Source organism: Mustelus asterias, chromosome 18 (genome assembly GCF_964213995.1).
Source record: "Mustelus asterias chromosome 18, sMusAst1.hap1.1, whole genome shotgun sequence".
Lineage (NCBI taxonomy): Eukaryota > Metazoa > Chordata > Chondrichthyes > Carcharhiniformes > Triakidae > Mustelus > Mustelus asterias.
The window spans coordinates 20,037,666-20,105,181 of record NC_135818.1 but is presented as its reverse complement, the minus strand read 5'-3'; the positions used below and the strand labels follow the sequence as shown (position 1 = coordinate 20,105,181).

General features: G+C 47.1%; 2 protein-coding genes and 1 pseudogene across 2 annotated transcripts in view; 1 reads left to right on the top strand and 2 right to left on the bottom strand.

The window, feature by feature from the left end:
* The window catches only part of tyro3 (TYRO3 protein tyrosine kinase), a 139,256-nt gene extending 139,164 nt beyond the window's left edge, over positions 1-92 (bottom strand). Inside the window, exon 1 of the mRNA XM_078233494.1 lies at positions 1-92. This exon is cut by the window's left edge and continues 206 nt beyond it. The gene's annotated coding sequence lies outside the window, so the exon portion shown is untranslated.
* Positions 93-7,650: 7,558 nt separating this feature from the next.
* Positions 7,651-48,900, bottom strand: ivd (isovaleryl-CoA dehydrogenase). Its single transcript, XM_078233489.1, has 12 exons — positions 48,681-48,900; positions 41,939-42,028; positions 31,766-31,817; positions 27,811-27,980; positions 23,696-23,789; positions 21,848-21,984; positions 20,817-20,913; positions 19,237-19,330; positions 17,271-17,352; positions 15,820-15,924; positions 12,103-12,175; positions 7,651-10,313 (listed from the first exon to the last, which is right to left on the bottom strand). Exons 1-12 carry the CDS (start codon positions 48,828-48,830, stop codon positions 10,180-10,182), a joined length of 1,278 nt encoding a protein of 425 aa, XP_078089615.1. The 5' UTR covers positions 48,831-48,900; the 3' UTR covers positions 7,651-10,179.
* Positions 48,901-66,155: 17,255 nt separating this feature from the next.
* LOC144507432 (U2 spliceosomal RNA) lies at positions 66,156-66,357 on the top strand (annotated as a pseudogene).
* Positions 66,358-67,516: the final 1,159 nt, after the last annotated feature.

Here is a 67,516-nt window from a genome sequence, read left to right as displayed (position 1 = left end):
AGCTCCTAGCCTGCTCCTCCACACTGCCAGCCAGCCAGCACTGAGCAGCAGCAGGAGGGACCTCCCATCTCGCTGGCAATCTGCAGGCAGGAAACAAGGAGGAGTCTGAGGCTATGGCTGGAAGCTGGGCAAGGTGTAGCCCGCACAGCGGAGCCTCCAGCTCCTGCCCTCGCATTCACATCAATCCATCTCCCAACCCAACCCAGCTCCAGCATCATCCACACCGCAGCCTAGCATTGGCTCATTCAGCAGGTGAAATCATTCTCAACCCCCACAGCTTTCAAACAACACCATTCAGAGGCTGAGAGATTCTTCGAACTGAGAGGCAGCCAGTAACTAGGGCTCAAATCAGTCGATAGAGAATCATCTATATCCCAGAGACAGTTAGAGACTGCAATTTAATCGAGGGGTTCAGATGTTTACAGTCAGAAAAATGGATACCCGGGAGTGAGTTACAGACTGGAATCTAATCGAGGGGTTCACATGGTTTATATATAGAATAATGGAGACTTGGCAGTGAGTTACAGACTGGAATCTAATCGAGGGGTTCAGTTGGTTTATATATAGAATAATGGATACCTGGGAGTGAGTTACAGACTGGAATCTAATCGAGGGGTTCAGTTGGTTTATATATAGAATAATGGATACCCGGGAGTGAGTTACAGACTGGAATCTAATCGAGGGGTTCAGATGGTTTATATATAGAATAATGGACACCCGGGAGTGAGTTACAGACTGGAATCTAATCGAGGGGTTCAGATGGTTTATATATAGAATAATGGACACCCGGGAGTGAGTTACAGACTGAAATCTAATCGAGGGGTTCATTTGGTTCATATATAGAATAATGGATACCTGGGAGTGAGTTACAGACTGGAATCTAATCGAGGGGTTCATTTGGTTCATATATAGAATAATGGATACCTGGGAGTGAGTTACAGACTGGAATCTAATCGAGGGGTTCAGTTGGTTTATATATAGAATAATGGATACCTGGGAGTGAGTTACAGACTGGAATCTAATCGAGGGGTTCAGATGGTTTATATATAGAATAATGGACACCCGGGAGTGAGTTACAGACTGGAATCTAATCGAGGGGTTCACATGGTTTATATATAGAATAATGGACACCCGGGAGTGAGTTACACACTGGAATCTAATCGAGGGGTTCAGATGGTTTATATATAGAATAATGGATACCCGGGAGTGAGTTACAGACTGGAATCTAATCGAAGGGTTCAGATGGTTTATATATAGAATAATGGATACCCGGGAGTGAGTTACAGACTGGAATCTAATCGAGGGGTTCAGATGGTTTATATATAGAATAATGGATACCCGGGAGTGAGTTACAGACTGGAATCTAATCGAGGGGTTCAGATGGTTTATATATAGAATAATGGATACCCGGGAGTGAGTTACAGACTGGAATGTAATGGAGTGGTTCAGATGGTTTATATATAGAATAATGGACACCCGGGAGTGAGTTACACACTGGAATCTAATCGAGGGGTTCAGATGGTTTATATATAGAATAATGGATACCTGGGAGTGAGTTACAGACTGGAATCTAATCGAGGGGTTCAGATAGTTTATATATAGAATAATGGATACCCGGGAGTGAGTTACAGACTGGAATCTAATCGAGGGGTTCACATGGTTTATATATAGAATAATGGATACCCGGGAGTGAGTTACACACTGGAATCTGCCTGGAACCTAATTCTGGGATGTTGGTCCGTACAGGAAAGGGGGGCGGGGGATGCCCATTTATCAATGTGGCATGCTCCTCTACATTTGTAATTGGAGAAGGCAGCTAACTTTCACTGCCTCCAGACTTTTGTGAGCATTGCCTGTTCAGAGGCGACTGAGACAAAGTCCCGTTCACAACCAGGGGACATGTCAAATTATTTTACAACCAGTGAAGTACTCTGAAATGTAGTCATTGTTGTAATCATAAAATTATACAGCAGAGGAGGCCATTCAGCCCATTGTGTCTGCCCTTTGATCGCTATGAGACAAGTCCCATTCCTCAGCCTTTCCACATAGGCCTAGAATAGTCTCCCTTTCCCAAAAATCCACTTCTCGTTTGAAAGTTACGATTGAATTTGTGTCCAACCACACTTTCAGGCAGCACATTCCACATCACCATTTGCTGCGTGACAATGTTCTTTTGCCAATCCCTGCTACTGGAATGGGTGGCAGGGTGGCACAGTGGTTGGCACTGCTGCCTCACAGCTCCAGGGCCCAGCTCCACACCCTCACCCCCACCCTCGCGATCCCCTCCCCACTGCACCAAACCCGCCCCCTCCCCTGTTTCCTGGGATCCCATGATGATATCTGATGAAGGCCTCACTGTATGACTGGCAGCAGTCATTGCTCTTAGTGGTGCCCACTATAGCTGGTAAGCTCTCTGTGGGTGGGGTTTCAGCTCCGGGGTCCTAAATCCCAAGGAAGCCCTGACCCTGGCTTGTTAAGTGCCTGACAGGCACTTAAATTGTTCCCAGCTCAAGCCACATGTCTTGGGACCCACAATGGGGACATTAAATGCTGCCCTTTGTCTTTCTGAAGAGTGGTGTCACTCTCCCCTCATATCATTGCTTAACACTTGCATATTGGCCACATCAGCAAGGCTGCATGGATGGCACGGTGGCACAGTGGTTGGGGTGGCACAGTGGTTGGGGCGGCACAGTGGCACAGTGGTTGGGGCGGCACGGTGGCACAGTGGTTAGCACTGCTGCCTCACAGCTCCAGGGACCCGGGTTCAATTCCCGGCTTGAGTCACTGTGCGGAATTTACACTTTCTCCCCATGTTTGGGTGGGTTTCCTCCGGGTGCTCTGGTTTCCTCCCACAGTCCAAAAATGTGCGAGTTAGGTTGATTGGCCATGCTAAATGGCCTCTTAGTGTCAGGGGGACTAGCTAGGGTAAATACATGAGATTATGGGGATACAGTCTGGGTTGGATTGCGGTCAGTGCAGATCTGATGGGCCAAATGGCCTCCTTCTGCACTATAGGGTTGTATGGAATCACTTCCTCCTTATTTACTTTATCAAAACCCTCCTTACTTCTGAAATTTTGAATACCTCTTATTAAATCTCTCACGAACCTTCTCTGCTCTGAAATGAACCATGTCAGCAGTTCGAGTCTGTCCACAGGGACTGAAGTCCTTTCTGGTAAATCTCTGTTTCATCCGCTCCTTCCTAAAATGTGATACCCAGAAATGGACACAATGCTGCACCCTAACCGGCAATTTCTAAATCTTTAGCACAATGTCTTTGTTTTCGATCCCAAGTCAAGGATCAATGATTTATTAACAGCCTCCTCAACTTGCCCTGATACCTTCCAATATTTGTATATGTAACCCTCCCGCTCTCTCTGTTCTTACTTGCCCTTTGAAATTGAACCATTATGTCCAAAATCCAGCAGCCACTTTTGTACTCAGCAAGCTCCCAAAAAGCAGCAGTGAGATAAATGACTCAATCTGATTTTATAAGGTTGTAAGGTTGGTTGGAGCTAAAATATCGGCCAGTATGTGGAGAGGGTGCAGAAAAGATTTACCAGGATGTTGCCTGGTATGGAGGGAATTAGCTATGAGGAGAGGTTGGAGAAACTTGGTTTGTTCTCACTGGAACAACGGAGGTTGAGGGGCAACCTGATCGAAGTCTACATGATTAAGAGGGGCTTGGATAGAATGGATAGTCAGAAGATTTTTCCTATGGGTGGAAGAGTCAATTACTAGGGGGCACAGGTTTAAGGTGCGAGGGGCAAGGTTTAAAGGAGATGTACAAGACTAGTTTTTACACAGAGGGTGGTGGGTGCCGAGGGAGGTAATGGAAGCAGATGACTTTTAAGGGGCAACTGGACAAATAAATGAATAGGATGGGAATAGAGGGATATGGTCCCCCGAAGGGTGGGAGGTTTCAGTTCATTCGGGCAGCATGGTCGGTGCGGGCTTGGAGGGCCGAAGGGCCTGTTCCCGTGCTGTAATTTTCTTTGTTATTCTTAGTACACCCTGGAGAACTCCCCGACATTGATGAGCATCATGGAATCTCTTACATCCCACGAGTACTGCACTGGGGTGTGGGCCTAGATTCTGTCCTCAAACTGCTGGAGTGGGACTTGAATCTACTCCAATTCAGAGGGGAGAGTGTTACTTCCCAGGCCAGGCTCTTGTTGGAATGGCACACTGGTTCCCTCTTCAGTGGAAGGAATTTTCTCCATTAACCTCGGAGATCACCTTGAATTGTCAATTGACAAGATTTCAGTGAGGTGAATTGGAGGTGGGTGGTTTTGATTTGATTTGATTTATTATTGTCACATATATTAGTATACTGTGAAAAGTATTGTTTCTTGCACGCTATACAGACAAGACATGCCGTTCATAGAGAAGGAAAGGAGAGGGTGCAGAATGTAGTGTTACAGTCATAGCTAGAGTGTAGAGAAAGATCAACTTCATATAAAGTAGGTCCATTCGATGGCAGCGGGGAAGAAGCTGTTCTTGAGTCGGTTGGTACGTGGCCTCAGACCTTTGTATCTTTTTCCCGAAGGAAGAAGGTGGAAGAGAGAATGTCCGGGGTGCGTGGGGTCCTTAAGTATGCTGGCTGCTTTTCCAAGGCAGCAGGAAGTGTAGACAGAGTCAATGGATGGGAGGCTGGTTTGAGTGATGGATTGGGCTACATTCACAGCCCTTTGTAGTTTCTTGCGATCTTGGGCAGAGCAAGAGCCATTCCAAGCTGTGATACAACCAGGAAGAATGCTTTCTATGGTGCATCTGTAAAAGGGTGGGAGTGCAGGATTAGATTCTTATTCCATTCACATTCCTGGGAATTGGCGATGCCACCTCCTTCCCTCAGTGCTGCAGATAGGGGTTACCACCAGACGGTGACTCGTCTGTCTTGCCTGCATCCTGCATGCCCAGAAAAACCTCTCCTCCGACACCTCATAAGAGGCAATCGCCATTTCAACTCATAACTGACCCCAATGTCGGTGGCCACACAGCAATGAGTGACAAGACTGGGGAACCTGCTGTGCCAGCTTCTTGGGCCTTCAAACCTGTTGCATTCTCCTAGGTATACATTGCTGTAACATTTCTAAGAGAAGCTGAGTCCTGCTGGCGGTTGGGATTGCGTGTTTAAGCTCCGGTAGATCATTTACCTTGGGTAGCCTTTAATGATCTTCCAGAAGTGTGTTAAATCTGCTTCTCAAATGACATGTTTTCTAAGAACATGTAAAATTGATGATCAGGAAAAAGTGCAGCTCATCCATCAAGGTCACAACCCATGTCATGGTGGCTGGAGTCTTGTGACTCTTGTGCCCATCATTGGGACATTATCCAGTCCTTTAATTATTTTATAGACCTCTAATTGGTCTGCGGTATTCTGAAGTAAATCAATCTAGGCCCCTAAGCCTCTCTGAGGTTCTTGAAGCCAGGGATCACTTGCGTAGTTCCTAACTGCGTCTTGTCCAAAGGCTGATACCACCACACCCCACAACCATCTAAAGGGCCCAAGGACATAGCATGTCAAAATGATGCTTATTTATACTGAATGATTGTATTAATAACACCCAATCATTAGCTTTAATTACAATTTCTCTTCTTTGGTTCACTGGGGAAAGGAATGGACCATTAGAAGTACGCAACATGGCTTCTGAGAAATTGGTTGCGTTATAATAAGTCTTAACCCTTGAACAAGTTTTGATGTCATCTGTAATCTTACCGACCATATCCCCAACAGTGCTGTGAAAACAGAAAGTCCTGGAATACTCAGCAGGTCTGACAGTATTTGTGAACAGAGAAACAGAGTTAATATTTCGAGTCAAATGTGACTCTTCTTCAGGACTGAGGAAGGGTAAGAAATATTCACGGTTTAATACAGTTGAAGGGGGGCTGAGGAAGAACAAAAAGGGAAGTTTGGTATAGGGTAGAGGGAGGGAGAGATTAGATAACAGATAGCGTGGAACAAAAGGGCAAAGGGAGTGGTAATGGCTGTAAAGAAACAAAATTATTGATTCAGTGTTCGTGTGAGTAGCAGAATAATGAAAAGTTCTGTTTGTGATATCACTGCTGTCCAGGTCAAAGCAAAATAACTATGAGTAGTGAACCAATGTTCTCTTCCAAATTTATTTGTGTGCACTAAATTTTCTCCCATGGCCATTTACGCACAAGGCCTACACAGTACTTAGATCATAAGGTATAGGAGCAGAATTAGACCACTCAGCCCATCAAGTCTTCTCCATTATTCTATCATGGATGATATGTTTCTCAACCTCATTCTTCTGCCTTTTCTCTATAACCTTTGATCCCCTTACTTGCACCAACATAGCTCAGTAGGAACATTGCCTAGAACCAATCCTGGGGACACCACTATTCAACATGCCTCCAGGCCCCGAGCTCAAACCTTTTGATTGTAGGATTGGAGGTAATTCCCAGTGCTACGTTTCAAATTTCTGATTTCACAAGATTTGTTGTGTATTTCTAACAGCCCCTTCCTTTACTCTACGATTATAAAAAGTATTTTTTTAAATTATTCCTTTCTCGGTGTTACAAAGTCAATGCGCAGAGTGGACAGGGTAAAACCTTAATCCATCTCCTTGCTGGTTCCAGAAACCAATTCAAATTCATCGTGAATCCAATTCATTGTCCCCACAAGAGAGACACTACATTCAAGCTGATGAGGACACCTGATCTTGAACTTGATCCTCAGCTTGATCTTAGCAAAAAGGCCAAGAGCGTTGTCTACAATCCTGTATAGAAATCTTCCCAAGGGATATCAGGTTGCTTGAACTGTAGTTCTCCGTCTTTGATGTGAACTCTTTTTACGTGAGGTAACTTTTGGCCCAAGGGAATGATCCCGGACACCATTGGATACTGGGAAGGTGCTCACACAGAACCTTTCCCAATTCTGTAATCACCCATGCGCGGATAATATCCTGACCTCGAGCCCTACCAATTTACAGATGTCCAGAAGCATCCAGAAAAATATACCTATCTTAATGTCAGAAATGGTATTTAATCTGGAGCAAGCACCAATCTGGAATATAAGCATTAACTACAGAAATATGGACTGCAGCAAATCATCAATTTAGAAACTCTTTTGCAACCTAAGAATCAATTTGAATCCACCCTATTCTCCTTAATATTCCTTTTGTATATCTGAAAAAGCTTTTGTGATTAGTGCCACATCGCCTACTTTACCAGAAATCTCTTGGTGAACCTCTTATGGCTGTTATTGTGTCTATCGATTGCATGCAACACTTGTCACTGTTTTCATGCAAGTTAAATTCCTCAAGTGTGTAGCGGCATGCTTTCTCTTTAGTCCCATTTACCTCTGGGCATGCCTCCTCAATCATTCTGTTCGTAGTGCAGCCAACCGTCACGAGATATAATAGCTCAGAGAATGTACGTATGCAGACCTGTAGTAGAATGGCAATATCAACCACACACGGATGAAGCAGGGCCCTGAACCCACTGGATCCTTTTCATCCAGAGTACCAATCCTACGGGTTCCACAGGACAGCTGCTAAACAGGACCACTGCCTGTCCTTCTTGGTCCATCAGCTTGAAAAGTCCCTTTACAGATGCAGCAAACATCCAAACACCTGTATGAACTGCTCCTCCCACACAGTTCATCAACCGCATGACACCAGCATGAGCTCCACATAGATTTTATTAAAATACATTGAACCAGCTTTACAGTCACATTTAAAGCCTAGTCACACACATTCCACAGAGCATTCATTGATTATGGTTCCCTGATCTGAGACTGCATTGGTGCAGTTATTCGGAGCGAATGCGGTTACAAGTAACAAGGCTGTATTCCAAGTCTGCAGCTATCTCAATTGCACAGATACAATTTAAGTAGGTATCCTGCAGTAATTTAAATAATGAATATGCATTTGTCACTCGCTGCCAAGCAAATAGCCCCAAGCTCTGGAATCCCTTCCCGATAGCTCTCAGCTTCTGTTACCTCCTTTAAGACATCCCTCAAAACCCTACCTTGCTGACCAAATGTTTGATCATTTGCCATCACATCCCCTTTACGTGGCTCATTATTACATTTTGTTTTGATAACATTCCTGCAAGTACCTTGGGGCATTTTATGATGTTAAAATCACGATATGTGCGTTTATTGATGGAGAAGGGATAAATAGCTTGAATGCCGATGTGCGTTATGGCATTGGTGCCACTTTTGTGACCTAAATGTACATTTTGCCAGATACCATCACCAGATGAAGACATCACCCTTTTATCATTCTTTGGCTGTCTTCTGATATAACGGGACGGGAACAGCTACTGTCTGTAAGATGGTTTTTGTAACCCCCTAAAGCAGTTGTGACTCAGAATAAATCAAGCAACATCAAACTGAGAACCCCGAGAATGACTGAACAGTGGCAAAAGAACGGATGGAGAAAGTTTACAATCCATCCTCAAGAGTATTTGATCAAGTTTACCTGGCTGCTGACCATTCTTAGCAGGTTAGGGTTGGTCTGGGAGGGTGACGCCCCATCAGGATGAATGTGTTGGGTGATCTTGGGCAACCTTCAGGACAGTAAGAAGTTTAACAACACCAGGTTAAAGTCCAACAGGTTTATTTGGTAGCAAAAGCCACACAAGATTTCGGAGCTCCAAGCCCCTTCTTCAGGTGAGTACCACTCACCTGAAGAAGGGGCTTGGAGCTCCGAAAGCTTGTGTGGCTTTTGCTACCAAATAAACCTGTTGGACTTTAACCTGGTGTTGTTAAACTTCTTACTGTGTTTACCCCAGTCCAACATTGGCATCTCCACATCATGACAACCTTCAGGACCACATCTAACTCCAGGAGACATCCCTACACGAGACCCTTCTTGTATATTTGGGACATGTGTATCACAGGGAATGGATTCTTCGTTACAAGTGGGTCAGTGTGTAATTATGCAGGTTCCAGTATTTGACAATTCAGGAGAGTTTTCTGAAACTGTAACTGGATTTCTGCCAACAGGAGACTGGAACAAGATGAATATTCAGCTCATCTTTCTGGTCAATGGCCTTTTCACTCATTTATACCTGGCTTTCTTGTTCTACTCGCTGACTTAACTTTAATATATATTCCGAGTGCACCTTACCCAGATCATATACTGCATAACTTAGTGAAATCACCACGATTCCCGCTCCAGAGTTTAAAGCTCCTCTATTCTTTTCTCAGTTCACCCCCTTTACTATCCTGTTCCATTGCTTTGTGCTCCCACAACCCCCCCCCCCACCTCTCAACTTTACAACCCTCCATTAGTCTTCCTGATTACTTGCTGTTCCTGCACACTGACTGATTGTGATTAGTGTACCAGGATGCCCAGATCCCTCTGTACCAGAGCATATTTACCACAAGTAATCCTCATTTTCATTTCCCTCACTGAAAAGTGGTTAAACTCGGAGTGATCTCAGCTTGTGCAAAGACTTTCTGGTCTGAAAGGGTTGGATCATTGTCTACAAAGCTCCACTGCTGAGAATAACACAATGTCCAGTACCAAAGTATCTCCTGCTACCATGTCCTCGGATGTGTCATGAGCAATGCCAGGGGAGATACACCTGTATTGATTATTTTTTGATCGGGGGAGGATAGCTGATTTGGCCACTTGCAACTTTGTCAGTGCTTTAGAAACTCAATCATCCACTGAAGCTTCCATTGTAGTGTTTGCAACAATGACAAACGAACACTTGAGAAGGACAATGTGATCCAACAGTGGAGGAAAAGGGCTGCGTATTGATTAGTGCAAACGTAACAGCAACACCGCACAATCTTGCCATTTAAATCTGAAGTATTGAGGGGGGGATAATTTGGTTGCATTTGCATCCCATTTCTTTTCTGAAAGTTAATAAAACACGACACAGCGCATTAACCAACAAACCCGGGTGTAGACACAGCTGATTTCTATATTGCATTATATATCCTGTTGCTCTGTCAGCATGTTCTCCTTCCCATTTAACCGAGTATTTCATATTCAGTGAAAGTCAACATCCATGATTTTTGCCACGATCCAAGCCTTCCAGCTGATATTTTGTATGAATTACAGATGTCCTGATAGAATCCAAGGCACTTCAAAATACAGTAAAGATAGACCTTAAAAACGAGATATTGACACAAAGCAGTCAGTGCCGTGTGGAATTAGGAGACCCCGAGCAAGGTCTCACCATTGATGGCGGGCTATTTGTAAATGGCATTAAATGCTCTCCCAATGATGAGTCTCCTGACTTCACTGGTTCCGGCCCCTATTTCATACAGCTTAGCATCCCGCAGAAAGCGGCCCATTGGGTAGTCATTGATGTAGCCGTTGCCGCCTGCAATCGCAAACAGAATAAGCATTGAGTAGATTCACCACAGTGCAAGAGTCAATTCACAAAGGCATAATCACACCGACATGAGTCCCGAGAGGGCCATGCCGTGTCTTGGTGAATCCATTCCCCTAGCACTAGGCAAGTTAGAAAGCACAGGACGGAAAACAGGTCTGGAACTCTGCAGTGCGAAGGACATTATTATATCATGGTAATCCATAGAGCTGGCCGAATCATCTATAGAACACAAGTTTAAATCCTGCCATGGCAGTTTGAGAATTTGAATTTGGCTAGACAGAGTTTGGAAATTAAAAATAACTTGCACCAGCAGAAGGGAAGTTGACTCATTTGAATCTTTGTACAATGAGGGGGAATGGGAAGAGTTTGCATCTCAGAGAATTCTACGCTTGGTTCAGTTGTGTGGAGTAGATTGCACACATTTAACTGCAAAGTGAGATTAATCTGAACAATTCCTTGCAGTAGAACACCTTTGCTGAGATCTCAAAAGTAGGTTTGCTCAATGATCCATAACCAATACTGAAATTAGTGCCCTTCAGCTGGATTTGACATTAAATTCCACTCTGTAACCTGGTGACCAATTACTTAGTCACTCAAAAAAAAGCAGGAAAGAAACATTCTGCGACAAACACTTTTGTTATTACACCCCCCACCTTTAACTCTTTACAATGCCCAAGTCTATCCAAGACAGGAATTTTGCTTCAATTCAAGGGGCACATTTATATCCCCTGGGACAGAAACATTGATGTGGAGATGCCGGCGTTGGACTGGGGTAAGCACATGTGAGACTTCTTACAGAAACATTGGCCATTGATCCATATCTCATATCCAGCTTCTAAAATTGCTTAATTCCAAATGTCAGGAGTCTTTGGATTTCTCTTCCTCAAAAGTGGAAGGAGAGTCTTTGAATAATTTTAAGGTAGAACTAGATAGATTCTTGATTAACCAGGGGGTGAAAGGATATCAGGGGAATGTGGGGTTGAGTTTACAATCAGATCAGCCATGATCTTATTGAATGGCAGAATAGGCTCGATGGGCCGAGTGGCCTACTCCTGTTCCTCAGTCATATGTATGCTCTCTCCACTCGAGTTTGGGCAAGTGCTCCAGAGTACTTGCCTTCTTATTCACCAGCCTCATAGTTACATGGGGCCATTCAGCCCACCCGATCCTGTCCCAACATTCAATTAGTTCACGACTGATCTGTATTTAAACTCCATTTACCCAGCTTGGATCAGTATCTTTTATTAGCCTCACCTAATAATGATCTATCAATTCCAGCTTTGAACTAGTTAATTGGTTGAACTTCAATCATTTTTTTGGGGCGATGGAAAAACAGGTTTCCACTACCCCGCGCGTGGGGAAGTGTTTCCTGGCATTACCTCCGTTAGTCTCACTCTAGTTTTATTCTTGTACCCCCTTGTTATGTATTCCAACCCACCGCCCACCCACACACACACACACACACAAGAGGAAATGTTTTATCTCTAACAACCCCATCAAATACTTTAATTGTCTTTGAAAGCTTCAAAAACTCCAACCCGGGCAACTCCACCGTAGAGTATTTGAAAATGAGGACACACCACAGTGTCCCCTTGCTCCAACTCCCTCTGAAGCAGGGGGAATCCTACAGTGATCAGTCCTATTCCATAGGGCTGTGAAAAGTAAAGAAGTTAGCCAATTATTATTTGCTTTCCCCTTTCCAACTGTTGTGGTGGCCGTGTTAGCTTAGGTCTCAGCCTTTCACCTAGATTTATCATTTAGAGGAGAGAACACTCACCCAGACACTGAATTCCATCCAGGGCGACTTTGGTAGCTGCCTCTGCAGCATAAAGAATTACACCCGCACAATCCTGAAAAAGAATGAATCAATATTGATTGGTACCTCAGGCCACTCAATATATCAAACCAGACTGATGGATCCCCATGTCCCTCCCTAGTCCAATTCATCCCAGTGCAAAGACCAAATTTATATCGTACAGCACTTTCCATGGCCTCAGGATGTCCCGAGGTACTTTGTACCCAATAATATACTTTTGAAGTGTAGCCACTGCTATAATGTAGGAAACACAATTTGTGCACAGCAAGCTCCCACAAACAGTGAGGTGATACAGTTTAAAGTTTATTTATTAGTGTCAGAAGTAGTCTTAACACTGCAGTGAAGTTATTGTGAAAATTCTCTAGTTGCCACACTCCGGCGCCTGTTCAGCTACTCTGAGGGAGAATTTAGCATGGCCCATTGAGTCTGCATCAACTCTCTGACACAGTATCTTACCCTAGGCCCTCTACCCTGCAACTCCACACATTTACCATTGCTAATCCACCTAACCAGCACGTCTTTCAGACTGTGGGAGGAAACCGGAGCACCCGGAGGAAACCCAGACAGACAAGGGGAGGACGTGCAGACTCTGCACAGACAGTGACCCAAGCCAGGATCAAACCTGGGTCCCTGGGCACTGTGAGGCAGCAGTGCTAACCACTCTGCCACCCGATAATAACCAGATCATTTTAATGGGGTTGGTTAGGGGATAAATATTATCCAGGACATCACGGAGACCATTGCTGCTTTGAACAACACCATGGGATCTCTGATGCCCACCTGGGAGGTCAATTATAATAGCTTAAACCACTGACCTGTTAATCAAACATTGGGAAAGGAGGGACAGGCGAGTGGATAATCTTCACCATTCCTCATACACAATATTTGCAACAACACTTTACCCATAAATATATTTTTACCTTTTCTTGAAGGGGGTGAAAAATAAGGAACAAAAGTACAACCAAGCAAGGCAGATAAATGAGAAGGAGATAAAGCAGGAGAGAAATCTGCAAAAGAACGAGGAGGCAAGGGCACTATTATTCTGGATAGATGATTCAGGACATTGAGATGTGGCTTCATAAAAGATCAGCAACCTCTTTTCACTCTAATAATTACTTAATAGGAAGAAAAATCAATAGATGTTTTGAAAATGATGAAGAGTTCTCAGGGAGTAAACAGGGAAAGGCACCTTCTCCGGTAGGTGAAACAGTGCCAAGTAATCACCAAGTTAATACTGCTGCTCTTATAGATTGTAAAGGAATTCTTCTAACCTCTCTCTTTAGAACCTGGAGCACTTCTGCACGGAGTGGTTGAGATGGAGACCGTTGCATTTTTTATGATGAAAAGTGGATTAATGTTTGAAGTTGAAGGTAGAAGGCTATGGGGGACGAGAGCGCGACTGTGATATTGGCTTTGGATCGCTCAAGCAAAGAGCCAGCACAATGGGCCGAATAGCCTCCTTCAAACATCTATGATTCTCAAGTGAGTTACACTGTCGACCTGGTTGAGAACCATTGCAACCAATGAAAGGGGCTTGATGGAGTGGATGCTGAGAGATTGTTTCCAATGATTGGGAAATCTAACACACAAGGGGCCGATCAGTTCGGACTGAGATGAGGAGAAATGTCTTCATTCAAAGGGCTGTGAATCTTTGGAATTCGCGATTCCAGAGAGTTGTGGATGCTTCATTGTTCAATACATTTAGGGGTGACAGAGACATTTTGGTCTCTTGAATAAATGGACATGGGGAGCTGGCGGGAAAAAAGAGTAGAAACCAAAAATGACCGTGTTGAATGGCAGAGCAGGCACGATGGACTGTGCAATGTACGCCTCCTCCTATCTCGTGTTCTTACGAAAGCACAAGTAAGCCACCTGCTGCTGCCTAAGCAGCCCTCAAGCAGATTTCATAATAATAAGCAAGACTCCTGTCTTTTCATTCATTTGTGGGACATGGGCGTCGCTGGCTAGGCCAGCATTTATTGCCCATCCCTAGTTCATAGAATCATAGAAACCCTACAGTGCAGAAAGAGGCCATTGGGCCCATCGAGTCTGCACCGACCACAATCCCACCCAAGCCCTACCCCCATATCCCTATGTATTTACCCACTAATCCCTCTAACCTATGCATCTCAGGACACTAAGGGGCAACTTTAGCATGGCCAATCGACCTAACCCGCACATCTTTGGACTGTGGGAGGAAACCGGAGCACCCGGAGGAAACCCACGCAGACAGGAGTAGAATGTGCAAACTCCACACAGACAGTGACCCAAGCCGGGAATCAAACCCAGGTCTCTGGAGCTGTGAAGCAGCAGTGCTAACCACCGTGCTGCCCTTGAGAAGGTGCTGGTGAGCTGCCTTCTTGAATCTCTGCAGTCCACGTGCTGTGGGTTGACCCACAATGCCATTAGAGAGGGAATTCCAGGATTTTGACCCAGCGACTGCAAAGGAACGGCGATATATTTCCAAGTCAGGATGGTGAGTGGCTTGGAGGGGAACTTGCAGGTGGTGGTGTTCCCATGTATCTGTTACCCATGTCCTTCTGGATGGAAGTGGTCGTAGGTTTGGAAGGTGCTGTCTAAGGACCTTTAGTGAATTGCTGCAGTGCATCTTGTATATAGTACACACCGCTGCTACTGAGCGTGGTGGTGGAGGGAGTGGATGTTTATATTAGGAAGTCTTCTTCCAGGTTGCTCTATGCACCTTTGCAGAATTTTTTAGTTTCTTCCTAAAATGTTTCCAAATGTACCTCAATCGCAAACATTCCTACCACATCATCCTCATGTCCTCGGTGAGGTTGAGTTTAAATCATGGGGCAGTATATTTTTTAATAGGGGTACATTGTCCCACCATGAATTATGGCTGCCCCAACTTTTGGAACAAAAGAGCAAACATTGATTGGAAAGATTTCCCACTCCAGGGATGTACTGAGCCCTCACTGAACATATAAAGATGGTCATGTGAATTGTTGGCTATGTTAGGACATTAGAGACACCATGTCAATTGTTCACACCATGTCAATATTTAATCATCCCTAACTTGTTGCAGCAGTTAGATTCAGAAACCTTCCTCAACACTGCCCCAATAACATATCTCAGCTTCAAGTGCAGACAATTTCCCCCATGACAGAAGAGGATAATTTCACGCTAGCCACACTAGGTGAGATTTCCAATTTAACTATCTGTGTGGAGTTTGCACATTCTCCCCGTGTCTGCGTGGGTTTCCTCCGGGTGCTCTGGTTTCCTCCCACAGTCCAAAGATGTGCGGGTTAGGTTAATTGGCCATGCTAAATTGCCCCTTAGTGTCAGAGGCATTAGCTGTGTAAATACGTGGGGTTACGGGAATAGGATCTGGGTGGGACTGTGGTCGGTGCAGACTCAATGGGCTGAATGGCCTCCTTCTGCACTGTAGGGATTCTATGATTACTGGAATCAGTGCTGTGGAATACCCACCAGGAACTCGATTGAGACCGCTCAAAGCCCTACAACAAGCAGACTGAGGAGTCTGGGCCGAATTAAAGCTCAGATCACACAGGTAGTCACTGGAGACCCAAGTCCATGACCGCAGTCAAGAATTCATGCAGGCTGTTTAGAGTGATTTTCTACCGAGCATTTGTTGACAAAGAGGTTGCTTATAGAGCAGTACATGAGGGTGGACCCTGCAGTTCCCTTTATCCTCACCTTTGAGCTCATGTGGCCCTCGTCACAAGCTCTCGCCACATTGTATACATACTGTCTGCATGCACTCAGACGGGTATACATGTCAGCCATCTTGCCTTGTAAAAGCTGCAGTAAAGGAGAGACAGAGCAAAATTTAACACATCAAGAAGACACTCCAGTTGGCCCATCTCAATCCAAATCTGTATAGGGTAAAAACAGGATGTAACCGGGGCAAAACCTGAACATGGTTATGAACACTTAACTGCGCCATAGACTTAGATGGAAGGGAGCATACACATGCATGCGTACTCGTGCACACACCACCATTGGAAAAAGGCTATTCACTCCAGCCAAGGGCAGGTCAATGTATATCCAAGTTAAATTCAAATCTCAGCCCTCTAAATGGGAAGCAACACTCAACTGCTAGGTCCACCCATGTCCAAAATGTGGCTTAAGGTTCTACTGTTAAAGTAACTGTACCCTACAGAATGAGAGCCCATTTAACCACATTCTAGTGTTATCATCCCTACATAGCATCAACTTGAATTATTATAATGCCTTCCATGCTGATGTGCTTGACGGGAGGGTTATAAGACAAAGATTGACACCAAACCGGAGGAGGAGACGACAACAGGGCAGGTGCCTAAAATCAGGAGCTCAGGTTAAGTTCTTAGAATCCCTACAGTCTAGGAGAAGGCCATTCGGCCCATCAAGCCTGCACCAACAACAATCCTACTCAGGCCCTATCCCCGTAACCCCACATATATACTCTGCTAATCTCCCTGACACTAAGGGTCAATTAAGCATGGCCAATGAACCTAACCCGCACATCTTTGCAGTGCGGGAGGAAACCGGAGGAAACCCACGCAGGCACAGGGAGAACGTGCAAACTCCATACAGTCAGTCACCCAAGGCTGGAATCAAACCTGGGTTCCTTGCGTTGTGAAGCAGCAGTGCTAACCACCGTGCCACCCGTTTTAATCAAACATGGTGAGGTTTAGAATTCCCAAATCTCCTACACTACAAGTACAATATTCCCTATCCTCCTTTCCTCGGGCTATCACTCCCCTCTGAATAGAAACCCAACAATCTCTACTTGATTCTACCATCTCCCCTTGACTAGGAACCCAATCCTCCATCACTGGTACCCATCATTCCCCTCAAAAGGCAGCCCATGGATTTATCACTTGGAGTCCACACATTCTGACCAGGATTTGAAAGTTTAAACATCAAACCCGTTTGCTCGCTCCCCGAATGGGAGTTACTTAATCCATCAGCGGAACAAGTGGGCCTCTCAAAAGCAGCTGATTGCTCAAACTGCTTTGCTCACATAGCAACGGAGGTCCAGAAGAATGTTATTTGTCTGCCTTTTTAATCAGGAGGAACGTGTGTTCCAAAGAGAGCAAATAAGAAACGGAAAGTTTTTTTCAAAAAAACTGAATGTCACATTCCAAGTCTTGGTGGCATCTTACCTGAAACTCTCCAATCTTCTGGCCAAAAGCCTCTCGGACATGCAAGTAAGGCAGAGCATTGTCCAGGACAGCCTGCATGATGCTGCAAACCAATGAGAAGAAATGTTTACCTCTCCGTAAGGTGAAGGCATTGGATCAAACTGAAGAGCTGAGTCCAGATGTCTCATACACAACGCCATTCTCTCTTAGAGCTCAACAATGTAGAAGTCCTACCTCTCAATCTTTCTTCATTTTAACGATCCACTGCCATTTAAAATCCAAATTTGACTTTACCTACTAATGCTTCATTGACCTTGTTCATCATCCTCCTCATTCTCAAGGTGGTCTACACAATGCTCCTTGGTCTTTCCTCTCAGTTCTTCACTCAAAAGAGGTGGAATGGATTTCAAGCCTAAGAATTTAGCAACAAGACCGTGTCGTTTGTGTCAGGCCTTCGGGGGAGACGGTGGTGCAGTGGTAACATCACTAACTAGAAATCCAGGGGCCCAGGCAGACATAGGTTCCAATCCCACCAAGGCAACTGGTGGAATTTAAATTCAATTAATAAATATGGAGATAAAAGCGAGTCTCAGCAATGGTGACCATGAAACTAACTTGCAAAAACCCATCTTGTTCTCCTTTACAGAAGGAAATCTGTCACCCTCAGCGAACTCCACAGCAATGTGGTTGATTGACTCTTAACTACTCTCTGAAATGGTCGAACAGGCCACTTAGTTCAAGGACAATTAAGGATGACCAACAAATGCTGGCCTTGCCAGCAACGGCCGCACCCCATGAATGAAGAAAGAAAAAACATATAGATAAAGGCTTTGTTCAGTATTGACATTCTTGCCTCTGTGTCAGTGGTTTCAAAATAAATTCTCATTACAGAGACCTAACCACATAATCCAAACAGACATTCTCAACTCTCTGCAGAGCAACTAGAGGGATTTTCACAGTAACTTCATTGCAGTATTCATGTAAGCCTACTTGTGACACTAATAAATAAACTTGAACTTAAGAAGCTAAAACTGTCTGAGTCAGGGATGAGAATTGCCAATGAGCCATGGCTGATGCCAAGTGCATGGAGAAGAATTGACTTGGCTGACATGTCTCACAGTCAAATTGCCTAGCCGTACTCGGTGCTGGCATCACACTATTTACACATCTGTGCCACGATTTTGCGCCCATGTTCTCCTTGAGCGCAAATAGCAACATGGGCGGAACATGAGAGACTTGGAAAATGAGAATCTCGCCAGTGAGATCTCGTTTTCCAATTCTCTCCCCCCACCTGCCGATGACGCAGCAAGGTTCCCACCCAGGAAAATCTAACATACTAACATAAATAGTGGGCTTCCTCATCGTATCATTCCCCCCACATTAGGAACTGCCCCCCCACCAATGCGACGTCACATCAGCAATGTTTACAACCACCTTTTGAAGAAATGGGGAACCAGGTAAAGGGAACCCGCCAAGGGCTCAGAGCTAATTATAGCCCCCAGGAGGAGAGCGGAATGCCTAGGCAGTGCCCTGGCATTGCCACCTGGCACTACACACTTCCGCAAAGAATGGGCAGCTGAGTGAAGCACCAGAGGCTGTGGGCATCCATGGATCTTTATTCCAGTGGTATCAGCACCTTCAAGAGGTTAGAATGGAAGACCAGGGAATAACAGCCGAGATGGGAAATGCAAACTATTTGACTCCTTACTTTTCACCTTGCAGTAGTCAATAGTTTCCTACGATTGGTGGAGCCTGGCTCATTCTTGGAGTAATTATTGAAACAGCATGCATTCTTTGGCAGCAAAACCCATAAGTTCAGAGAGTTCCACTAGGTTTTGGAGCAGAAACCAATGGTTCTGAAGTTCAGATCTCAGACACAACTGAGTGAAAAGTATTTATCGATATTTAAACAGCGACTTTCACATTGGAACATCAAGTCTTTGTTACCAGGCTGAAACATGTCAAAGGACAGAAGATAATTCCTTACCCGAGAGGACCAGCAGACAACACCAATCGCTCCAAGTCCAGACCACTCATCAGTACATAGACTCCTTTGTTCACTTCTCCCAAGATATTACTGGCTGAAATCATTAAATCACAGATAGCATGTAGATATGAACATTACACCTTTATAAAAATGGGTTCAGATCAATGTTGCAGCTGTGTACACTGGGTGACAGGTATGATGGCACAGTGGTTGGCACTGTTACCTCACAGTGCCAGGGACCTGGGTTCTATTCCCGGCTTGGGTCACTGTCTGTGCGGAGTTTGCACGTTCTCCCCATGTCGATGTGGGTTTCCTCCGGGTGCTCCGGTTTCCTCCCACAGTCTGAAAGACGCGCTGGTTAGATGCATTGGCCATGCTAAATTTTCCCTCAGTGTACCTGAACAGGTGCCAGAGTGTGGCAACTAGGGGATTTTCACAGTAACTTCATTGCAGTGTTAATGTAAGCCTACTCATGGTACTAATAAATAAAACTTAAACTTACCAATACAAAAACAGACCATACATCACCTTCCCCTGAAAAAATTACATCCCCTGATGATATTTTCTTTCCAGGGAAACCTATAAGCTCCTTGTATCTGGTCATTGTTAGAGATGTATACCTGCTCACTTGCTTCAGCACAGATGTGCTGGAAAGTATAGGTGACAAGATCCCAGTCAAGTTGATTTGCTCTGGTACTTACACCAAAAGGTGACTCGTGATAAAACATTTACCTACAGATTGGGCTGTCTGCCACTGTATGATTCGAGGTGTTCTGTGCAAGCTCAAAACGGACCCACTCTCACATGTCTGCATTGTTTGGGCGGCACGGTAGCACAGTGGTTAGCACTGCTGCTTCACAGCTCCAGGGACCTGGGTTCGATTCCCGGCTTGGGTCACTGTCTGTGTGGAGTTTGCACATTCTCCTCGTGCCTGCGTGGGTTTCCTCCGGGTGCTCCGGTTTCCTCCCACAGTCCAAAGATGTGCGGGTTAGGTTGACTGGCCATGCTAAAAATTGCCCCTTAGTGTCCTGAGATGCGTAGGTTAGAGGGATTAGTGGGCAAATTATGTAGGGATATGGGAGTAGGGTCTGGGTGGGATTGTGGTCGGTGCAGACTCGATGGGCCGAATGGCCTCTTTCTGTACTGTAGGGTTTCCATGATTTATTCAGATTTAATTGACACTGCATTTTTGTCAACGCTTTCTGCAATGGACAGGAGGGGGCGTGGGAGTTGGGTGGTGGGCAAGGCCTGTTACGTGGTCACGTTATCACAGACAGATACATAAAGCAGGAGGGGCACGAAAGAAGCAGATCCTTAAAGTGTCCTCGAAAGCCCCACCTGTCAAACTCATACAATCATAGTTTCGTTCAGTACAGAAGGAGGCTATTCAGTCCATCATGCCTGTGCAGGACCATTGCTAACCAGTTAATCCCATTCACCCTGCGTCTCACCCACGGCCCAACATTATTGTCCTTTTCAGCTATATGCCCAACATTGAATCTCCTTCTCCCACCATTTCAGCCAGTGCATTTGAACTGACCATGACAATAATTAAATTCAAATTTGAAATAGTTTAATACCTGGCACTTTGCAATCTTCAAAGATTAGTTCACACGTGTTGGAGCCTCTCATTCCCAATTTATCCAGTTTTTGAGCTGTACTGAATCCAGACATACCCTTAAAGACAAACAAAAATATGCACAGAGGGTCAGCAAAAAAAAAGCACGGGAGGTAGTGCACAAAAGCACATGAAATGTTATCTGCCCTGGCTACATGGATCGATAATCTGAGCCACACTGCAGCAAAGATCTAATGAAGAAAACAGGTAGATGATGATAATCAGCCTGTTGTAATCAGCTTGATGCATCTGCCTGTTTGTCAGGATGCAGAGAGGTCCATTTCCTCTTCCTAAGCCTGCAACATTCCTTTCTTGGGAAAGAAGCAGAAGCAAATGAGATTAACTGGCTAGCTCTTATTGAGACCTGATCACTTCTCCCAGATGCGCTCCACAGGAGCCCTGATCACTGCTCCCCGGAGGACTCCGCACGGGGCCCCCGGAGGGCTCCGCACGGGGCCCCCGGAGGGCTCCGCACGGGGCCCCCGGAGGGCTCCGCACGGGGCCCCCGGAGGGCTCCGCACGGGGCCCCCGGAGGGCTCCGCACGGGGCCCCCGGAGGGCTCCGCACGGGGCCCCCGGAGGGCTCCGCACGGGGCCCCCGGAGGGCTCCGCACGGGGCCCCCGGAGGGCTCCGCACGGGGCCCCCGGAGGGCTCCGCACGGGGCCCCCGGAGGGCTCCGCACGGGGCCCCCGGAGGGCTCCGCACGGGGCCCCCGGAGGGCTCCGCACGGGGCCCCGATCACAGCTCCTAGCTGAGCCCCATAGGCTGATGTCTGATCACCTGACAGAGACAGCACCAAGCCAAGATTCACTCTTGAAGTTCAGGTGAAAGTTTTCGATATAAAACAGGCCAGGCTGACAGTGCGTCCCTGAGCCCAAACCCATAATTACTGCAATGGAAAGGGTCAGTACCTGCCATTTACAAATGCCTGATGCCCAAAATGTCCCGAAAGAGATGCTCGAAGTTCCGATGAGAATCAATGTAAAACATTACCTTCTCTACAATGAATGTCGTAATGCCACGGGACGCTGGCTTGGCACGAATGTCCGTTTTGCCATAAACAATGAGTACATCGGCATCAGGCCCATTGGTGATCCAGAACTTGTTGCCATTGAGGATGTAGTAATCACCTTACGGAAAACAAAAACAGGTCTCTGTCAGTAGCTTTTAGGAATTAGGTTGATCAGAAAAAATCAATCAAGCACTCCTTTACTTCTTGGCATTCTGCATTGCCTGTTTTGCCAACCACCGAATAATTCTCTTCTTTCTCAACAATGGTGCTTCCCATTTTCACCTTTCTGTTTGGGTGGATGTGGTGTGGAATATTTTCCATATTTAGTAGTTTGCATCTACAAGGGACCGGGAGGTCTTGTGGTGCAGTGGGTTGTGTCCCAAGCCAGAAGCTCTGGCTCAAACCCCAACTCAGGACTTGATGGCCATAGAATCATAGTGCAGTGCAGAAGGAGGCATTCTGCACCGACCACAATCCCACACAGACCCTATACCCATAACCCCATGCATTTACCCCAGCTAGTCCCCCTGACACTAAGGGGCAATTTAGCATGGCCAATCCACCTAACCCGCACATCTTTGGACTGTGGGAGGAAACTGGAGCACTCAGAGGAAACCCACGCAGACACGAGGAGAATGTGCAAACTCCAAACAGACAGTGACCCGAGCCGGGAATTGAACCCGGGTCCCTGGCGCTGTGAGGCAGCAGTGCTAACCACTGTGCCGCCCCGCCAAGGAAGGTGCTTCATAACACAGTCAAACAAGTTGACTATGAATCTGCGAAATCCTTCCAACACATGCCAGTGGCAGGCAGTAAGAGCAGGAAAGCCTCCTGGTCACCCATACTCAATGCGGAGTGGCACACCTCAAGCTGTAAGCCTCTGACCCATTCCAGGGAAAAACCCGTAATGGAAACAGGTGAAAGTCTGCCTTGTGCATCAATAGGTGCGGGAAGAGAAACAACAACAACTATCTAGAAGGCACAAAGTGCCCCCAACCAGGGACTCTGGACTCCAATCTCAGAAGATCACCCATTACTCCATTAAATGAAACATTTCCCACACCAGTCAAAGCTTCTGACTCGAGTTTATTGGTCACAAATAAGATCCAGATAGGAATTATTTGAAAATGTGTTTGGGGTTAAATCTTAATTTTCAGGGGTTACTTTCAGAGGATAACCCTGGGATGGGCTGTGAATCCAAGGTCAGGCGGTTAGTAAGCAAATTGGAAATTATTTTCCTCAAAAACTAATGTCTTTGCAGCCAGAAATATGGCTGAATACAGGCACTGGACTGGACTAGGCAACTCTGATCACACCCATCAACCTGGACTTTCCGGAATAAAGCAATTTAATGATTCAAGTTAAGTGTTCCCTTGTCTAGGATTGGGCTGGTCTTCGGCGAGATTAAAGACATACGGGTACACGGAGTTCTGGTTCAGATAACAAGTGAATTTAATTTCCACTCCTGGGTCCCCTCACTGCATAGGCAGATACAGGAATGGGCAAGCCAACTTCCATATGGAAATATTCGCGTTACCTACAGGAGTAATGGCACAACTGAATCTGAGGAGATAACCACAGCAGATTCCAATCCTTACCGCTTACCAATTTAACACCAAAATACGGGTAGTTTTATCTCATGAACTTGGGCTCACCTGAAGGTCAGTGTAAAATCTCCAAACTTGATTCAAAGGAGACTCTCTCAGCCAAATAGTGGCAATTTTGATACCATCAGCCTGGGATGGATTTAAATCTCCATCCCAAAGCGAACCAGAGTCCTAAGCCAGTGTCATGTTTTTGCCACTCGTTTAGTCATTAGTTCCACAAACCTTTCTTATCCGCCTTCAACTTCATCGAGACAACATCTGACCCTGCATTCGGTTCACTCATGGCCAGAGCTCCAAAATGATCACCACTGATCAACTGAAGGGAGAGAAAACCAATTAAACAGAAGGAGATCCACTTCACAGTCAAACTGCAGTGAATTAACAAGCACTCAGGAGGCTGCTCCAAGAACCATCTGCAGAATATAACACAATCAATGGATTCACTTTGAGCTATAATATGGTTACAGAGGTGATTGTTGAAAGATTTTCCTTTCACTTCCAATCCGTTATTGATTTGAAAGCCCTACCTCTATTGTTTCCAAACAGCTCACTTCAATAGATTTTGTGTCATGCTTGAAGATGCCATTTGCAAGACACTTTCTTCTAATCCTTAATATTTTCTTTCGAGCTCTGCTATTTCCCTGTTTTGACCCTGGCTGCTCCCGTTATCTGTTCTTTCCGAACGATACAGTACGTAGGGAATTGGGGGAAATCAGGTTCAACTACCAACATCGTTTATGGTACTTTGGTTACAATGTTAGATGCGTGACATCTCTGCGATGTTGTCAATAATTGTTGATGTCTGGTTGCGCAGGTTTCCATGATGTGGAGATGCTGGCGTTGGACTGGGGTAAACACAGTAAGAAGTCTTACAACACCAGGTTAAAGTCCAACAGGTTTATTTGGTAGCAAATGCCAGTAGCTTTCGGAGCGTTGCCCCTTCGTCAGGTGGAGTGGGAGAAGTGCTCACAAACAGACCATACAGGGACACAAACTCTATTTACAGAATAATGATTGGAATGCTAATCAAGCTAATCAAGTCTTAAAGGTACAGACAATGTGAGTGGAGAGAGCATTAAGCACAGGTTAAAGAGATGTGTATTGTCTCCAGACAGGACAGTTAGTGAGATTTTGCAAGTCCAGGCAAGTTGTGGGGGTTACAGATAGTGTGACATGAACCCAAGATCCCAGTTGAGGCTGTCCTCATGTGTGCGGAACTTGGCTATCATTTTCTGCTCTGCGACTCTGCGGTGTCGTGTGTCGTGAAGGCCGCCTTGGGGAACGCTTACCCGAAGATCAGAGGCTGAATGCCCGTGACCGCTGAAGTGCTCCCCAACAGGAAGAGAACAGTCTTGCCTGGTGATTGTCGAGCAGTGTTCATTCATCGATTGTCGTAGCGTCTGCATGGTTTCCCTAATGTACCATGCCTCGGGACATCCTTTCCTGCAGCGTATCAGGTCGACAACGTTGACCGAGTTGCAAATGTATGTACCGCGTACCTGGTGGATGGTGTTATCACGTGAGATGATGGCATCCGTGTCGATGATCCGGCACGTCTTGCAGAGGTTGCTGTGGCAGGGTTGTGTGCTGTTGTGGTCACTGTTCTCCTGAAGCCTGGGTAGTTTGCTGCGGACAATGGCCTGTTTGAGGTTGTGCGGTCGTTTGAAGGCAAGAAGTTGGGGTGTGGGAATGGCCTTGGCGAGATGTTCGTCTTCATCGATGACATGTTGAAGGCTCCGGAGGAGATGTCGTAGCTTCTCTGCTCCCGGAGCGGAGAAGCTACGACATCTCCTCCGGAGCCTTCAATATGTCATCGATGAAGACGAACATCTCACCAAGGCCATCCCCACACCCCCACTTCTTGCCTTCAAACAACCGCACAACCTCCAACAGGCCATTGTCCGCAGCAAACTACCCAGCCTTCAGGAGAACAGTGACCACAACAGCACACAACCCTGCCACAGCAACCTCTGCAAGACATGCCAGATCATCGACACGGATGCCATCATCTCACGGGAGAACACCATCCACCAGGTACACGGTACATACACTTGCAACTCAGCCAACGTTGTCGACCTGATACGCTGCAGGAAAGGATGTCCCGAGGCATGGTACATTGGGGAAACCATGCAGACGCTACGACAATGGATGAATGAACTCTGCTCGACAATCACCAAGCAAGACTGTTCTCTTCCTGTTGGGGAGCACTTCAGCGGTCACGGGCATTCAGCCTCTGATCTTCGGGTAAGCGTTCTCCAAGGCGGCCTTCACGACACACGACAGTGCAGAGTCGCTGAGCAGAGACTGATAGCCAAGTTCCGCACACATGAGGACAGCCTCAACTGGGATCTTGGGTTCATGTCACACTATCTGTAACCCCCACAACTTGCCTGGGCTTGCAAAATCTCACTAACTGTCCTGTCTGGAGACAATACACATCTCTTTAACCTGTGCTTAATGCTCTCTCCACTCATTGTCTGTACCTTTAAGACTTGATTAGCTGTATTAGCATTGATTAGCTTGATTAGCATTCCAATCATTATTCTGTAAATAGAGTTTGTGTCTCCGTCTGCCCTGTTTGTGAGCACTTCTCTCACTCCACCTGACGAAGGGGCAGCGTTCCGAAAGCTAGTGGCATTTGCTATTTAACCTGGTGTTGTTAGACTTCTTACTAGGCATGTTTCACCAGGGTCTAAAAGGACTGATGGGGGGCACCATGGCTAGCACTGCTGCCTCACAGTCATGATGTGGAGATGCCGGCGTTGGACTGGGGTAAACACAGTAAGAAGTTTAACAACACCAGGTTAAAGTCCAACAGGTTTATTTGGTAGCAAAAGCCACACAAGCTTTCGAGGCTCTAAGCCCCTTCTTCAGGTGAGTGGGAATTCTGTTCACAAACAGAACTTATAAAGACACAGACTCAATTTACATGAATAATGGTTGGAATGCGAATACTTACAACTAATCCAGTCTTTAAGAAACAAAACAATGGGGGTGGAGAGAGCATCAAGACAGGCTAAAAAGATGTGTATTGTCTCCAGACAAGACAGCCAGTGAAACTCTGCAGGTCCACGCAACTGTGGGAGTTACAAATAGTGTGACATAAACCCAATATCCCGGTTGAGGGCGTCCTTGTGTGTGCGGAACTTGGCTATCAGTTTCTGCTCAGCGACTCTGCGCTGTCGTGTGTCGCGAAGGCCGCCTTGGAGAACGCTTACCCGAATATCAGAGGCCGAATGCCCGTGACCGCTGAAGTGCTCCCCAACAGGAAGAGAACAGTCTTGCCTGGTGATTGTCGAGCGGTGTTCATTCATCCGTTGTCGCAGCGTCTGCATAGTTTCCCCAATGTACCATGCCTCGGGACATCCTTTCTTGCAGCGTATCAGGTAGACAACGTTGGCCGAGTTGCAAGAGTATGTACCGTATGTACCTCACAGTGCCAGGGACCCGGGTTCGATTCCTGGGTGTGGGTCACTGCCTGTGCGGAGTCTGCACGTTCTCCCTGTGTCTGCGTGGGTTTCTTCTGGGTGCTCCGGTTTCCTCCACAGTCTGAAAGATGTGCTGGTTAGGTGCATTGACCCTGCTAAATTCTCTCTCAGTGTACCCAAACAGGCGCTGGAGTGTGGCGACTAGGGGATTTTCACAGTAACGTCATTGCTGTGTTAACGTAAGCCTACTTGTGACATTAATAAGTAAACTTTAAAACTATATATTGTTTTATGTATTTAAATGTTGGAATGCAGCACATCACCATCCCTTGGGAATGACAGCATTCCCAAAATAAAAGGAGTTGTCGAATAACTCTTATGAGCTGACTGTTAGCAGTTGAAAACAAAATGCAGAGCGTTCAAATCGATGTCCTAAATTTACATTCTTTAAGTGAGCAAACTCTGGTTATATTATCCCCTCAGCGCTGGTGGAAAATGCACACTGATGCATAAGCAGGAGCACAAGTCAGGTGATAGAGGCAATATGAAGGCAGGAGGTGTGAGCGCACAGTTCAGAGACAATCTTATGCTCCTAAACCTCCAACCGTGTTACGATATGCTAAAGCTAAGCAGAACTGTTTTATCATTAGACCGGACATACTGTACAGCTGGCAATGCAATTCAGGTCAGTTAGCTTAATACCACTATGTAGGTACTTGCCTAGCTTGGTATCTATACTATAACTGGACTCAGGATTTGGGTTAGGAGACACTGGAGATTATCTCTTGGATATCCCTCTGAAATTTCCTTCAGCTACTGAAGGATGGTCTCAGAGCAAGGAATACACAGCTATTTGGCATGACCCAACAATTCAACTTCAGCATGACTTTGCATCACTTGGTGCTGTACCTTTGGTAAATATTTCTTCTTCTGTTCTTCGTTTCCATTCCTCACCAGCTGATTGATGCACAGGTTAGAATGAGCTCCATAGCTGAGGCCAATGGCAGCGGACGCACGGCTTATTTCCTCCATAACAAGGACATGATCCAGGTATCCACCTCCTGCCCCTCCATATTCCTCTGTAAGGTACCACAAAGCTAGCTGAACAAGATCATTAAGCTCACGCAACCGGAACAAAATCCGGAACACCATACATCAGCCATCTGAGACAACACTGTAATTACACTATTGGTAAGAATGTGAAATTTGGAAGTGGTTGAAGTACTTAGCATAAAGGTATTTAAGGGGAAGCTGGTTAGGTAGAGGAGAGGGAAAGGACAAGAAAGGACTGATAGAACAAGATGAGAAAAGGTGGGCAGAGGCTGATGGGGAGCAGGAACAACAGCACAGACCAATTGGACTGTAAGCTCGGTTTCTGTGCTGTAAATTTAATGCAACTATAGAAATTCACACACGTAATCATCAGATATTCAGGAATTTCCGGCAATACCCATGCTGAAAACACTATGCGCTCCTCTACAAACATACATGCCAAATGAGATCGCATCCAATCAGAAAATATATTCAAAAAACTGCAAAATGCAGTGTCCCTCCTACATACCACAGCCCAGCTAAATACACCCACTCACATACTCCCATAAAACACACTAACGTGACATCAGAACACAGCACACTGTCACATCAACATACACACTGTCGCATCAGTATACACACTGTCGCATCAGTATACACACTGTCGCATCAGTATACACACTGTCGCATCAGTATACACACTGTCGCATCAGTATACACACTGTCGCATCAGTATACACACTGTCGCATCAGTATACACACTGTCGCATCAGTATACACACTGTCGCATCAGTATACACACTGTCGCATCAGTATACACACTAGCAAAACACATGCAGTCATGAATTTGCACACACAGGACACATCCAAAGATGCAGGGCAGAATTCTCCGGCCGCACTGTTCCAAAAGCCGGAAATTCCCGCCCGTTTATCAACGGGGTTTCACATTGTCCGCAACCCACCCGCTAAAATTCCAGTGGCTGGCAGGATGGGAGAATTCTGGCCGCACTAAATGCCCTGCAAAAAATGCCGTTTATAAATATCAGTCATAGTTCCATGGCTCACCCATGGGTGGGAAGATTATAGGTTCTTGTAAATCCATGCTGACACATTTCTTTGCAGTACTGAACATGCTCCTGTATGTTCAGGAGTGTCATCCTTTGGACTAAATAGTATGTGCAACACAGCCACAGGCCATTTGGCCCAACCAGTTCATGCTGGTGACTGGGAAGTTAAGCCTTTTTAGGTGGATATGAAAGATCCCATGGCAGTATTTTGATGAACAGCAGGTCTCTACTTTCCTGGTCGATATTTATCCCTCAACCAACACCATTAAGAACAAATTAGTTGGTTATTTATCTTATTTGCTGGTTGTGACAACTTATATATTTGCAAAGTGGTTGTCAAATACGCCTACTGGATAACAGCCACCTTCTGTTGATATTGCAGTGATGACAATTCCAAAGTATTTCAGTGGCACTGAAGTGGTTTGGGATGTTGCAAGGAGCTGAATGGTGCTATATTTATGCATATTTTCTTCAAAGTTTCTGCAATAACATGCAAAATAGACACCATTATTACATCTTAATTTACTTGATATCACGCGGGGAAATCACAGGCAGAAAGTCTTTGCATTCTCAATCTGTATCGCACGCCAATGTGATGTCACCTGTTTAAAAATAAGTTTTTTTTTCACCTTGTTTTGAAGATATGAATTCATTCAAGATTGGTATAGAGGGATATGGGCCAAACACAGGCGATTGGGACTAGCTTAATGGTTAAAAACTGGCTGGCACGGACAAGTTGGGCCGAAAGGCCTATTTCCATGCTGTAAACCTCAATGACTCGATGTGTGACACTATTGTAGGCTTAATGCAGGGATGACGGCCAGGATCTTACCACCCAGCCTGCCATGGGAATGGGAGCGGGTGAGGGACAGACAATGGGAAGGTCCGTTGACCTCGGGTGGGATTTTACGTTTTCAGGATGAGCAAGGCCGCAGAATCCCACCGATATTCCACAATGGCAGCCTGAGCATTTAAATTTGATTTTAAAAGTTCTAGAAATAAAGCTGTGACAGGAAATTATCGGATTACAGTAAAAGCCTATGGATCAATGAATTTCCTTCAGGGGAACGAATGAATATCCTCACCCAATCTTCACTACATATGATACCAATGTGCTGACTCTTAACTGCCCTGTGAAGTATTCCAACAAGCCACTCAATTTTATCAAACCGCGAGTGGTTCAAGATGGCCCAAAATCACCTCCCCACGGCAATTAGACAATGGATAATAAATGTCGGCCTTACCCACAGCCCAAGAATTAACAATAAAATGTTGGGGTGCAGTTGCAAAGTTGCTGGCTGTCTTCCAGTGCATCATTCAAGTAGTCCTTCTTTATACAAGGACAATGAATGTTGGATGGTTATTTAGCCTGAATCACCTGCTGTAAATAAATGTATGTAGAGAATGACACAGCACAGGAGGCGACCATTCAGCCCACCCTGCCTATACTGGTTATCTGAAAGAGCTATCCAGTTAGTCCCCTCCTCTATCTTTAATACACAGCTTTGTTACTTCTTTTTCAAGTCTCTCCGGTGCCTTTTAGCAGTTCTTACTGAATTTACGGCACTTTTTGGGGAGCATCTCTCCAGATCACAACTTTCTGCATAAAATTTATTTTCCTCTTCCCCCTGGCCTCTGACTGGACAGTGCAGTTGCAGCCAGGTTTTTGCGTGGACCAAGTTTCTAAAGAACCTTTTCAGAGCAAAAAGTAGCAATTTTCATTCGGCGTGTTTAATTGACAGTTACACAATATTACAGACAGATACCCACAGAATGAAAGCCCTACATTTAAATAGCACCTCATCAAATCTTCAAAACCTCTTGGAGTTCATCACATGACTGATTCACTTTGGCACAAGTCATAGAATCATAGGATCCCTACAGTGCAGAAGGAGGCCATTCGGCCCATCGAGTCTGCACCGACCACAATCCCACGCAGGCCCTATCCCCGTAGCCCCATGTATTTACCCTGCTAACCTTCCTGACATTAAGGGGCAATTCAGCATGGCCAATCCACCTAACCTGCACATCAAGTCAACTGTCTTGTCCTGGATAAATGGCGATTAATCTGCTTTACAGGTGATTATTTATCCATAGAGTGATTAAATTTGGCCAGAACAACAATTTAAGTAGCGCCATGGGATCTTCTCTGTCCATGAGACAGTCAGAGGGGACCCTTGGTGTAACAAGTCTTTCAAGGCGCTCCTCTTGACAATGTGGAACCCCCCCTCCCCCCACATTGCCATTCCTTCACTGCAGCTGGATTAGCGTCTTGGAACTCCCTTCCAAACAACGCTGCGGCTGTACCTACACCAGGTGGACTTCAGCGCTTCAAGGCAGAGGCCCTCCACCAGCTTCTCAAGGGCAATCAGGGATGAGCAACAAATGCTGGCCTTGCCAGCTGTACTCACATCCCATGAAAGAATAAAACATTGGCATCACATTCTGTAAACAGTGCAAGCCTAGGTATCATAACCGCAGAAATAAGACCTTTTCATTTATTCATTCGTGGAACATGAGCGTCGCTGGCTGGCCAGTGTTTATTGCCTATTCCTCGATGCCCTTGAGCTGAGCGGTTTTCTAGGCTGGAGTAGGCCGTTGGGCCCTTCGATCCTGCTCCATTATTCAACTAGATCGTGGCTGACCTTTCACTTCGACTCCATCTTCCCACACCATCCCCATAGCCCCCCAAGTACGCGACCATTACCTGACAGTTAAAATTACTGCTACGGAAAGCAAAGCAGGCAGAAGCTATCAAAACTCACCAGGTGCAGTGATCCCTAGAACTCCAAGATCACCAAGCTGCTTCCAGAACTCCTAAACACCAAAGAGGCAACAGAGCGGTAAAGTAAATCGATGAGAAGCGTTTACCAATAAATCCAAGTTGTGTTACACACAGGTGCATCAATCACTCCTGTCGAAGACGCGGACACGTGGGATTGGCACACAATATTCTTCAACTTGTTAGCTCAAAATGTCCCAGTCACATCATGCCATGTTACTGAGTGTCAAACTTTGAGCAACGAACTGCAGTTTAATAGTAGCTAATCAAACAATTTATAATCAAGATATTGGAAATATAGACGCATTTGCTGAAGAGTTCAGATAGTCCATGTTCACAGATGGTCCACAATGAGTTACAAAATCCAATTTAAAAGTAGTTGAGAACAAAAATTAGATGGGATACTCAGAGAAAAGTTCTTTCGTGAATTTGTTGGGGGTGGTGGGAAAAGACAGAAAAGCACTTCTTGGAAAAGGAGGCAACTTAAAACAAAAAAAATCCTTGAACTGATGCAAGAGCAACACTCCTTCCATTAAACAGAAGAGAATGGTGCCTCCACAAATAGGGAGCAAATGAAAGAAGGATACTTTGGGAAAACCAGGGACAGAGGAAAGGGGATTGCCTCAATGAAATGGAGCCTGAGGAATGAAGGCAACCTCCATCAAAGAGAGAGAAGTGCCTCCATCAAACAGGCAGGAGGAAGCAAAAATTGTATCCATGGACTTAAACATAGTGAGGGTATTAGAATGGGAGAGAACATGTTGGGTGGCAAAGTCAGACATGAGAAGGGAGAGATTCACAGGACCAATGACCCTACTAATGTACAAGTTAAATAGAGAAAGACCATAGAAGAGAGATCAGGATTGCTACACAATGAAAGATCTTTTCAAGTAACCTGTCTAGGAGTAAAAGAGTCTAGGATCATAGAATCATAAAATCCTACAGTGCGGAAGGAGGCCATTCGGCCCATCAAGTCTGCACCGACCACAATCCCACCCAGTCCCTTTCCCTGTAACCCCACATATTTACCCTAGCTAGTCCCCCAACACTAAGGGGCAATTTAGCATGGCCAATCCACTTAACCCACACATCTTTGGAATGTGGGAGGAAACCGGAGCACCCGGAGGAAACCCACGCAGACACAGGGAGAATGTGCAAACTCCAAACAGACAGTGACCCGGGGCCGGAATTGAACCTGGGTCCCTGGCGCTGTGAGGCAGCAGTGCTAACCATCGTGCCACCGTGCCGCCCCAGATACAAAAGCAACATTCCCATCTTGTGTGGTTTAAGAGCTTTTGAGGGAAAAACCAATGTTTGGCACAAAGGAGGAAATCTGGTTTCTTGGGAATCGGCTTTCGCAATAGACTAAATGTATGTTTGGCTTGAGGGCAGAGGTCACAGTGAGGTCAGGATGTAAACAGATAGGACGGGTAAAGCCAGGGATAAGAAATGGTAGCAGTTCATTAGATTTGGAAACAATACAAAAAATACCGTACGATGGATATGGAAGCGATCAAGGTAGAGAGCTTCAGTCGATGTATTGCAAACGCAGAGGATATTGAGTGCTAAGGATTTTTATAATCTGAAGGAAGCTGCTGAATGCATAATGCAATCATCAACAAAAAACGTGGAAGATGAGAGCAGGCCATTAATGATAGGAAGGAACTGAGCAGGAGAACACGGAGCCCTGAAGAACCACTTAATTAATGGAAAAAGAGCCAGAAGATTAGCCTTTCATTACAGTGGATTTTTAATTACAGCAAATAGACAGGAACCTTGATTGCAATGACCTTAAGCTGCACGATAACTTGTTTAGAAGAGCTTTTTACCAAAGCTGTTAAAGACTCTCTGAGTCGTGAAGGCAATGACAGGTAATTCACAAAAGTACTCGAGACCAGTTCCACAGCAGCGTTACAAGCACAATGGCCATGCAAAGACCACACCAGGAATTACTGAGTGAGCCAGAACTTTTCAAATGATTGACAATTTGAAAGTCAACAGGAGTTTCTGGAGTTGTAGAAAGAACCAATGCAGAAACAGACAGGTGATTCTGTGGCCACAGATGTAAATCCAGGATGGTGTGCTCTTCCACGGTAAAGGGTATCATTGAACAGCTGCAGAACACCCAGAGGTGGGAGAACGAACAGTCAACATTCATGGTCCACACTGCTCCCAACAACATAGGTAGGAAGGGGGACGTGGCCCTGCAGTCAGAATGTAGAGTTGGAGATCAATCATCTCAGCTCCAGGACATCACTGCAGGAATTCCTCAGGGTAGTGTCCTGGGCCCAACCATCTTCAACTGCTTCATCAATGACCTTCTTTCCATTATAAGGTCATAGTAGGGATGTTCGCTGATGACAGCACAATGTTCAGCACCATTCGCAAATCAGATACTGAAACAATCCATGTCCAAATGCATCAAGACCTGGACAATATCCAGGCTTGGGCTGACAAGTGGCAAGCAATATTCGTTCCAAACAAGTGCATGACAATGATCATCTCCAACAGGAGAGAATCCAACCATTGCCCCTTGACATTCAATGGCTTTAACATCCCATATCCTTCGCTATCAACTTCCTGGGGGGTTACCATTGACCAGAAACTGAGCTGGACTAGCCATATAATTACTGTGGCTACAACAGCAGGTCAAAGACTGATAATTCTGAGGCAAAAAACTCACCTCCCGACTCTCCAAAGCCTATTCACCATCTATAAGATACATGTCAGGAATGTAATCGAATATTCTCCACTTGCCTGGATGAGTGCAGCTCCAACAACACTCAAGAAGCTCGACACCATCCAGGACAAAGCAGTCTGCGTGATTGCTACCATTCCACAAACATTCAATCCTTCCACCACTGACGAACAGTGGAAACAGTGTGTATCATCTACAAGATGCACTGCATCAACTCACAAAAGCTCTTTAGGCAGCACCTTCCAAACCCATGATCAGTACCATCTAGAATGACAAGGACAGCAGATACTTGGGAATACCATCACCTGTAGGGCGGCATGGTAGCACAGTGGTTAGCACTGCTGATTCACAGCTCCAGAGACGTGGGTTCGATTCCCGGCTTGGGTCAGTGTCTGTGTGGAGTTTGCACATTCTCCTCGTGTCTGCGTGGGTTTCCTCCGGGTGCTCCGGTTTCCTCCCACAGTCCAAAGATGTGCGGGTTAGGTTGATTGGCCATGCTAAAAATTGCCCTTAGTGTCCTGAGATGCATAGGTTGGAGGGATTAGTGGGTAGATATGGGGGTAGGGCCTGGGTGGGATTGTGGTCGGTGCAGACTCGATGGGCCGAATGGCCTCTTTCTGTACTGTAGGGTTTCTATGATTTCTATGAAGTCACTCACCATCCTGACTTGGAAATTTATTGCTGTTCCTTCACAGTTGCTGGGTGAAAATCCACCCTAACAGCACTGTGGGTGAACTGCACCACATGGACTGCAGCGATTCAAGAAGGCAGCTCACAACCACCTTCTGAAGGGCAACTAGGGATGGGCAATAAATGCTGGTCTCGCCAGTGACACCCACATACGTAAAGGAATTTTTTAAAAAGGTAGGAAATTAGCAAGCAGAACTGTAAAAGTAGTAATCTCCAGGTTACTCTTGGTATCACGCACAAGTGAGCATAGAAATAGGATAGAGCAATGAATTCACAGGCTGTAGAGATGGTCCTGGAGGGAGGTCTTTTGATTCTTGGGACTTTGGGATCAGGTCTGGGGATCGTTTAGGTGTCTGTACTTAAAAGCTAAAACACCTGGTGAGATGTACCCAAGGATATTGAAGGAAATTGAAGGAAATTGCAGAGACACTGGTCATAACTTTCTAATCTTCCTTTGACTGAAGGGCAGTGACAGAGGACTGGAGATTTGCAAATATTATTCGCCTGTTCAAAAACAAAGGTTGTAAAGATAACCCCAGGAACTAAAGCCCATCAGGTTAACTTCAATGGAGGGGAAACGTTCAGAAACGATAATGCAGGACAAAATTAAGTCAAGTGAAGATGCGGGTTAAAGAAAACCAACATGAATTGTTATGGACGAATTGTGTTTAACGAACTTGTTTGAGTTTTTTGATGAAGTAACCAAGAATGAGTGCCGAATGAACTATACCTGCTCCTATGAGATGGTGGTGTAGTGGTAACTCACTAAATTGGTAATCCAGAGACCCAGGCTAATCTCTGGGGAAATGGGATCAAATCCCACCACAGCAGCAGATGAAATTTAAATTAATTTCATAAATCTGGGCTACAAATCAGTAATAGTAACTATGATAGCTCGCATTGATTGTTGTAAAATCCATCTGGTTCACGAATGTCCTTTAGGGAAAGAAACTTGCTGTCCTTACCTGGTCTGGATTACATGTGACTCCAGAACCACAACTATGTGGTTGACTCTCAACTGCCTCCTGAAACAGCTTAACAAGTCACCTAGTTCAAGGATGGACAACAAATGCATGCCTTACCGACAAAACCCACATCCCATCAAAGAACTTTTAATAATCAGTATAAACACAAGCCCCATTTGTGAACGGTGCCGGCAAGCTCCCGCCACCCTCTTACATACATTCTGGACTTGCCCATCACTGTATAATTACTGGACATTGATATTTGAGATGACTGCGGCAATGCTAGATCGGGACATAAGTGCATCCCCCCCAGGCTGCCCTGTTTGGGGGTTGTGCCTTTAAATCCACCGCTGCCAAAATTCCAAGCGGATTTTGTAGCTTTCACTACACTCCTGGCAAGACGGCTAATCCTGTTTAGGTGGAAATCAGGTGCACTCCCGATGCACTCACAGTGGGTGTAGGAGGTGGTAGATACCATTAAGCTGGAGAAGGTGAGGTGCACGCTACATGGGTTCACTGCTAGGTCCTATAAGACCTGGCAACCATTTATAGCGCATGTTGGGGCGCTGCAGTTGGAGCCGGGTGAGTAGATACCTGATGGCCCCAGGACCTCCCATAGAACCCCCCTCCACCCGATTGGTCCTTTACCTGAGTACACCCACCCACCCTGCCGAGGGGTGGGGACCAAGACAAGAACTTTTCTCTTTTCCCTCTCACTCTCTTCTCTCCTTCGCTGCCTCTCTTTCCTTCCTCTGCTCGCTGGTTTATAGCCTGGGCTGTTTGGGCGCTCAGTTGGTTCTCCAGCGGCGTTCCTCTGCCTTTTTGTTTTTATATTATTACCGTCATTACTGGTGCAATCAGATGGGACTTGGGCGGGTGGGTGGGTGCCGGGGGCACCAGGGGCTTGTCCCCTGGCCATGGGGAGCCCTGTGTCCAGTCGCATTGGAATGTACTCGCGAGCACTGTGTGGATCTGTATCTGTGTTTGTTTGCTATGTAAAATATAAGAAACTTTTCAATAAACATATTTTTAAAAATCAGTATAAATTACTGCAGGTGGCAGAACAGGTTGAGAGAGCACAGAATAAAGCATACAGTATCCTGGGCTTAATCAACAGGGACACAGAGTACAGAAGCATGGAAGTTAGGGTGAACCTGCATAAAAAGCTGGTTTTACTTCACTGGAATATTGTGTCCAGTTCAGGGCACCATGCATTAAAACAGGTACGAAGGCATTAAGAGAGGGCGCAGAAAGACAATCATGAGAATGGTTTCACCAATAAGGAACTTAATTTTTAAAAATTCATCGATGGGTTGTGTGCCTTGCTGGCTAGGCCAACATTTATTGCCCATCCCTAGATGCCCTACAGAAGGTAGTGGTGAGCCATCTTCTTAACTGCTGCAATCCTTGTGGTGTAGGTACACCCAAAGTGCTGTTAGGGAGGGAATTCCAGGATTTTGAACCAGTGACAGTGAAGGAACGGCGATATAATTCCAAGTCGGATGGTGAGCGACGTGAAGGGGAACCTCCAGGTGGTGGTGTTCCCAGGTCTCTGCTGCTCTTGTCCTTCTACATGGTAGTGGTCGTGGATTTGGGAGGTGCTATCCAAGGAATCTTGGTGAGTTGCTGCAGTGCATCTGGTGGATGGTACACACAGCTGCCACTATTCGTCAGTGGTGGAGGGATTGAATGTTTATGGAATGGGTAGCAATCAAGCGGGCTCCTTTGTCCTGGATGGTGTCGAGCTTCTTGAATGCTGGTGGAGCTGCACTCACCCAGGCAAGTGGAGAGTATTCCATCAAACTCCTGTGATGGAATCACCCCCCTCCCCCAGGATGTTGATAGTGGGGGATTCAGTGATGGTAATACCAATGACTGCCAAGGAGCAATGGTTAGGTCCCCTGTTGTAGGAGATGGACATTACCTGGCACTTGTGTGGTGCAAATGTTACTTGCCACTTGTCAGCCCAAGTCTGGGTACTGTCCAGATATTGCTGTATTTGTACGTGGACTGTTCAGTATCTTGAGTCGTGAATGATGCTGAACATCGTGTAGTCATCTGTGAGCATCCCCACTTCTGACCTTATAATGGAGGGAAGGTCATTGATGAAGTAGCAGAAGGTGGTTGGGTTAGGATACTCACCCTGAGGAACTCCTGCAGTGATGTCCTGGAGCTGAGGTCAGTGACCTCCAATCACCACAACCATCTTCCTTTGTGCCGGGTATGACTCCAACCCAGTGGAGAGTTTTCACCCCAATTCCCATCGATTCCAATTTTGCTCGGGTTCCTTAATGCCACCCTCAGTAAATGCTGCCTTGATGTCAAGGGCATTCTCAGCTCAGCTCTGGCATTCAGCTCTTTTGTCCATGTTTGAGCCAAGGCTGTAATGAGGTCAGGAGCTGAGTGACCCTCGCAAAACCCTAACTGAGTGTCCGTAAGCAGGATAATGCTGAATGAGTGCTGCTTGATAGCACTGTTGGTGATCCTTCCATCACTTTACTGATGATCGAGAGTAGATTAATGAGACGGTAATTGGTCGGGTTGGATTTGTCCTGTTTCTTGTGTACAGGACATACCTGGGCAATTGTCCACATTGCCGGGTCGATGCCAGTGTTGTAGCTGCCCTGGAACAGCTTGGCTAGGGGAGTGGAAAGTTCTGAAGCACCTTTGCCAGAACACTGACAGGGCCCATAACCTGAACAGTATCCAGTGCCTTCATCCGTTTCTTGATATCACGTGGTGTGAATTGAATTGGCACCTGTGATGCTGGGGAGATCCGCAGCAGGCCAAGGTGGAATATCCACCCAGGTGGTCTGTCTAGTTTCATTCCGACCAGGTAAGGTAGACAGGTTTCCTTCCCTAAAGGACATTAGTGAATCAGTTGGGTTTTTTACAATTGACAATAGTTCCATGGTCATCATTGGACTTCTAATTCTGGATCATAGAATCCGTACAGTACAGGAGGATGCCATTCGGCCCATCAAGTCTGCACTGACCACAATCCCACCCAGGCCCTATCCTCATAATCCCACACATTTACCCTGCTAATCCCCCGACACTAAGGGGCAACTTAACCTGGCCAAGCAACCTAACCCCTACATCTTTGGACTGTGGGAGGAAACTGGAACACCCGGAGGAAACCCACGCAGACACAGGGAGAACAAGCAAACTCCACAGTGACCTGAGGCCGGAATTGAACCCAGGTCCCTGGCGCTGTGAGGCAGCAGTGCTAACCACTGTCACTGTGCCGCCATCTGCTGTGGTGGGATTCGAATCCGGGTCCCAGAGCATTACCCTGGGTCTCTGGAGAACTAGTTCGGTCACCGCCTCCTTCAGACAGATTGGAGAAATTGGGCCTGCTGTCATTGACAAGGTTGAAAGGAAATTTGATAGAGGTGTTCAAAACCATGAGAGGTCTAGACAGAGTAAATAGGCAGAAACAGTTCCCATTGGTGGAGAACCGGAGGGCATAGATTTAAAGGAATTTGCAAAAGAAGCAATGATGACATGAGGAAGATTTAGTCATGCAGTGAGTGGCTAGGATCTAGAATGTGCTGCTGAGTGTGTGGTGGAGGCAGGGTCAATAGAGGCATTCAGGAGGGAATTGGATCATTGGGCGGCACGGTAGCGCAGTAGTTAGCACTGCTGCTTCACAGCTCCAGGGACCTGGGAATGATCCCCGGCTTGGGTCACTGTCTGTGTGGAGTTTGCACATTCTCATGTCTGTGTGGGTTTCCTCCGGGTGCCCTCCGGGTGCCCCGGTTTCCTCCCACAGTCCAAAGATGTGCGGGTTAGATTGATTGGCCATGCTAAAAATTGCCCCTTAGTGTCCTGAGATGTGTAGGTTAGAGGGATTAGTGGGTAAATATGTAGGGATATGGGGGTAGGGCCTGGGTGGGGTTGTGGTCGGTGCAGACTCGATGGGCCGAATGGCCTCTCTCTGCACTGTAGCGTTTCTATGATTATTGGGAAAGGAAGAATCTGCCGGGCTACATGGAAAAGGCAGGGGAATGGAACTGGGGGAACTGCTCCTTCAGAAGCCAACACAGACACTGTGAGCCAAACAGTCTCCTTCTGTGCTGTAACTACTTTATGATGCAATGGGATGGAAATTTTTAAGTCTTCTACAGCCATGAACCCTTAAGGCTGTGTTGCCTGTCCAGTGACAAAGTAAAGGGGTAGGTTGAGGAAGGTAGAAATGAACTTGGAAAAGGAGGGGAAGAAAAAGCAATTGTCGTGGTCCCTGGAACAAACAGCACAGGTAGGAACAGGGCCTGTTGAGGGGATATCAGGTGCTAGAAGCTAAATTCAAAAGCAAGGCCTTGAAGGTAATAATCTCTGGGTTAGTGCTGGAACCATGTGCAAACTGGCGTTAATGGGTACAGAATGTGCAAATAATTGGCAGGTTAATTTCAACGTAGGTAAGTGCAAGGTAAGAAAAATAAAGAAATAATATATTTGAAAACAGCCTGAGCAGAAGAGCAATGGGATTTGGAAGGATAAGTACACAAATCACTACAAGTTCTAATGCACGTCCATAAGGTCAAAACAAAACCTACAAGCAAGAAAGTTTATTTCTAGCAGGAGAAAATGGAAAAGTAAAGAAGTCAAGTCTTGGTTAGACTGTACTGTGTGCAGTTCTTGTCTCCTTATTATAAAGAGGATATAGGCACCGGTGCAAAAAAGATTGCTGAGCAAGATACTGGAACTGTGAGGGTAACGAATGAACAGGCTGAGTCTCTTTTCTCTTGAACACAGAAAGCTGAGGGATGACCTAATAGAGGTCTTTAAAATGATGAAAAGTTTTGACAGAGTGGATGCAGAGAGCTGATGTCGCCACTCAAGAGGCAGAGCAAAACCAGAGACCATCAACATTAGGTGGTCAACAAGAAGACAAATAGTAAGTTCAGAGTTCTCTACCCAGAGAGTGGTGAGAACGTGGAACTCACTCCCATCGGAGCGTACGTGAGGCGAATATTATAGATGTTTTTAAGGGATCTAGATAAGCATGTGAGAGAGAAGGGTTTTGCTGATAGACTTGGATGAATAAGGATGGAAGGAGGCTTGGGTGGAGGACAAACATGAACTGGTTGGGCCGAATGGCCTGTTTGTCTGCATATATCTGATGTAGTTCTACTCAAGGAGCATTTCACTTGCTTGGCAAATATAAATGTCCAAAAGGAAGATTGGACTGAGGTAGCAACAGTATAGGACAGGATGAGTTAGAAAGCCACAACTTGAGGTCAGTGGGACAGACACTGAAATCAGAAGTTTAATCAGACAGATGAGAGTTAAAGAGAAAGCTCAATGTTGGTCAAAATGGTTGGACGATATGAAACAATGAAAGGAGACTCATGACCAATATTAAGAGTTGGAGGGGAAAACCAAATGAACTGAAAGGGTCAATATTCTGTTGAAGAGCAATGTGTAGGAACTGTACCAGGAACACAGGAGTGCAAAGTGGAACAGTTTCATCAAAGTACCATTAGAGGTGCACACCACAGGAACAAGGAAACATTCATTGACACTTCCTTTATAATGAAGTTTCCAAGCCGTTCTCTCACTGGATTATAGAGGTTACTACGAGAAACAGTTCAGGATGCTTCAAACTGAAATATCTAGATGTGGCAGGCTTTTGTTTTACTGCACAGAGATAAAGGATCCAAGATGTGAGCCAACATCAACCTTCTTCTCAATCAGTAGGAACTTTGGTATATTCGATTATATCAATGTCTGGTTTTAAACATCCAGATGTGAGGAGTGATTCATGCACAACGGCATCAGCTACACACTGTGCACTTACCTTCAAATCTGGAAAGTCATTCTTCTGGTCAATCTCCTGGGCTTTGGGAGCAAGGTGCTCCTGGCAGAATTTATGAACCATCTGACGGAGCTAATAAGCCAAAAAGGATAAAAACAAAGCAAGAGTGTCAATTCTGATGCTTAAAGGTTACTTCGAAAACACCACGTTTTATCTTTAACATCTGTGTGGAGCGGGAGGGAGAGATCCGACTGGGAGAATCGCACTGCAGCGAGAGGAGTGTAAGGGGTCTGCAATCCCACCCGGCCACTTCAGGGAGCTAAAGACCTATTGACTTTCAGGAAAGAAATGGGCATTAGAAAAGGCTATGCTGTGACAGGTACAGAGTCCCTTTTGTACAAGAAAATACGGTTAAAATGGCAAGCATTGTCAATAAGAAAGTTCATAGGTCAGGTCACTGCAGCCAGTTAATGGCAGCCTGGAAAGAGCAACGTGCCCCAACCAATAACAAAAGCCTGCAAGCTCCAGAATGCAAAGCAAAGCCTTCACTTACATAACATTGCTGAGTCCAAGTTTATCAATCAGCTCTCCCAATCAAGCATTTCACTATGATTACTAGTCTGGAACACTCTTCCTGACCACTCCCCCATCCCACTGCATACTTGTGTTATTCCAGTTTTATAAGGAAAAGGAAATCAGAAGGAGGACAGGACGCAGCGGAGGCACGTGGGCTGGAAGGACATGGGTTTCCACCTGCGATTCCCAAACTGGCTCTGCCGTATACTCAATCGGAGCCTTGCTGCTGCAGGGTGCTATCGGGTACAGGCAGGCGGCAGGATTTTCCGGCCTCCCAAATCGGAAAATCCCACCTGTTAACAGACCTGTGCATGGCCCTGTCCCGCCCCCTATGATTCCTGTGGCGGGTAGGACAGGAGAATTCTGCTTGGGGAGAGTCACCAAAGGCCATTCTTGCGCAGTTCCTAGTTGGACCTTTCATAGCAAGACCGAAAGTAAAGTCTGATACATGCAGTGATCGCGGGGAAGGATGTGGGGGAGGGGGGAGGGGAGGGGAGGGGGCTGGCCAGGTGGGGGAGGGGAAGGGGCCGGGTGGGTGTGGGGGAAGGGGCCGGGTGGGTGTGGGGGAGGGGAGGGGGCAGGGTGGGTGTGGGGGAGGGGGCCGGGTGGGTGTGGGGGGGGGGGGGGGAGAGGGGGCCGGGTGGGTGTGGGGGGGGGGGGGAGAGGGCCGGGTGGGTGTGGGGGAGGGGAGGGGAGGGGGCCGGGTGGGTGTGGGGGAGGGGAGGGGAGGGGGCCGGGTGGGTGTGGGGGAGGGGGCCGGGTGGGTGTGGGGGAGGGGGCCGGGTGGGTGTGGGGGAGGGGAGGGGGCCGGGTGGGTGTGGGGGAGGGGGCCGGGTGGGTGTGGGGGAGGGGAGGGGGCCGGGTGGGTGTGGGGGAGGGGGCCGGGTGGGTGTGGGGGAGGGGGCCGGGTGGGTGTGGGGGAGGGGGCCGGGTGGGTGTGGGGGAGGGGAGGGGGCCGGGTGGGTGTGGGGGAGGGGGCCGGGTGGGTGTGGGGGAGGGGGCCGGGTGGGTGTGGGGGAGGGGGCCGGGTGGGTGTGGGGGAGGGGGCCGGGTGGGTGTGGGTGTGGGGGCCGGGTGGGTGTGGGGGAGGGGGCCGGGTGGGTGTGGGGGAGGGGGCCGGGTGGGTGTGGGTGTGGGGGCCGGGTGGGTGTGGGGGAGGGGGCCGGGTGGGTGTGGGGGAGGGGGCCGGGTGGGTGTGGGGGAGGGGGCCGGGTGGGTGTGGGGGCCGGGTGGGTGTGGGGGAGGGGGCCAGGTGGGTGTGGGGGAGGGGGCCGGGTGGGTGTGGGGGAGGGGGGGCCGGGTGGGAGGGGGGAGGGGGCGCCGGGGGGGGGGGGGGGGGGGGGGCCGGGGGGGGGGGGGGGGGGGGGGGGAGGAGGGGGCCGGGGGGAGGGGGCCAAGGGGAGGGGGGCGGTGGGGCGCTGGGGGGGGGGGGCGCCAGGGGGGAGGGAAGAGGGCGCCGGGGGGTGGGGGGCGGCAAGGGTCACAATGTAAGTTTTATATTGTGACCCTTTTAATAAAGAGTTCAATTTTTCAACCTGAAATGTCGAACAAGGTGATTCGAAGGGGATCTTAAAGAAGTGAGAGTGAGCAACGCTTCATTACACAAACATAGAGGGCATTCTGACATTCAAGCAAGTTCAGAGGTCGGCTCGCCACAGCCAGCCAATGACAAACTGGAAACAACAACACACCCCTCAGCCAATGAAAAAAATCCCTGCCGGGTCTGGAAATCATTTCCCTCACCACTCTGACAGTTCAGTCAAGGTTCATTATCCTGTTCTCCAATCACTCGCTAAGAATTACCATTCAAAATGTGATAACGCAGGAATGATTATATTATTCTCAATGTAATTATTTGACCTTGCTCCAATTCTCACCCTGCTTAAAAAATATCAATGTCGAATAGAATCATAGAATCCCTGCAGTACAGAAAGAGGCCATTCAGCCCATCGAGCTTGCACGACAACAATCCCGCCCAGGCCCTACACCCCACATATTTACCCTGCTAATCCCATTGACGTGGAGATGCCGGCGTTGGACTGGGGTAAACACAGTAAGAAGTTTAACAACACCAGGTTAAAGTCCAACAGGTTTATTTGGTAGCAAAAGCCACACAAGCTTTTGGAGCTCCAAGCCCCTTCTTCAGGTGAGTGGGAATTCGGTTCACAAACAGGGCATATAAAGACACAGACTCAATTTACAGAATAATGGTTCATGTCACACTATTTGTAATCCCCACAGCCTGCCTGGACCTGCAGAGTTTTACTGGCTGTCCTGTCTGGAGACAATACACATCCTTTTAGCCTGTCTTGATGCTCCCTCCACTCACGTTGTTTGTATCTTAAAGACTTGATTAGTTGTAAGTATTCGCATTCCAACCATTATTCATGTAAATTGAGTCTGTGTCTTTATATGCCCTGTTTGTGAACAGAATTCCCACTCACCTGAAGAAGGGGCTTGGAGCTCCAATCCCATTGACACCAAGGGAGAATTTAACATGGCCAATCAACCTAACCCGCACATCTTTGGACTGTGGGTCCAGAGTACCTGGAGGAAACCCACGGGTGTAATAAAGATGTTTGAGCAAGTTGGAGGGTGTACAATTCACACTGGTGCAACTCCACTTAACCCAAATCCTCGATTTGGCAAGGTGATTGTTAATGTACATTCCAGAGAGGTTCATGTCACCTTTCCGAGAATCTAACCAGTCACACTCAATTATCGGTCATCCTTTTAAAAGATATGCCCTGAATATCAGGCCCTGCCCTCCTGAGCAGTATTCGGGTCCACCTGGCTATACTTGCCATTTGCGCATGAAAAGCCTGACAGTGCACCCAGTGGTAAGGCAGGGTCTCCTTGCTGGGTACAGCTCCACGGGCACCACTCAAATAAATTGTCATCACGTACGGGGCAAGGCCGAAAGCTATTTGGGTCTGAATGGGCATCACGACTAAGATGTTTTCAGGTGTAACAACCATTTACTTGTATATCTTTCAAGAAGTGTACAGTTTTGCTGGTGACAATACAGTCTCCTGCACACTGGGGAGGCCAAACACAGATTGGGAAATCCCTTTGCACAACACCTCCATCCAGTCCACAAGCTTATGTTAATTTTTCATCCCCCTCTTACCCTCACCTTGGCCTCCTATATTGTTCCAGTGCAGCTCAAGCAACAGCACTTCACCTTTCATAGAAATCATAGAATCATAGAAACCCTACAGTGCAGAAAGAGGCCATTCGGCCCATCGAGTCTGCACCGACCACAATCCCACCCTAGCCCTACCCCCATATCCCTACATATTTACCCACTAATCCCTCTAATCTACGCATCCCAGGACACTAAGGGGCAATTTTAGCATGGCCAATCAACCTAACCCGCACATCTTTGGACTGTGGGAGGAAACCGGAGCACCCGGAGGAAACCCACACAGACACGAGGAGAATGTGCAAACTCCGCACAGACAGTGACCCGAGCCGGGAATCAAACCCAGGTCCCTGGAGCTGTGAAGCAGCAGTGCTAACCACTGTGTCACCGTGCCGCCCAAGCCATGTTAAATTCTCCCTTGGTGTCAATGGGATTGGAGCTCCAAGCCCCTTCTTCAGGTGAGTGGGAATTCTGTTCACAAACAGGGCATATAAAGACACAAACAGTGACCCGGGGAATTTCAATTGGGCACCTTACAGCCTTCTGGACTCAAAACTTGGGTTCAGATATTTCAGATCATCACTTGAAGCAAGACTAAAACTAAAGTTTGATACATGGATTGATCAAGGGGAATCATAACCCTTCCATTTTTCAGCTGGAAACTTGTTGGTTTTGCTTTTCCCTATTTACACCTCTCCTACACCCATTTCTTGTTTCTTTATTGTCCCCTAACAGCACTGTGGGTGTACATACCATATGCAGCGGTTCAAGAAGAGACACGATGACTCAGTGGTTAGCACTGCTGCCTCACAGCCCAGGAACCGGCTTGGGTCACTGTCTGTGCGGAGTTTGCACATTCTCCCCGTGTCTGTGTGGGTTTCCTCCAGGTGCTCTGGTTTCCTCCCACAGTCCGAAAGACGTGCTGGTTAGGCGCATTGGCCATGCTAAATTCTCCCTCAGTGTACCCAAATAGGCACCGGAGTGTGGCAACTAGGGGATTTTCACAGTAACTCCATTGCAATGTAAGCCTATTAGTGACTAATAAATAAACTTTAAGAGGCTCACCACCACCTTCTTAAGGTCAATTTAGGGGCAGGTTATAAATGTCAGCCTAACCAGTGACACCCACATTCCATGAACAAATTTTTAAGAATCCCTTTGTCAGTTCATCTCTCCTGCCCAGCCCTCCAAAATATCACAGACATTCCTTCCTTCCCTTTTGTTCTTGCTCCCTTCCCTGAACTCTGTACTTGCTTAAAACCAGTAAGGAGTCTAACAACACCAGGTTAAAGTCCAACAGGTTTATTTGTTTGCTACCTGGTGTTGTTAGACTCCCTACTGTGTTTACCCCAGTCCAACGCCGGCATCTCCACATCTTGCTTAAAACCCACAGTATTACATTTCTAACATTCTCCAGTCCTGATGAAAGATCATCAACAGAAACATTAACTGTTTCTTTCTCCTCAGATGCGGTCTGTCCTGCTGATGACTTCTATTTTCACTTAAACAATTAATATTTTCTATTGCTTATCTCTAGTTGTCACCCAGTTAGAATCATAGAATCCCTCCAGTGCAGAAGGAGGCCATTCGGCCCATCGAGTCTGCACCGACCACAATCCCACCCAGGCCCTACCCCCACATATTTACCCGCTAATCCCTCTAACCTACGCATTTTAGGATTCTATGGGGCAATTTTTTTTTTTAACCTGGCCAATCAACCTAACCCGCACATCTTTGGACTGTGGGAGGAAACCGGAGCACCCGGAGGAAACCCACGCAGACACGAGGAGAACGTGCAAACTCCACACAGACAGTGACCCGAGCCGGGAATCGAACCCGGGACCCTGGAGCTGTGAAGCAGCAGTGCTAACCACTGCGCTACCGTGCCGCCCAAGTTACCCAAGTCTGGTTGCTTCTAAGCCTCTGCTTAGCAGCTGATTACCTGAATCTGGTCAGCAGCTGAATACTTAACTTTGGGTAGCTCCTGGCCACCTTTCTGGTTAGAAGCCAATTACCTGACACTGCTAAATGGAGGGGTGGCACGGTGGCACAGTGGTTTGCACTGCTGCCGCACAGCACCAGGTACCCGGGTTCAATTCCGGCCTTGGGTCACTGTCTGTGTGGAGTTTTCACGTTCTCTCTGTGTCTGCGTGGATTTCCTCCGGGTGCTCCGGTTTCCTCCCATGGTCCAAAGATGTGTAGGTTAGGTGGATTGGCCATGCTAAATTGCCCTTTAGTGTCCCAAGAAATATAATTTAGGGGAATTAGCGGGGTAAACATTTGGGGTTACAGGTATAAGGCCTGGTAAAATGCTCAGTTGGAATGTCGGTGCAGACTTGATGGGCCAAATGGCCTCCTTCTGCATGGTAGGGATTTGATGATTCTCTAGTTAGCTCCTGGCTACCTTTCTGGTTAGCAGTTGGTTACCTGTCTGAATACCTAACTCAGGTTAGCTCCTGGTTACCTGACTCCAGTTACCTTTCTGGTTAGCAGCTGTTTACCTGCCTGGTTAGCAGTTGGTTACCTGTCTGAATACCTAACTCAGGTTAGCTCCTGGTTACCTGACTCCAGTTACCTTTCTGGTTAGCAGCTGTTTACCTGCCTGGTTACCAGTTGGTTACCAATCTGGTTGGCAGCTGCTTACCTGACTTTGGTTACCTAGTGGTTAGCTCATGGTTACCAGTCTGATTAGAAGCTGGTTACCTGATGGTTAGCTGCTGGCTACCTGTCTGGTTAGCAGCTGGTTGGCTGTCTGGTTAGCAGACTCTGGTTACCTGGTTGGTTAGCAGCTGGTTATCTGGCTGGTTAGCTGCTGGTTACCTGACTCTGGTTACCTGGTTGGTTAGCAGACTCTGGTTACCTGGTTGGTTAGCAGCTGGTTAGCTGCTGGTTACCTGACTCTGGTTACCTGTCTGGTTAGCAGACTCTGGTTACCTGGTTGGTTAGCAGTTGGTTATCTGGCTGGTTAGCAGCTGGTTACCTGGGTAGTTGGCAGCTGGTTACCTGGGTAGTTGGCAGCTGGTTATCTGTCTCTGGTTACCTGGCTGGTTAGCAGCTAGTTACCTGTCTCTGCTCCTCGGTCAGCGCGTTAACCACATCATCCACGGAATGCAGGCTGCTCTGGAGCCTGTGGCCGGGGTAGAGCGCTGGGAGGCCGGCCTGCCGCCGGCACAGAGTCCGCAGGGGGCCTCGGAGCAGCCCGAGAGCAGCCATGGCTCAGAGTGGGGGGGGACTGGACAGCGAGTCCCCCTCAGCGAGCTTCCCCCGGACCCTTCCGGACACCGAGCAGCCCGGAGCCAGAGAGCGGGGACACCGCCAGACCCACTTCCGGTGTGGACCATTCACCATCTCCCTGGTTCCACAGGTGCTGCTGAGACCTCCCAGCACTTCCTGCTCTCACTTCATGGAGCAGCAACTCCTTTACACAACCCCCACAGTCTAGAATTATGGGCGGCACGGTAGCACAGTGGTTAGCACTGCTGCTTCACAGCTCCAGGGTCCCGGGTTCGATTCCCGGCTTGGGTCACTGTCTGTGTGGAGTTTGCACATTCTCCTCGTGTCTGCGTGGGTTTCCTCCGGGTGCTCCGGTTTCCTCCCACAGTCCAAAGATGTGCGGGTTAGGTTGATTGGCCAGGTTTAAAATTGCCCCTTAGAGTCCTGGGATGCGTAGGTTAGAGGGATTAGCGGGTAAATATGTGGGGGTAGGGCCTGGTCGGTGCAGACTCGATGGGCCGAATGGCCTCCTTCTGCATTGTAGGATTTCTATGAGAATGAGGCCATTCAGCCCATCGAGTGTGCACCGACTCCGACAGAGCATCTCACCCCAGACTCTCTGCCCTGCCCTATCCCCACACACTTAACACGGCCAACGCACCCTAACCAGCACTGTGGGAGGAAACCGGAGCACCCGGAGGAAACCCACGCAGACACGGGGAGAATGTGCAAACTCCACACAGACAATGGCCCAAGCCGGGAATCGAACCCGGGTCCCTGGAGCTGTGAGGCAGCAGTGCTAACCAGTGTGTCACCGTGCCACCCATTGTCACTCCTAGCCTTAGCGCGGAGCAGAAGCCTGGGTCCCTCCTGGTCCCATTGCAGAGCAGCAGTCCCTTGATTGCTCCTGGTGCCAGTGCAGGGCAACAGCCTTGTTCTCTCTTGGCCCTAGCACAGAACAGTAGCTCTGATCGTTTCGAGTCCCATTATGGAGCAGCAACCTGGATCCCTCCTGACCCCAGCACGGAGCAGGGGCCTAGTTCCACTCAAAGACCATGGATTCAAGCCCATCCCCGGGTTTACCAACCTAGAGACATCAATTCAAGCGTGTATCACAAGCTGCCAACTGCAAAATGACCCTGGTTGTAATCCCATAATGTTTCCATGGGTAGGAAAATGGTGTTAAGGTAAAAGACCAGCCATGATGGAGTTGAATGACAGAGAAAATTGAAGGGCTGTTCCTATGTCCATTCAACGAAGGTGCTCCAACCATTGTTGTTCAATTAGGAACATTACAAAGACTAGTGATATGTTTGTGTCTAAGCAGTAATTGCAAAAGTTACCTGATGTTCAGCAGCCATCTTAGCAGCCTGTAATGTCCATTTATTGAAGAGGAAGCAGTTCTACATTTACTCGGCATGATAGACAACTCTCATCAACTTCCATTCAATCCATCACCTCTTAATCTTCTAGTCTTCATTAGCTCCCAGTTAAACAAAGTCGTGATTTTAAAACTAATAATTCCGCCAGGGCCAATCTTCCATCACCAAAAACCCTTTAATAATAATACAGGAAAGAGTCACACTCACGGCTTACAACAAGTCAATACCTGGCGACCTACAGGATACCTCTCCGGGTTCAAGCAATGGGTTTTAACCCCCTAACCTCCCCACCGCTGCATATTTCCCATTGGGTGGACCTTTGCTCTCTCACTAAGGGGGTTCGTACTCTACAAAGCCCCAAGAGAGATCTGCTGACAATCCCCCTACCCTTCATGGCCATCATAGCAATACTTCCCCTTTGTTCCTTTTCTCCCTTAGTACCCCCACCACAAGAAGATTCCGCTGTCGCTTGGTGGTTGGTCTGAGGTCTATCGAAGGCAGGGCTGGGTCTGGCGGTGTGAACCGAATAGGCACCCTCATTTCCGGAGGGAGTGTCACAGGGTGACCGGATGCAGCAACTATAGGTTTAAGATGACCGTGAAACCATTGTTGATTGTTGTAAAAACCCATCTGGTTCACTAAAGTCCTTTAGGGAAGGAAATCTGTCGTCCTTACCTGGTCTGGTCTACATGTGACGTGGTTGACTCTTAAATGCCCTCTGAAATGGAGGGCAGTTGGGGAAGGGCAATAAATGCTGGTCTGGCCAGTGACGCCCACATCCTGTAAAATAAATTTTAGAGAAAGGATCCTACGTGGTGGATTCCGAGGACAACCCTCTGAAGAAATGAAACTCTTATCTGGTTAAGAAAAACAAGCTCAGCGTTGAAGATGGGATCATCCTCTGGGGATCCCAAGCAGTAGTCCCTCACCCAGGATGGCATCCGATATTAACGAAACTACCTAATGGCCACCCTGGAATATCAAAGATCGAAATGCTGGCAGGGAGGGAGTGACCACATCTGGTGGCCCAGCCTCAGCTCAGACATCAGGAGACTTGGTGAAGTCTTCCAACTTATGCCGAGAGAATCAAAAGCTCACTCCCTTCCTGCCACCGCCTTTGGGTGGCACAGTGGTTAGCACTGCTGCCTCACAGCACCAAGGCCTGGGTTCAATTCCTGGCTTGGGTCACTGTGTGGAGTTTGCATGTTCTCCCTGTGTCTGCGTGGGTTTCCTCCGGGTGCTCGGGTTTCCTCCTACAGTATGAAAGACGTACTGGTTAGGGTGTATTGGCCATGCTAAATTCTCCCTCAGTGTACCCGAACAGGCGCCGGAGTGTGGCGACTAGGGAATTTTCACAGTAAATAAAAATAAATTACTGCGGATGCCGGAATCTGAAATCAAAAGAGAAAATGCTGGAAAATCTCAGCAGGTCTGGCAGCACCTGTAAGGAGAGAAAAGAGCTGACGTTTCAAGTCCAAACGACCCTTTGTCAAAGCATTTTCTCTTTTGATTCTCACAGTAACTTCATTGCAGTATTAATGTAAGACTACTTGTGACTAATAATAGACTTTACTTTTACATTTTTTACCAAGTCTGCTAGCTCATTAAAAGTGTTTTGAGTCGGGGCATCCGGATAGGTCAGACTTTTTATCACACTGAATGTCTGGGCCCCAAATGGGTCAAGAAAATTACTTTTTGTTTTTCGTCTCCTTCGATGCTGTTGGCCCATTTAGATAACGTGCTTCCTTTTTGTCATTCTTCCTGCCAAAATGAACAACTTCACATTTCACATATTATCCTCCATTCGCCAGAGCTTTGCCCACTCAATTAACTTCTCTATATCCCTTTATCGCCTCCTTATGTCCTATTCACTATCTGTGTCGATGTTTGCCATTTTCATATTGTGCTTACCTGCGTCCCTGTAGTGAAGGTAGAAGTGCCCAGGAGGTCCTGACCCAGTGGCTAGTTCCCGGTACAGAAGGTCTTCAGGTACATGGCTGCCACATCCAATGAATGTGGCTGAGCCAGTGTTGATATTGTTGGTTTATTAATAGGTGTTTGCTGATGGAAGTGACTTCCTCTTTGAGTTGGTGACCTTGCCCTGCAAAGAGATGCCGAGGTCACGTCAGAGACAGTGGAGGTTTGATTTGATTTATTGGCACTGCCTCATGTGCTGAAGAGTGCAATGGTCAGAAATGCTCCAACAAAACAAAACAAAGCTAACAAAATTAATACTTCAGAAGAAAACAGCGGATAAGGTCTGAAACCTCAAGATTAGAGCAAACTCTCACCTGAGCTCCTAACAACTCACACAGCCAATGCTCCTGCCCCCATTTCATTCCACCCTTGGTGAGAAAAGTGATCAAAACAAATGATCACTTGCCCACAAACCATCTCAAAAACCATGTGGGCAACGTAAAATTCCAGTCAATTACCCTTTCACTTGCCCTGACTGGCTGATGTGCGGGTTAGGTTGATGGGCCAAGCTAATTTGCCCCTTTGTGTCAGGGGGATTAGCAGGGTAAATAGGTGGGTTTATGGGGATTGGGCCTGGATGGGATTGTTGTTGGTGCAGACTCGGTGGGCCAGATGGCCTCCTTCTGCACAGTAGGGATTCTATGATTATTGTCACATGCATTGGCATACAGTGAAAAGTATTGTTTCTTGCATGCTATACAGACAAAGCATATCGTACATAGAGAAGGAAAGGAGAGAATGCAGAATATAGTGTTACAGTCATTGCTAGGGTATAGAGAAAGATCAACTTCATATATAATAGGTCCATTCAAAAGTCTGATGGCAGCAGGGAAGAAGCTGTTCTTGAGTTGGTTGGTACATGATCGCAGAATTTTGTATCTTTTTCCTGACGGAAGAAGGTGGAAGAGAGTATGTCTGGGGTGCATGGGGTCCTTGATTACGCTGGCTGCTTTTCCAAGGCAGCGGGAAGTGTAGACGGTGTCAATGGATGGGAGGCTGGTTTGCGTGATGGACTGGGCTTCATTCACCACCCTTTGTAGTTTCTTGCGGTCTTGGTCAGAGCAGGAGCCCATACCAAGCTGTGATACAACCAGAAAGAATGCTTTCTATGTGACATCTGTAAAAGTTGGTGAGAGGCATAGTGGACATGCTGAATTTCCTTAGCCTGCTGACAAAGTAGAGGCGTTGGTGGAAACAGTTCACCTTTTCCAGTATATATTGTCCAGGTCTCTGTAGAGAGTGCGCTGAGGACACAGGTTTGGTAGACTCAGTTTGATGCTCTCAGTTAGGTTGCTGTTGTTCACTTTCTCTTACTTGGACATAGCAGCTGCAACTTTTGCAATGTGCGTTTCTCTTCTCCTTTAGGGTCATTTAAAACTACCTCTTGCTGCCAAATTTTGCTCAGTGTCAAATGTTGTTTGATAAAACATTCCTGTGAAGATCCTCAGGGTGCTTTACTACATTAAAAGTGCCATATAAATACTTGTTGTTGTTGTGCAACAAATCTTGAGAACCTCCTTGCGTTGGCGGAAGGAAGAGCCTCAGGATGAGATGAAGGGAGAGCAAACTCCAACTTCCCTTTCTGCTGTCAAGTCCTTGAATGTACTGTTGCCTCCTAACTCCACGGTCATCTTTCCCGGAGCTTCATGTTTGAATCCCTCCTATCAGGGTTCCACCCCTGCCACATTATCAAAACTGCTCTCACCTAAGTCACAGATTTAGATGAGAGCCTAAGTCCTATGCTACTGAGACATAGAGAAACTTTCCTCCTTTATCCTTCTCGACCTGTTTGTAGCCTTTGACCACACCACCTTCCTCCAATGCCACTCCACTCTGGTCAGGCTGGGTGGGCTGGCACCCGTCTGGCTCCATTCTTATCTATCTATATGCAGCCAGAGAACAGTGGCAGCACGGTGGCACAGTGGTTAGCACAGCTGCCTCACAGTTCCAGGGACCTGGGTTCGATTCCTGGCTTGGGTCACTATTTGTGCAGAGTTTGCACGTTCTCCCCGTGTCTGCGTATGTTTCCGCCGGGTGCACCGGTTTCCTCCCATAGTCCAAAGATGTTTGGGTTAGGTTGATTGACCATGCTAAATTGCCCATGGTGTCTTGGGATGTGTAGGTTAGAGGGATTAGTGAGGTAACTGTGTGGGGTTCTGGGGATAGGGCCTGGGGTGGGATTCTTGTCGGGGCAGGCTCGATGGGCTGAATGGCCTCCTTCAGCACTGTAGGGATTCTATAACTTGCAATGGCCTCTCTTCCTGCCCCCACACATTACCTTGAGATCTATCCTTAGCCCCCTCCTATGTCACGTACAAAATGCTGCCTTTGGTGACATTGTCTGAAAACGCAGCATCAGTTTTCCACACGTACGCTGATGACTCCCAGCTCGACCCTCCAATAACTCTACTGACTCTTCCACTCTCTCGAAATGATTTGATTTGATTTATTACTGTCATGTATTGGGATACGGTGAAAAGTATTGTTTCTTGCGCGCTATACAGACAAAGCATACAAAGCATTTCCTTCATAGAGAAGGAAAGGAGAGGGTGCAGAATGTAGTGTTACAGTCACAGCTAGGTTATAGAGAAAGACCAGCTTAATGTGAGGTTGGTCCATTCAAAAGTCTGATGGCAACAGGGAAGAAGCTGTTCTTGAGTCGGTTGGTGCGTGACCTCAGACTTTTGTATCTTTTTCCTGACAGAAGAAGGTGAATACAGAATGTCCGCCATGCGTGGGCTCCTTAATTATGAGGGCTGTTTTTCCAAGGCAGCAGGAAGTACAAACAGTGTCAATGAGTGGGAGGCTGGATTGAGTGATAGTCTGGGCTTCGTTCACGACCCTTTGTAGCTTCTTGCAGTCTTGGGCAGAGCAGGAGCCATACCGAGCTGTTATATAACCACATAGAATGCTTTCTGTGTTGCATCTGTAAATGTTGATGAGAGTCGTAGCGGATGTGCCAAATTTCCTTAGTCTTCTGAGAAAGTAGAGGCGTTGGTGGGCTTTCTTAACTATAGTGTTGGCATGGAGGGACCAGGGCAGGTTGTTGGTGATCTGGACACCTAAAAACTTGAAAACTTGAAGCTCTCGACTCTTGTCCAACATTCGTTACTGGATAAGCAGAAATTTCATCCAATTAAGAATTGGGAAGACTGAAGCCATTGGCCGGAATCTTACAACCACTCATGCTGGTGGGATTTTCCCATCCTGCCGCAGTGAACGGAAATTTGGCTGGCCGCCAAGTTCTTCAACTTTGCTGCAGTGGGAGAGTGGCATGAATGGCAAGTAAGATCATGCCCCCTTCTTGTTTGTGTGTGTACCCACCCCTGTCACCCACAGTGATCCCAGCCCTTGGGCGGCACGGTGACACAGTGGTTAGCACTGCTGCTTCACAGCTCCAGGGACCCGGGTTCGATTCCCGGCTCGGGTCACTGTCTGTGCGGAGTTTGCACATTCTCCTCGTGTCTGCGTGGGTTTCCTCCGGGTGCTCCGGTTTCCTCCCACAGTCCAAAGATGTGCGGGTTAGGTTGATTGGCCATGCTTAAAAAAAAATTGCTCCTTAGTGTCCTGAGATGTGTAGGTTAGAGGGATTAGTGGGTAAATCTGTAGGGATATGGGGGTAGGGCCTGGGTGGGATTGTGGTCGGTGCAGACCCGATGGGCCGAATGGCCTCTTTCTGTACTGTAGGGTTTCTATGATTCTTCTATTATTCTCTCCCTAGAGACTGCGGCTAAATGCTGGTGTCATATCTGACCATAAGATGAGCTTCTAATTACGTATTTGTGTTGTCACTAAGAATGCCTATTGCCATGTCCATAACATCACCGACTCCATCCCTGCTTTAGTTCATCTGCTGCTAAAATGCTCATCTTTCCATTAGACTCAACCATTCCATTGCCCTTGTGGTTTGCCTCCCATACTCTGTTCTATGTCAACCTGAGATCAGTGAAATATACATTGTAATTTGTGTTTGTGGGTGTTAGGGATAAGTGATATCTTTAAGTTTAAGCTTTAGGTTTAATATTTATTTCTGTGTTTGTGCATTAAGAAAGGAAATTGAGTTTTGGTTTTGAGTGATGCCTGCATGTCTATGGGTTTGCTTGTGTACCTGAATTTTAATGGGGTTTTATGACCCTTGAAGCGGGGAGCTGTGTTCTCAAAGGGGGTCAGTGGCTCAGGGAACTTAAAACAAAGGAGAAAAACTGGGTCCTTGCCTAGCACAGTAAGAAGTCTCACAACACTAGGTTAAAGTCCAACAGGTTTATTTGGTAGCATGAGCTATCAGAGCACTGCCCCTTCATCAGGTGAGTGGGAGTTCTGTTCACAAACAGGGCATATAAAGACTCAAACTCAATTTACAAGATAATGGTTGGAATGCGAGTCTTTACAGGTAATCAAGTCTTAAAGGTACAGACAATGTGAGTGGAGAGAGGGTTAAGCACAGGTTAAAGAGATGTGTATTGTCTCCAGCCAGGACAGTTAGTGAGATTTTGCAAGCCCAGGCAAGTCGTGGGGGTTACAGATAGTGTGACATGAACCCAAGGTCCCGGTTGGGGCCGTTCTCATGTGTGCGAAACTTGGCTATTAGTCTCTGCTCAGTGACTCTGTGTTGTGTGTCGTGAAGGCCGCCTTGGAGAACGCTTACCCGAAGATCGGAGGCCAAATGCCCATGACCGCTGAAGTGTTCCCCGACTGGAAGGGAACACTCCTGGTGCTTGTCGAGCGGTGTTCGAATGATGAGGCGAATGAGGCTGCGGGAGTTCTTCCACAAACCCCAAGGGGCCAACAGCGAACGCAATGACCAATGAACCGGAACAGCCGACAGAGAGATCCGCGGTGCAGCAACCGAAGAGGAAAGAGTCGAATTGGACTCCTCCGGGAGGCCGCTGCCTTCGACTTGACATGTATGCCCAAACCATCAGGAGGTGCGTCAATGCCAGATTCATCAGCCGCACTCACAAGACAGCCCCGAATGTCACCCAAGCACCACGCAACGCCACGCGCGCTCTCAAGACCAACCGCAACATTGTCATCAAACCAGCAGACAAACCAGCACCGTCATATTGAACAGAACGGATTACTGCAAAGAAGTGTACGACAACTGAACAACGAGGAACACTACAGACAGTTACCTGCAGATCCAATCAAAGAACACACCTGTCAACTCAACAGACTGATCAAGACCTTTGATCCAGACCTTCAGAGCACCCTCCGTGCTCTCATCCCACGTACTCCCCACGTTGGAGATCTCTACTGCCTCCCGAAGATACACCAGGCCAACACACCCGGCCGTCCCATCGTATCAGGCAATGGGACCCTGTGTGAGAACCTCACTGGCTACGTTGAGGGCATTCTGAAACCCATTGTACAAAGAACCCCCAGCTTCTGTCACGACACTGTGGACTTCCTACAGAAACTCAGCACACATGGAGCAGTTGAACCAGGAGCACTCCTCGTCACAATGCATGTCTCAGCACTCTACACCAGCATCCGCCACGACGACGGCATTGCTGCAACTGCCTCAGTGCTCAAAGCCAACAACTGCCAATCTCCAGATACAATTCTACAACTCATTCGCTTCATCCTGGACCATAACGTCTTCACCTTCAACAACCAATTCTTTATCCAGACACACGGAACAGACATGGGGACCAAATTCGCACCTCAATATGGCAACATCTTCATGCACAGGTTCGAACAAAACCTTTTCAACCGATGCTATACACTCGATACATCGATGACATTTTCTTCCTTTGGACTCATGATGAACAATCACTGAAACAACTCTATGATGACATCAACAAGTTCCATCCCACCATCAGACTCACCATGGACTACTCTCCGGAATCGGTTGCATTCTTGGACACAAGCATCTCCATCAAGGATGGTCACCTCAGCACTTCACTCAGCAAGCCCACGGATAACCTTACGATGCTCCACTTCTCCAGCTTCCACCCTAAACACGTTAAAGAAGCCATCCCCTACGGACAAGCCCTCCGTATACACAGGATCTGCTCGGATGAGGTGGATCGCAACAGACACCTACAGATGCTGAAAGATGCCCTCATAAGAACAGGATATGACACTCAACTCATCGATCGACAATTCTGACGCGCCACAGCGAAAAACCGCACAGACCTGAGAAGACAAACACGAGACACAGTGGACAGAGTACCCTTCGTCATCCAGTACTTCCCCAGAGCGGAGAAGCTACGATATCTTCTCCAGAGCCTTCAATATGTCATCGATGAAGGCAAACATCTCGCCAAGGCCATTCCCACACTCCCACTACTTGCCTTCAAACAACCACACAACCTCAAACAGACCATTGTCCGCAGCAAACTACCCAGCCTTCAGGAGAACAGTGACCACGACACCACACAACCCTGCCACAGCAACCTCTGCAAGACGTGCTGGATCATCGACACGGATGCCATCATCTCATGTGAGAACACCATCCACCAGGTACACGGTACATACTCTTGCAACTCGGCCAACGTTGTCTACCTGATACGCTGCAGGAAAGGATGTCCTGAGGCATGGTACATTGGGGAGACCATGCAGACACTATGACAACAGATGAATGAATACCGCTCGACAATCATCAGGCAAGTGTTCTCTTCCTGCGGGGAACACTTCAGCGGTCACGGGCATTCGGCCTCTGATCTTCGGGTAAGCATTCTTCAAGGCGGCCTTCATGACACACGACAGCGCAGAATCGCTGAGCAGAAACTGATAGCCAAGTTCCGCACACATGAGGACGGCCTCAACTGGGATCTTGGGTTCATGTCACACTATCTGTAACCCCCACAACTTGTCTGGGCTTGCAAAATCTCACTAACTGTCCTGGCTGGAGACAATACCCATCTCTTTAACCTGTGCTTAACCCTCTCTCCACTTACATTGTCTGTACCTTTAAGACTTGATTATCTGTAAAGACTCGCATTCCAACCATTATTTTGTAAATTGAGTTTGTGTCTTTATATGCCCTGTTTGTGAACAGAACTCCCACTCACCTGACGAAGGAGCAGCGCTCCGAAAGCTTGTGGCTTGTGCTACCAAATAAACCTGTTGGACTTTAACCTGGTGTTGTGAGACTTCTTACTGTGTTTACCCCAGTCCAACGCCGGCATTTCCACTTCTTGCCTAACAACAGGAGACCCGCACAGGGAAATAGAGAACAATTTTAGTTCAGTTGGAAAGCCGGGGTCAGGAGAAGCTGGACAGGAGGGAACTGCAGGTTAGAATCATAGAATCCCTACCGTACAGAAGGAGGCCATTCGACCCATCAAGTCTGCACCAACCACAATCCCATCCAGCCCTATTCCCGCAACCCCACACATTTACCCTACTAATCCCCCTGACACTAGGGTCAATTTATCATGGCCAATCCACCTAACCCACACATCTTTGGACTGTGGGAGGAAACCGGAGCACCCGGAGGAAACCCACGCAGACACGGGGAGAACATGCAGACCCCACACAGACAGTGACCTGAGGACGGAGTTGAACCTGGGTCCCTGGCGCTGTGGGGCAGCGGTGCTAACCACTGTGCCACCATGCTGCCCTAAGGATGGTCCAAAGAACAAAAAAGAAATGTCCCCAAACTAGGGAGTGGAACAACAGAAAGCTCCCAAGAATACTTTCTAGGCAAAGGGAAAAAAACAGGGTTCTAGAAACATAGAAACCCTACAGTGCAGAAGGAGGCCATTCGGCCCATCGAGTCTGCACCGACCACAATCCCACCCAAGCCCTACTCCCACACATTTACCCGCTAATCCCTCTAACTACACATCTCAGGGACAATTTTTAACCTGGCCAATCAACCTAACCCACACATCTTTGGACTGTGGGAGGAAACCGGAGCACCCGGAGGAAACCCACGCAGGGGGTTTCCAGAACCTGCCGTTCTGGAAAAGGTCCTATTAAATTAAGAGTGAGGAGCAGAGGAAAAGGCTCCAATTTAAAATCTGCAAGGAACAGACTTGGAACAAAGTGGGTTTGCAACAAGTCAGAAGATCTGAGGAGACAGCCATGGGTTGGTGACTCTTTACTATGGGTCTTTGGTGTAGTGGTGCCTACTTCTAAAATGTTGAAATGAGTCTCTATCTGGTTTCTTGATATTAGATCAGCACGGTGGCACAGTGGTTAGCACTGCTGCCTCACAGCGCCAGGGAGCCGAGTTCAATTCCGGCCTTGGGTAACTGTGTGGAGTTTACACCTTCTTCCCGCGTCTGTGTGGGTTTCCTCCAGGTGCTTTGGTTTCCTCCCACACTCCAAAGATGTGCAGGTGAGGTGCATTAGCCATGGTAAATGCATGGGATTACGGGGATAGGGCAGGGGGTGGGCCTGAATATGATGCTCTTTCGCAGAATCGGGGCAGACTTGATGGATCGAATGGCCTCCTTCTGCACTGTAGGGATTCTACATTATTGCTAATTGAGTAAAAGAATCGCAGCTTTTAAGAAATTACATTTTTGACTAAGTTTTTTTTGAAAATGACTGTTCTTGTTATTAAGATTGCCGTCCTCCGGTCTATAAGGTACTGCCCACTATCCACCATTCCCCCAAGGAATCAAACTCCGTGTGGAGCCTTATCTTCAGGATGACACACTGGCTCCATCTAGGGGTCTAGCATGTGAATGACATGGATCTCTTCCTGTCCAATACGATAAAGATTATGTGAAAATGTTGGCATTGAACTGGGGTAAACACAGTAAGAAGTCTCACAACACTAGGTTAAAGTCCAACAGGTTTATTTGGTAGCACAAGCCACTAGCTTTTGGAGCGCTGCTCCTTCATCAGGTGAGTGGGAGTTCTGTTCACAAACAGGGCGTATAAAGACACAAACTCAATTTACAAAATAATGGTTGGAATGCGAGTCTTTACAGGTAATCAAGTCTTAAAGGTACAGACAATGTGAGTGGAGAGAGGGTTAAGCACAGGTTAAAGAGATGTGTATTGTCTCCAGCCAGGACAGTTAGTGAGATTTTGCAAGCCCAGGCAAGTCGTGGGGGTTACAGATAGTGTGACATGAACCCAAGATCCCGGTTGAGGCCGTCCTCATATGTGCGGAACTTGGCTATCAGTCTCTGCTCAGCGACTCTGCGTTGTCGTGTGTCGTGAAGGCCGCCTTGGAGAACGCTTACCCGAAGATCAGAGGCCGAATGCCCGTGACTGCTGAAGTGTTCCCCAACAGTAAGAAAACACTCCTGCTAGGTGATTGTCGAGCGGTATTCATTCATCCGTTGTCGTAGTGTCTGCATGGTCTCCCCAATGTACCATGCCTCGGGACATCCTTTCCTGCAGCGTATCAGGTAGACAACGTTGCCAAGTGTATGTACCGTGTACCTGGTAGGTGGTGTTTTCATGTGAGATGATGGCATCCGTGGTGATGGTCCAGCACGTTGTCTACCTGATATGTTGTAGGATGTCCTGAGGCATGGTACATTGGGGAGACCATGCAGCCACTACGACAACGGAGAAATGAACCCCACTCGACAATCACCAGGCAGGAGTGTTCTCTTCCTGTTGGGGAACACTTCAGTGGTCACGGGCATTCAGCCTCTGATCTTCAGGTAAGCGTTCACCAAGGCGGCCTTCACGACACAAGATGGCACAGAGTCACTGAGCAGAGACTGATAGCCAAGTTCCGCACACACGAGGACAGCCTCAACCGGGATCTTGGGTTCATGTCACACTATCTGTAACCCCCACGACTTGCCTGGGCTTGCAAAATCTCACTAACTGTCCTGGCTGGAGACAATACACATCTCTTTAACCTGTGCTTAACCCTCTCTCCACTCACATTGTCTGTACCTTTAAGAATTGATTACCTATAAAGACTCGCATTCCAACCATTATCTTGTAAATTGAGTTTGTGTCTTTATATGCCCTGTTTGTGAACAGAACTCCCACTCACCTGACGAAGGGGCAGCGCTCCAATTGCTTGTGGCTTGTGCTACCAAATAAACCTGTTGGACTTTAACCTGGTGTTGTGAGACTTCTCACTGTGCAATACAATAAACTCAATGTAAAGCTCCCAAGCTGATTGCCCACAATCTACCCCCCGACCCCTCCTCCAATCTCTCCCCCAGCCCCCTCTAACCTACCCCCCCACCCCTCCTCCAATCTCTCCCCCAGCCCCCTCCAGCCTACCCCCCCCGACCCCTCCTCCAATCTCTCCCCCAGCCCCCTCCAGCCTATCCCCCCCACCCCTCCTCCAATCTCTCCCCCAGCCCCCTCCAGCCTACCCGCCCCCCCCCCCAAACCCTCCCCATAAAGGTGAAGGATCCTGCTTCATTCACCATGAAGTAGATTTCATAGCTTTGTTGACAACAAGTATTTATTAACAACTCATAACTATATTAAAATATGCAGTAGCGGATATAAGTACGGAGCTGACTCCACCCGAGACCTTTCCACATCTAAACTGACCCTGGCTCTGGGTCATGGGCCTTCTTACATTACTGTGTGAGTGGTACTGTACTCAGTTCCACATTAACCCCATATGTACCAGAACCTTATACCATACCCTCTCCCATGTCTTTATCGCAAGAATATAGTTCAAGTTTTACATTGTTATAAGCCTTGTGCATTACCTTGTTACAAACGTGATGTTGTTCCAACATCATTGCTACTATAGAACTACCATTGACAACATTCACGCAAACCATTACAGAAATCAGCCTCCCACCCATTGACTCTGTCTACATTTCCCGATGCCTTGGAAAAGCAGCCAGCATAATCAAGGACCCCACGCACCGCAGACATTCTTTCTTCCACTTTCTTCCGTCGGGGAAATGATACAAAAGTCTGAGGTCACGTACCAACCGACTCAAGAACAGCTTCTTCCCTGCTGCCATCAGACTTTTGAATGGACCTACCTTGCGTTAAGTTGATCTTCCCCCACTCCCTAGCTATGACTGTAACACTACATTCTGCACTCTCTCCTTTCCTTCTCTATGAACGGTATGGTTTGTCTGTATAGCATGCAAGAATCAATACTTTTCACTGTATACTAATACTTGTGACAATAATCAAATCAAATTCTCACTACCCCATCTCACTCCTTCAAGTTAGAGGTTCAGGCAATGGAGAGGCTTTATAACCCTATCACACCTTGTTCGCCATTCTGTTGGTTGAGTGGTAACTCTGGCGGTTCTGGTTCTTGGTGGCTTGAGGGTTGGCCTGGGGCGTTTGGGTGCAGTTTCATCCCTTTCTTCCATTGCTTGGTGTTTAACCTGCTTGGTCTGGCTGGTTTCGCAGTGATTGTTGTTACACATGATCATTTCTTGTGGGGTAAACGGAAATGGCATTTGTCTGCTTGCCGGTGCCATTTCTTCTTTATCCGTTTGGGCCGTCGGGAAGCTCTCTGAGTCTGTGGCAGGAAGATTGAGTAGCCTGCTTGCCTCTGTTTCTTCGTTGCTGATGCGAGATTGCTACAAGGTTCCAGCATCCCTTGTGGCTCTGGCAGACTGGCTGGAAGTTACCTCGTGTGCATGGAGGTTGGTGTATGTACCAAATGTACCATCATTGTAGCTCAAGATACAGGCTCCTCAGACTGTTGATCTCTCTCTGGTACCACCTCCAGCGGAGGTGCTATGGTAATTTCTGACCTTTGGAGGTCTTCCAGGACTGGGCGTGATGATGGACAAACCTGCTCTGCAAAAAGAAGAGTGATTGCAAGTGAAATCAGATCATGTAGAGTTTGAGGACTTAGGACTGTGCTGTGCTGGCTGGTTAATGACCATAGTAGCCTTGACACCTTCTGGAGGAGACTGAGGGCCATGCCTCGGTGGTTTAAGGTTCATCCCAATGACCGGGTATCGGACTCCCTCTGATCCATAAAGTGAAGTGTCCATTGTTTGAATCCAAAGGCCTTGGAACAATAGTTCCTCATCTGATCGGACAGTCCACGCCGGCATCTGAATCTAATATAAAATTTGTTAGATAACCATTTACCAGGATGTCAGCAATCCAAAATGAAGAGCTGCATTCTCTGGTGTCACCCAAGAAACATGGCTATATGTCTTCAGAGCTTTTGTCTCATTATTACCTTTGGGATGTCTTTGCGGTGTGGGGTTTTAACTTGTACAGTTCACCCAAGTGTCTCTGTCTGTTACAATGGAAGTATTGTAAGAAGTCTCACAACACCAGATTAAAGTCCAACAGGTTTATTTGGAATCACAAACTTTCGGAGCGCTACTCCTTCATCAGGTGAGTGGAGAGGTGGGTTCACAAACGGCATATATAGACAAAGGCACAATCACAAGATAATGGTTGGAATGCGAGTCTTTACAGGTAATCAAGTCTTTACAGGTACAGACAGTGCAAGTGGAGAGAGGGATAATCACAGGTTAAAGGGGTGTGAATTGTCTCAAGCCAGGACAGTGAGTAGGATTTTGCAAGCCCAGGCCAAATAGTGAGGGTTACATGTAACGCGACACGGCCTTTTGGCTAAGATCAAGTGTAGTATGGATCGCCTGCACTTGGTTGAGGTCATTAGGTTACGCTAAAAGCGGCATCTCGGCCTTTTGGCTAAGATGCAAATGAGCTCAAGTCTTGGAGGAGGAACCTCCCCCTTCTCCAATCAGCTTGACTCATGTAGATCAGGCCCAGGACAGGGTGGTTTTGGTCTCCCGCCCTGTCTTGTCAGCCTGGATCTGAAATGTCTCAACTTGTTGAGACTCTGAATTGGATTTGATTTGATTGAATTGGAAAAGTATTAAAAAAAGTTTTTTAAAAATTCCACATCAGTGGAAGTATTGGGCAGTGCTCACAGGACACTGATCTTTCCTGTGAGGTCAGTTTGCACCACAGTGCTGGCTAGGTCACTCTGCTGGGTATCTCAAGAATTACTTTCCTTGACTTGGATGGTTCCTGCGTTTCTGTGACCTGATACGGTGGTCTGAGAGTTGGTTTCTGCCTCAAGTAGTGTTCTCTCCTCTCAGGATGTTCCCGTGTTGTTCATCTAAATGGATACAAAATTGGCTTCTTGACAGAAGCCAGAGGGTGGTTGTAAAGAGTTGTTTTTCAAACTGGAGGCCTGTGACCAGCTGTGTGCCTCAAGGATCAGTGCTGGGCCCACTGTTATTTGTCATTTATATTAATGATTTGGATGAGAATATAGGAGGCATGGTTACTAAGTTTGCAGATGACACTAAGATTGGCGGCATAGTGGACAGTGAAGAAAGTTATCTCCAATTGCAACGGGATCTTGATCAATTGGGCCAGTGGGCTGACGAATGGCAGATGGAGTTTAATTTAGACAAATGCGAGGTGATGCATTTTGGTAGATTGAACCAGGGCAGGACTTACTCAGTTAATGGTAGGGTGTTGGGAAGAACATAGAACATAGAACAGTACAGCACAGAACAGGCCCTTCGGCCCACAATGTTGTGCCGAGCTTTATCTAAAACCAAGTTCAAGCTATCCCACTCCATATCATCCTGGTGTGCTCCATGTGCCTATCCAATAACTGCTTAAATGTTCCTAAAGTGTCTGACTCCACTATCACTGCAGGCAGTCCATTCCACACCCCAACCACTCTCTGAGTAAAGAACCTACCTCGGACATCCTTCCTATATCTCCCACCATGAACCCTATAGTTATGCCCCCTTGTTATAGCTCCATCCACCCGAGGAAATAGTCTTTGAACGTTCACTCTATCTATCCCCTTCATCATTTTATAAACCTCTATTAACCTCCTCCGCTCCAGAGAGAACAGCCCTAGCTCCCTCAACCTTTCCTCATAAGACCTACCCTCCAAACCAGGCAGCATCCTGGTAAATCTCCTCTGCACTCTTTCCAGCGCTCCCACATTCTTCTTATAGTGAGGTGACCAGAACTGCACACAATATTCCAAATGTGGTCTCACCAAGGTCCTGTACAGTTGCAGCATAACCCCACGGCTCTTAAACTCCAACCCCCTGTTAATAAAAGCTAACACACTATAGGCCTTCTTCTCGCTTCTCGGCCTTTTGGCTAAGATCAAGTGTAGCTATGCGGATGCTGCACTTGGTTGAGGTCATTAGGTTACATTGAAGCTTCATATGTTTCATATGAAGCAATTTTTAAAAGCGGTATCTCGGACCTTTGGCTAAGATGCAAATGAGCTCAAGTCTTGGAGGAGGAATTGCTTTCCCTCCTCCAATCAGCTTGGCTCATGTAGATCAGGCCCAGGACAGGGTAAATGGTCGCTTGCCCCGTCTTGCCAGCCTGGATCGGGAATGTCTCAACTTGTTGAGACTCTGAATTGGACTTGATTTGATTGAATTGGAAATGTATTTTAAAAAAATAGGCCTTCTTCACAGCTCTATCCACTTGAGTGGCAACCTTCAGAGATCTGTGGATATGGACCCCAAGATCTCTCTGTTCCTCCACAGTCTTCAGAACCCTACCTTTGACCCTGTAATCCACATTTAAATTTGTCCTCCCAAAATGAATCACCTCACATTTATCAGGGTTAAACTCCATCTGCCATTTTTCAGCCCAGCTTTGCATCCTATCTATGTCTCTTTGCAGCCCACAACAGCCCTCCACCTCATCCACTACTCCACCAATCTTGGTGTCATCAGCAAATTTACTGATCCACCCTTCAGCCCCCTCCTCTAGGTCATTAATAAAAATCACAAATAGCAGAGGACCAAGCACTGATCCCTGTGGCACTCCGCTAGTAACCTGCCTCCAGTCCGAAAATTTTCCATCCACCACCACCCTCTGTCTTCGATCAGATAGCCAGTTACCTATCCAATCAGCCAACTGTCCCTCTATCCCACACCTCCTTACTTTCATCATAAGCCGACCATGGGGGACCTTATCAAACGCCTTACTAAAATCCATGTATATGACATCAACTGCCCTACCTTCATCAACACACTTAGTTACCTCCTCAAAAAATTCTATCAAATTTGTGAGGCATGACTTGCCCTTCACGAATCCATGCTGACTATCCCAGATTAATCCGCATCTTTCTAAATGGTTGTAAATCCCATCCCTAAGGACCTTTTCCATCAAATTACCAACCACCGAAGTAAGACTAACCGGCCTATAATTACCAGGGTCATTTCTGTTCCCTTTCTTAAACAGAAAGAGTTACAGAACAAAGAGATCTAGGGGTACATGTTCATAGCTCCTTGAAAGTGGAGTCACAGGTCGACAGAGTGGTGAAGAAGGCATTCGGCATGCTTGGTTTCATCAGTCAGAACATTGAATACAGGAGGTGGAGACGTCTTGTTGAAGTTGTACAAGACATTGGTGAGGACACACTTGGAATACTATGTGCAATTCTGGTCACCCTATTATAGAAAGGATATTATTAAACTA

Coding starts and splice junctions, on each gene's coding strand:
- ivd (XM_078233489.1), bottom strand. CDS start 48,830: ATGGCTGCTCTCGGGCTGCTCCGAGGCCCCCTGCGGACTCTGTGCCGG. Junction 19,331..20,816: donor TGAAGATTGCAAAGTGCCAG/GTATTAAACTAT, acceptor TAATGATTTCAG/CCAGTAATATCTTGGGAGAA. Junction 12,176..15,819: donor AGGGCCACATGAGCTCAAAG/GTGAGGATAAAG, acceptor ATTCTTTTTCAG/GATTGTGCGGGTGTAATTCT.